At 49.6% G+C, this 72089-nt stretch overlaps 13 non-coding genes across 13 annotated transcripts; all 13 read right to left on the bottom strand.

The window, feature by feature from the left end:
- Positions 1 to 14217: 14217 nt before the first annotated feature.
- Trnaa-ggc (transfer RNA alanine (anticodon GGC)) lies at positions 14218 to 14290 on the bottom strand. Its single transcript has one exon. It is a non-coding gene; the product is annotated as a tRNA-Ala (tRNA).
- Positions 14291 to 22906: 8616 nt separating this feature from the next.
- Trnaa-ggc (transfer RNA alanine (anticodon GGC)) lies at positions 22907 to 22979 on the bottom strand. The gene has a single exon. It is a non-coding gene; the product is annotated as a tRNA-Ala (tRNA).
- A 1393-nt stretch (positions 22980 to 24372) lies between these two features.
- On the bottom strand, positions 24373 to 24445 carry Trnaa-ggc (transfer RNA alanine (anticodon GGC)). Its single transcript has one exon. It is a non-coding gene; the product is annotated as a tRNA-Ala (tRNA).
- Positions 24446 to 25815: 1370 nt separating this feature from the next.
- Positions 25816 to 25888, bottom strand: Trnaa-ggc (transfer RNA alanine (anticodon GGC)). Its single transcript has one exon. It is a non-coding gene; the product is annotated as a tRNA-Ala (tRNA).
- Positions 25889 to 28725: 2837 nt separating this feature from the next.
- On the bottom strand, positions 28726 to 28798 carry Trnaa-ggc (transfer RNA alanine (anticodon GGC)). The gene has a single exon. It is a non-coding gene; the product is annotated as a tRNA-Ala (tRNA).
- A 2834-nt stretch (positions 28799 to 31632) lies between these two features.
- Trnaa-ggc (transfer RNA alanine (anticodon GGC)) lies at positions 31633 to 31705 on the bottom strand. The gene has a single exon. It is a non-coding gene; the product is annotated as a tRNA-Ala (tRNA).
- A 1380-nt stretch (positions 31706 to 33085) lies between these two features.
- On the bottom strand, positions 33086 to 33158 carry Trnaa-ggc (transfer RNA alanine (anticodon GGC)). The gene has a single exon. It is a non-coding gene; the product is annotated as a tRNA-Ala (tRNA).
- Positions 33159 to 34539: 1381 nt separating this feature from the next.
- Positions 34540 to 34612, bottom strand: Trnaa-ggc (transfer RNA alanine (anticodon GGC)). The gene has a single exon. It is a non-coding gene; the product is annotated as a tRNA-Ala (tRNA).
- Positions 34613 to 35992: 1380 nt separating this feature from the next.
- On the bottom strand, positions 35993 to 36064 carry Trnaa-ggc (transfer RNA alanine (anticodon GGC)). The gene has a single exon. It is a non-coding gene; the product is annotated as a tRNA-Ala (tRNA).
- An 8632-nt stretch (positions 36065 to 44696) lies between these two features.
- Positions 44697 to 44769, bottom strand: Trnaa-ggc (transfer RNA alanine (anticodon GGC)). The gene has a single exon. It is a non-coding gene; the product is annotated as a tRNA-Ala (tRNA).
- A 1380-nt stretch (positions 44770 to 46149) lies between these two features.
- Trnaa-ggc (transfer RNA alanine (anticodon GGC)) lies at positions 46150 to 46222 on the bottom strand. The gene has a single exon. It is a non-coding gene; the product is annotated as a tRNA-Ala (tRNA).
- An 11014-nt stretch (positions 46223 to 57236) lies between these two features.
- On the bottom strand, positions 57237 to 57309 carry Trnat-agu (transfer RNA threonine (anticodon AGU)). The gene has a single exon. It is a non-coding gene; the product is annotated as a tRNA-Thr (tRNA).
- A 7158-nt stretch (positions 57310 to 64467) lies between these two features.
- Trnat-agu (transfer RNA threonine (anticodon AGU)) lies at positions 64468 to 64540 on the bottom strand. The gene has a single exon. It is a non-coding gene; the product is annotated as a tRNA-Thr (tRNA).
- Positions 64541 to 72089: the final 7549 nt, after the last annotated feature.

Raw genomic sequence — 72089 nt, 5'->3', positions numbered from 1 at the left:
CTCCTAGTGTGGCAGCTCGGTGTCTGCAGGCAGCGAGGGTCTGCAAGCTTCCTGTGTTCGCACCTATGTCACCTGTGCTTGCTTGTCAGAGACAGACTATCGCAAAACATACAACTCACTCCATGAATTGATTGCTACGGCATCTGTTATCAGCAGTCACAACTAGCAACACCAGTAGCAGCTGACTGCACGCAAAGAATAGGAATGTGCAGTGGGATTTACGTGAACTCGGCGCAAGGCAGATCTTTCCGACATAGGCTTGAGAATCTTACGGGAACACTTGTACTGTTTCTAAATTAAGTGTAGGCGTGGGAGGAGGGTGCTTCCCGCGCACTAATAACAGCACGCTTGTCAATTGTGGATGCTAATCATTTGCTTGTATCTTCCTAGACACATCTGCTGGTTGTGAATTATTCCACTTGCATCTCAAGGTGCGCATGTAGGTGTGTTAAAAATTCTGGAGGCACTGGGTATTGATCCCAGTACCTCTCGCATACTAAGCAAGCGCTCTACCATCTGAGCTACGACAGCCCCCTCGAAGACTATTGGTGCTACATACAGCCATATAGACGACACAGACCCTTGCACTCCCATTATTCAGCAGACAAACACTACTCTCTATGTATCCGTTTGGGTGTCTTTCAGGTTTCGTGCATTCTGTATCAAATCGTAGTTGGCCAAAATGAAAGTGGCACGTATAACGTCGAAAATAGAATTCGGACACCGCTCTTAGTAAGACCAACGTGTTGTCCACCCTCTAGACTTCAATGAGGTTAAGCCGCGATACCTAAGACAGATCTGCACTCGATGACTCCTCGATAACAGCCGGTCCCCACACTTACATCTTGCTCTCCTTACGTCAGTATACATCATATCAGTCTGTGACGCTGGCTTAGCAACATCTTGCGTGCCTTTAGGTTCGCCGCGACCAACACTTACCATGCACTGACCACAAAAAATGGAGGCGCCGCCGCTTGAACCCTGGACCTTTCACATGCCAAGCGAACGCTCTACCAACTGAGCTACGCCCCATGCACGAGCAAACTGCGCTATTCCCCATTCTTTGCGACTCAGATGCGCACGGACACGATGGTTGGTTGGTTTGTAGCGGTGAAGGGAGCAGAGTACAAAGGCGCGGACCCGTTCATATACACAAAAGTTCCAAGTAGTTTCGATGCTCTGGTATTACAAATGAAAATTCCGTCTGTTTTTAGCGTCTTAAATTGAAAGAGCCGTCACAAATTGCTCCGTTTTCACTCCTTGTCGACAATTATACAGCACCTGAGGTAACAAACACATCTCGAGCCCCATTGTGCACTACATTATTTATGCCAACTCAGTGCCTCGCTCTTTACTACTGTGTACCAATCTTGTCGTCCAACTGCAAAACACTGGGCCACAACAAGTTTCCGCGTCTCCATTGCACTGCGCATACTACGAAACGCTCCCCAAACTTGGCACTCAGCCTCGCAGCCGACTTTCCACGACGCTCACGCAACGCTCACGCTAGTGACAGCATTATTTATAGTTCGACGTCGCGCCAAAGCGAATGAGCACAATTCGCCTACGGCTTAGGCCGCCCTCCTAGTGTGGCAGCTCGGTGTCTGCAGGCAGCGAGGGTCTGCAAGCTTCCTGTGTTCGCACCTATGTCACCTGTGCTTGCTTGTCAGAGACAGACTATCGCAAAACATACAACTCACTCCATGAATTGATTGCTACGGCATCTGTTATCAGCAGTCACAACTAGCAACACCAGTAGCAGCTGACTGCACGCAAAGAATAGGAATGTGCAGTGGGATTTACGTGAACTCGGCGCAAGGCAGATCTTTCCGACATAGGCTTGAGAATCTTACGGGAACACTTGTACTGTTTCTAAATTAAGTGTAGGCGTGGGAGGAGGGTGCTTCCCGCGCACTAATAACAGCACGCTTGTCAATTGTGGATGCTAATCATTTGCTTGTATCTTCCTAGACACATCTGCTGGTTGTGAATTATTCCACTTGCATCTCAAGGTGCGCATGTAGGTGTGTTAAAAATTCTGGAGGCACTGGGTATTGATCCCAGTACCTCTCGCATACTAAGCAAGCGCTCTACCATCTGAGCTACGACAGCCCCCTCGAAGACTATTGGTGCTACATACAGCCATATAGACGACACAGACCCTTGCACTCCCATTATTCAGCAGACAAACACTACTCTCTATGTATCCGTTTGGGTGTCTTTCAGGTTTCGTGCATTCTGTATCAAATCGAAGTTGGCCAAAATGAAAGTGGCACGTATAACGTCGAAAATAGAATTCGGACACCGCTCTTAGTAAGACCAACGTGTTGTCCACCCTCTAGACTTCAATGAGGTTAAGCCGCGATACCTAAGACAGATCTGCACTCGATGACTCCTCGATAACAGCCGGTCCCCACACTTACATCTTGCTCTCCTTACGTCAGTATACATCATATCAGTCTGTGACGCTGGCTTTGCAACATCTTGCGTGCCTTTAGGTTCGCCGCGACCAACACTTACCATGCACTGACCACAAAAAATGGAGGCGCCGCCGCTTGAACCCTGGACCTTTCACACGCCAAGCGAACGCTCTACCAACTGAGCTACGCCCCATGCACGAGCAAACTGCGCTATTCCCCATTCTTTGCGACTCAGATGCGCACGGACACGATGGTTGGTTGGTTTGTAGCGGTGAAGGGAGCAGAGTACAAAGGCGCGGACCCGTTCATATACACAAAAGTTCCAAGTAGTTTCGATGCTCTAGTATTACAAATGCAAATTCCGTCTGTTTTTAACGTCTTAAATTGAAAGAGCCGTCACAAATTGCTCCGTTTTCACTCCTTGTAGACAATTATACAGCACCTGAGGTAACAAACACATCTCGAGCCCCATTGTGCACTACATTATTTATGCCAACTCAGTGCCTCGCTCTTTACTACTGTGTACCAATCTTGTCGTCCAACTGCAAAACACTGGGCCACAACAAGTTTCCGCGTCTCCATTGCACTGCGCATACTACGAAACGCTCCCCAAACTTGGCACTCACCCTCGCAGCCGACTTTTCCGACTTTCCACGACGCTCACGCTAGTGACAGCATTATTTATAGTTCGACGTCGCGCCAAAGCGAATGAGTACATTTCGCCTACGGCTTAGGCCGCCCTCCTAGTGTGGCTGCTCGGTGTCTGCAGGCAGCGAGGGTCTGCAAGCTTCCTGTGTTCGCACCTATGTCACCTGTGCTTGCTTGTCAGAGACAGACTATCGCAAAACATACAACTCACTCCATGAATTGATTGCTACGGCATCTGTTATCAGCAGTCACAACTAGCAACACCAGTAGCAGCTGACTGCACGCAAAGAATAGGAATGTGCAGTGGGAATTACGTGAACTCGGCGCAAGGCAGATCTTTCCGACATAGGCTTGAGAATCTTACGGGAACACTTGTACTGTTTCTAAATTAAGTGTAGGCGTGGGAGGAGGGTGCTTCCTGCGCACTAATAACAGCACGCTTGTCAATTGTGGATGCTAATCATTTGCTTGTATCTTCCTACACACATCTGCTGGTTGTGAATTATTCCACTTGCGTATCAAGGTGCGCATGTAGGTGTGTTAAAAATTCTGGAGGCACTGGGTATTGATCCCAGTACCTCTCGCATACTAAGCGAGCGCTCTACCATCTGAGCTACGACCGCTTCCCCGAAGACTATTGGTGCTACATACAGCCATATAGACGACACAGACCCTTGCACTCCCATTATTCAGCAGACAAACACTACTCTCTATGTATCCGTTTGGGTGTCTTTCAGGTTTCGTGCATTCTGTATCGAATCGTATTTGGCCAAAATGAAAGTGGCACGTATAACGTCGAAAATAGAATTCGGACACCGCTCTTAGTAAGACCAACGTGTTGTCCACCCTCTAGACTTCAATGAGGTTAAGCCGCGATACCTAAGACAGATCTGCACTCGATGACTCCTCGATAACAGCCGGTCCCCACACTTACATCTTGCTCTCCTTACGTCAGTATACATCATATCAGTCTGTGACGCTGGCTTAGCAACATCTTGCGTGCCTTTAGGTTCGCCGCGACCAACACTTACCATGCACTGACCACAAAAAATGGAGGCGCCGCCGCTTGAACCCTGGACCTTTCACATGCCAAGCGAACGCTCTACCAACTGAGCTACGCCCCATGCACGAACAAACTGCGCTATTCCCCATTCTTTGCGACTCAGATGCGCACGGACACGATGGTTGGTTGGTTTGTAGCGGTGAAGGGAGCAGAGTACAAAGGCGCGGACCCGTTCATATACACAAAAGTTCCAAGTAGTTTCGATGCTCTGGTATTACAAATGAAAATTCCGTCTGTTTTTAACGTCTTAAATTGAAAGAGCCGTCACAAATTGCTCCGTTTTCACTCCTTGTCGACAATTATACAGCACCTGAGGTAACAAACACATCTCGAGCCCCATTGTGCACTACATTATTTATGCCAACTCAGTGCCTCGCTCTTTACTACTGTGTACCAATCTTGTCGTCCAACTGCAAAACACTGGGCCACAACAAGTTTCCGCGTCTCCATTGCACTGCGCATACTACGAAACGCTCCCCAAACTTGGCACTCACCCTCGCAGCCGACTTTTCCGACTTTCCACGACGCTCACGCTAGTGACAGCATTATTTATAGTACGACGTCGCGCCAAAGCGAATGAGCACATTTCGCCTACGGCTTAGGCCGCCCTCCTAGTGTGGCTGCTCGGTGTCTGCAGGCAGCGAGGGTCTGCAAGCTTCCCGTGTTCGCACCTATGTCACCTGTGCTTGCTTGTCAGAGACAGACTATCGCAAAACATACAACTCACTCCATGAATTGATTGCTAGGGCATCTGTTATCAGCAGTCACAACTAGCAACACCAGCAGCTGACTGCACGCAAAGAATAGGAATGTTCAGTGGGATTTACGTGAACTCGGCGCAAGCTTGTATCTTCCTAGACACATCTGCTGGCTGTGAATTATTCCACTTGCATATCAAGGTGCGCATGTAGGTGTGTTAAAAATTCTGGAGGCACTGGGTATTGATCCCAGTACCTCTCGCATACTAAGCGAGCGCTCTACCATCTGAGCTACGCCCGCCCCCCCGAAGACTAACGGTGCTACATACAGCCATATAGACGACACAGACCCTTGCACTCCCATTATTCAGCAGACAAACACTACTCTCTATGTATCCGTTAGGGTGTCTTTCAGGTTTCGTGCATTCTGTATCGAATCGTAGTTGGCCACAATGAAAGTGGCACGTATAACGTCGAAAATAGAATTCGGACACCGCTCTGAGTAAGTCCAACGTGTTGTCCATCCTCTAGACTTCAATGAGGTTAAGCCGCGATACCTAAGACAGATCTGCACTCGATGACACCTCGATAACAGCCGGTCCCCACACTTACATCTTGCTCTCCTTACGTCAGTATACATCATATCAGTCTGTGACGCTGGCTTTGCAACATCTTGCGTGCCTTTAGGTTCGCCGCGACCAACACTTACCATGCACTGACCACAAAAAATGGAGGCGCCGCGGCTTGAACCCTGGACCTTTCACATGCCAAGCGAACGCTCTACCAACTGAGCTACGCCCCATGCACGAGCAAACTGCGCTATTCCCCATTCTTTGCGACTCAGATGCGCACCGACACGATGGTTGGTTGGTTTGTAGCGGTGAAGGGAGCAGAGTACAAAGGCGCGGACCCGTTCATATACACAAAAGTTCCAAGTAGTTTCGATGCTCTGGTATTACAAATGCAAATTCCGTCTGTTTTTAACGTCTTAAATTGAAAGAGCCGTCACAAATTGCTCCGTTTTCACTCCTTGTCGACAATCATACAGCACCTGAGGTAACAAACACATCTCGAGCCCCATTGTGCACTCCATTATTCATGCCAACTCAGTGCCTCGCTCTTTACTACTGTGTACCAATCTTGTCGTCCAACTGCAAAACACTGGGCCACAACAAGTTTCCGCGTCTCCATTGCACTGCGCATACTACGAAACGCTCCCCAAACTTGGCACTCACCCTCGCAGCCGACTTTTCCGACTTTCCACGACGCTCACGCAACGCTCACGCTAGTGACAGCATTATTTATAGTACGACGTCGCGCCAAAGCGAATGAGCACATTTCGCCTACGGCTTAGGCCGCCCTCCTAGTGTGGCTGCTCGGTGTCTGCAGGCAGCGAGGGTCTGCAAGCTTCCCGTGTTCGCACCTATGTCACCTGTGCTTGCTTGTCAGAGACAGACTATCGCAAAACATACAACTCACTCCATGAATTGATTGCTACGGCATCTGTTATCAGCAGTCACAACTAGCAACACCAGCAGCTGACTGCACGCAAAGAATAGGAATGTTCAGTGGGATTTACGTGAACTCGGCGCAAGCTTGTATCTTCCTAGACACATCTGCTGGCTGTGAATTATTCCACTTGCATATCAAGGTGCGCATGTAGGTGTGTTAAAAATTCTGGAGGCACTGGGTATTGATCCCAGTACCTCTCGCATACTAAGCGAGCGCTCTACCATCTGAGCTACGCCCGCCCCCCCGAAGACTAACGGTGCTACATACAGCCATATAGACGACACAGACCCTTGCACTCCCATTATTCAGCAGACAAACACTACTCTCTATGTATCCGTTAGGGTGTCTTTCAGGTTTCGTGCATTCTGTATCGAATCGTAGTTGGCCACAATGAAAGTGGCACGTATAACGTCGAAAATAGAATTCGGACACCGCTCTGAGTAAGTCCAACGTGTTGTCCATCCTCTAGACTTCAATGAGGTTAAGCCGCGATACCTAAGACAGATCTGCACTCGATGACACCTCGATAACAGCCGGTCCCCACACTTACATCTTGCTCTCCTTACGTCAGTATACATCATATCAGTCTGTGACGCTGGCTTTGCAACATCTTGCGTGCCTTTAGGTTCGCCGCGACCAACACTTACCATGCACTGACCACAAAAAATGGAGGCGCCGCGGCTTGAACCCTGGACCTTTCACATGCCAAGCGAACGCTCTACCAACTGAGCTACGCCCCATGCACGAGCAAACTGCGCTATTCCCCATTCTTTGCGACTCAGATGCGCTCCGACACGATGGTTGGTTGGTTTGTAGCGGTGAAGGGAGCAGAGTACAAAGGCGCGGACCCGTTCATATACACAAAAGTTCCAAGTAGTTTCGATGCTCTGGTATTACAAATGCAAATTCCGTCTGTTTTTAACGTCTTAAATTGAAAGAGCCGTCACAAATTGCTCCGTTTTCACTCCTTGTCGACAATCATACAGCACCTGAGGTAACAAACACATCTCGAGCCCCATTGTGCACTCCATTATTCATGCCAACTCAGTGCCTCGCTCTTTACTACTGTGTACCAATCTTGTCGTCCAACTGCAAAACACTGGTCCACAACAAGTTTCCGCGTCTCCATTGCACTGCGCATACTACGAAACGCTCCCCAAACTTGGCACTCACCCTCGCAGCCGACTTTTCCGACTTTCCACGACGCTCACGCAACGCTCACGCTAGTGGCAGCATTATTTATAGTACGACGTCGCGCCAAAGCGAATGAGCACATTTCGCCTACGGCTTAGGCCGCCCTCCTAGTGTGGCTGCTCGGTGTCTGCAGGCAGCGAGGGTCTGCAAGCTTCCCGTGTTCGCACCTATGTCACCTGTGCTTGCTTGTCAGAGACAGACTATCGCAAAACATACAACTCACTCCATGAATTGATTGCTAGGGCATCTGTTATCAGCAGTCACAACTAGCAACACCAGCAGCTGACTGCACGCAAAGAATAGGAATGTTCAGTGGGATTTACGTGAACTCGGCGCAAGCTTGTATCTTCCTAGACACATCTGCTGGCTGTGAATTATTCCACTTGCATATCAAGGTGCGCATGTAGGTGTGTTAAAAATTCTGGAGGCACTGGGTATTTATCCCAGTACCTCTCGCATACTAAGCGAGCGCTCTACCATCTGAGCTACGCCCGCCCCCCCGAAGACTAAGGGTGCTACATACAGCCATATAGACGACACAGACCCTTGCACTCCCATTATTCAGCAGACAAACACTACTCTCTATGTATCCGTTACGGTGTCTTTCAGGTTTCGTGCATTCTGTATCGAATCGTAGTTGGCCACAATGAAAGTGGCACGTATAACGTCGAAAATAGAATTCGGACACCGCTCTGAGTAAGTCCAACTTCAATGAGGTTAAGCCGCGATACCTAAGACAGATCTGCACTCGATGACACCTCGATAACAGCCGGTCCCCACACTTACATCTTGCTCTCCTTACGTCAGTATACATCATATCAGTCTGTGACGCTGGCTTTGCAACATCTTGCGTGCCTTTAGGTTCGCCGCGACCAACACTTACCATGCACTGACCACAAAAAATGGAGGCGCCGCGGCTTGAACCCTGGACCTTTCACATGCCAAGCGAACGCTCTACCAACTGAGCTACGCCCCATGCACGAGCAAACTGCGCTATTCCCCATTCTTTGCGACTCAGATGCGCTCCGACACGATGGTTGGTTGGTTTGTAGCGGTGAAGGGAGCAGAGTACAAAGGCGCGGACCCGTTCATATACACAAAAGTTCCAAGTAGTTTCGATGCTCTGGTATTACAAATGCAAATTCCGTCTGTTTTTAACGTCTTAAATTGAAAGAGCCGTCACAAATTGCTCCGTTTTCACTCCTTGTCGACAATCATACAGCACCTGAGGTAACAAACACATCTCGAGCCCCATTGTGCACTCCATTATTCATGCCAACTCAGTGCCTCGCTCTTTACTACTGTGTACCAATCTTGTCGTCCAACTGCAAAACACTGGGCCACAACAAGTTTCCGCGTCTCCATTGCACTGCGCATACTACGAAACGCTCCCCAAACTTGGCACTCACCCTCGCAGCCGACTTTTCCGACTTTCCACGACGCTCACGCTAGTGACAGCATTATTTATAGTACGACGTCGCGCCAAAGCGAATGAGCACATTTCGCCTACGGCTTAGGCCGCCCTCCTAGTGTGGCTGCTCGGTGTCTGCAGGCAGCGAGGGTCTGCAAGCTTCCCGTGTTCGCACCTATGTCACCTGTGCTTGCTTGTCAGAGACAGACTATCGCAAAACATACAACTCACTCCATGAATTGATTGCTAGGGCATCTGTTATCAGCAGTCACAACTAGCAACACCAGTAGCAGCTGACTGCACGCAAAGAATAGGAATGTTCAGTGGGATTTACGTGAACTCGGCGCAAGCTTGTATCTTCCTAGACACATCTGCTGGCTGTGAATTATTCCACTTGCATATCAAGGTGCGCATGTAGGTGTGTTAAAAATTCTGGAGGCACTGGGTATTGATCCCAGTACCTCTCGCATACTAAGCGAGCGCTCTACCATCTGAGCTACGCCCGCCCCCCCCGAAGACTAAGGGTGCTACATACAGCCATATAGACGACACAGACCCTTGCACTCCCATTATTCAGCAGACAAACACTACTCTCTATGTATCCGTTACGGTGTCTTTCAGGTTTCGTGCATTCTGTATCGAATCGTAGTTGGCCACAATGAAAGTGGCACGTATAACGTCGAAAATAGAATTCGGACACCGCTCTGAGTAAGTCCAACGTGTTGTCCATCCTCTAGACTTCAATGAGGTTAAGCCGCGATACCTAAGACAGATCTGCACTCGATGACACCTCGATAACAGCCGGTCCCCACACTTACATCTTGCTCTCCTTACGTCAGTATACATCATATCAGTCTGTGACGCTGGCTTTGCAACATCTTGCGTGCCTTTAGGTTCGCCGCGACCAACACTTACCATGCACTGACCACAAAAAATGGAGGCGCCGCGGCTTGAACCCTGGACCTTTCACATGCCAAGCGAACGCTCTACCAACTGAGCTACGCCCCATGCACGAGCAAACTGCGCTATTCCCCATTCTTTGCGACTCAGATGCGCTCCGACACGATGGTTGGTTGGTTTGTAGCGGTGAAGGGAGCAGAGTACAAAGGCGCGGACCCGTTCATATACACAAAAGTTCCAAGTAGTTTCGATGCTCTGGTATTACAAATGCAAATTCCGTCTGTTTTTAACGTCTTAAATTGAAAGAGCCGTCACAAATTGCTCCGTTTTCACTCCTTGTCGACAATCATACAGCACCTGAGGTAACAAACACATCTCGAGCCCCATTGTGCACTCCATTATTCATGCCAACTCAGTGCCTCGCTCTTTACTACTGTGTACCAATCTTGTCGTCCAACTGCAAAACACTGGGCCACAACAAGTTTCCGCGTCTCCATTGCACTGCGCATACTACGAAACGCTCCCCAAACTTGGCACTCACCCTCGCAGCCGACTTTTCCGACTTTCCACGACGCTCACGCTAGTGACAGCATTATTTATAGTACGACGTCGCGCCAAAGCGAATGAGCACATTTCGCCTACGGCTTAGGCCGCCCTCCTAGTGTGGCTGCTCCGTGTCTGCAGGCAGCGAGGGTCTGCAAGCTTCCCGTGTTCGCACCTATGTCACCTGTGCTTGCTTGTCAGAGACAGACTATCGCAAAACATACAACTCACTCCATGAATTGATTGCTACGGCATCTGTTATCAGCAGTCACAACTAGCAACACCAGTAGCAGCTGACTGCACGCAAAGAATAGGAATGTTCAGTGGGATTTACGTGAACTCGGCGCAAGCTTGTATCTTCCTAGACACATCTGCTGGCTGTGAATTATTCCACTTGCATATCAAGGTGCGCATGTAGGTGTGTTAAAAATTCTGGAGGCACTGGGTATTGATCCCAGTACCTCTCGCATACTAAGCGAGCGCTCTACCATCTGAGCTACGCCCGCCCTCCCGAAGACTAAGGGTGCTACATACAGCCATATAGACGACACAGACCCTTGCACTCCCATTATTCAGCAGACAAACACTACTCTCTATGTATCCGTTAGGGTGTCTTTCAGGTTTCGTGCATTCTGTATCGAATCGTAGTTGGCCACAATGAAAGTGGCACGTATAACGTCGAAATTAGAATTCGGACACCGCTCTGAGTAAGTCCAACGTGTTGTCCATCCTCTAGACTTCAATGAGGTTAAGCCGCGATACCTAAGACAGATCTGCACTCGATGACACCTCGATAACAGCCGGTCCCCACACTTACATCTTGCTCTCCTTACGTCAGTATACATCATATCAGTCTGTGACGCTGGCTTTGCAACATCTTGCGTGCCTTTAGGTTCGCCGCGACCAACACTTACCATGCACTGACCACAAAAAATGGAGGCGCCGCGGCTTGAACCCTGGACCCTTCACATGCCAAGCGAACGCTCTACCAACTGAGCTACGCCCCGTGCACGAGCAAACTGCGCTATTCCCCATTCTTTGCGACTCAGATGCGCTCCGACACGATGGTTGGTTGGTTTGTAGCGGTGAAGGGAGCAGAGTACAAAGGCGCGGACCCGTTCATATACACAAAAGTTCCAAGTAGTTTCGATGCTCTGGTATTACAAATGCAAATTCCGTCTGTTTTTAACGTCTTAAATTGAAAGAGCCGTCACAAATTGCTCCGTTTTCACTCCTTGTCGACAATCATACAGCACCTGAGGTAACAAACACATCTCGAGCCCCATTGTGCACTCCATTATTCATGCCAACTCAGTGCCTCGCTCTTTACTACTGTGTACCAATCTTGTCGTCCAACTGCAAAACACTGGGCCACAACAAGTTTCCGCGTCTCCATTGCACTGCGCATACTACGAAACGCTCCCCAAACTTGGCACTCACCCTCGCAGCCGACTTTTCCGACTTTCCACGACGCTCACGCTAGTGACAGCATTATTTATAGTACGACGTCGCGCCAAAGCGAATGAGCACATTTCGCCTACGGCTTAGGCCGCCCTCCTAGTGTGGCTGCTCGGTGTCTGCAGGCAGCGAGGGTCTGCAAGCTTCCCGTGTTCGCACCTATGTCACCTGTGCTTGCTTGTCAGAGACAGACTATCGCAAAACATACAACTCACTCCATGAATTGATTGCTACGGCATCTGTTATCAGCAGTCACAACTAGCAACACCAGTAGCAGCTGACTGCACGCAAAGAATAGGAATGTTCAGTGGGATTTACGTGAACTCGGCGCAAGCTTGTATCTTCTTAGACACATCTGCTGGCTGTGAATTATTCCACTTGCATATCAAGGTGCGCATGTAGGTGTGTTAAAAATTCTGGAGGCACTGGGTATTGATCCCAGTACCTCTCGCATACTAAGCGAGCGCTCTACCATCTGAGCTACGCCCGCCCCCCCGAAGACTAAGGGTGCTACATACAGCCATATAGACGACACAGACCCTTGCACTCCCATTATTCAGCAGACAAACACTACTCTCTATGTATCCGTTACGGTGTCTTTCAGGTTTCGTGCATTCTGTATCGAATCGTAGTTGGCCACAATGAAAGTGGCACGTATAACGTCGAAAATAGAATTCGGACACCGCTCTGAGTAAGTCCAACGTGTTGTCCATCCTCTAGACTTCAATGAGGTTAAGCCGCGATACCTAAGACAGATCTGCACTCGATGACACCTCGATAACAGCCGGTCCCCACACTTACATCTTGCTCTCCTTACGTCAGTATACATCATATCAGTCTGTGACGCTGGCTTTGCAACATCTTGCGTGCCTTTAGGTTCGCCGCGACCAACACTTACCATGCACTGACCACAAAAAATGGAGGCGCCGCGGCTTGAACCCTGGACCTTTCACATGCCAAGCGAACGCTCTACCAACTGAGCTACGCCCCATGCACGAGCAAACTGCGCTATTCCCCATTCTTTGCGACTCAGATGCGCTCCGACACGATGGTTGGTTGGTTTGTAGCGGTGAAGGGAGCAGAGTACAAAGGCGCGGACCCGTTCATATACACAAAAGTTCCAAGTAGTTTCGATGCTCTGGTATTACAAATGCAAATTCCGTCTGTTTTTAACGTCTTAAATTGAAAGAGCCGTCACAAATTGCTCCGTTTTCACTCCTTGTCGACAATCATACAGCACCTGAGGTAACAAACACATCTCGAGCCCCATTGTGCACTCCATTATTCATGCCAACTCAGTGCCTCGCTCTTTACTACTGTGTACCAATCTTGTCGTCCAACTGCAAAACACTGGGCCACAACAAGTTTCCGCGTCTCCATTGCACTGCGCATACTACGAAACGCTCCCCAAACTTGGCACTCACCCTCGCAGCCGACTTTTCCGACTTTCCACGACGCTCACGCAACGCTCACGCTAGTGACAGCATTATTTATAGTACGACGTCGCGCCAAAGCGAATGAGCACATTTCGCCTACGGCTTAGGCCGCCCTCCTAGTGTGGCTGCTCGGTGTCTGCAGGCAGCGAGGGTCTGCAAGCTTCCCGTGTTCGCACCTATGTCACCTGTGCTTGCTTGTCAGAGACAGACTATCGCAAAACATACAACTCACTCCATGAATTGATTGCTACGGCATCTGTTATCAGCAGTCACAACTAGCAACACCAGTAGCAGCTGACTGCACGCAAAGAATAGGAATATTCAGTGGGATTTACGTGAACTCGGCGCAAGCTTGTATCTTCCTAGACACATCTGCTGGCTGTGAATTATTCCACTTGCATATCAAGGTGCGCATGTAGGTGTGTTAAAAATTCTGGAGGCACTGCGTATTGATCCCAGTACCTCTCGCATACTAAGCGAGCGCTCTACCATCTGAGCTACGCCCGCCCCCCCGAAGACTAAGGGTGCTACATACAGCCATATAGACGACACAGACCCTTGCACTCCCATTATTCAGCAGACAAACACTACTCTCTATGTATCCGTTAGGGTGTCTTTCAGGTTTCGTGCATTCTGTATCGAATCGTAGTTGGCCACAATGAAAGTGGCACGTATAACGTCGAAAATAGAATTCGGACACCGCTCTGAGTAAGTCCAACGTGTTGTCCATCCTCTAGACTTCAATGAGGTTAAGCCGCGATACCTAAGACAGATCTGCACTCGATGACACCTCGATAACAGCCGGTCCCCACACTTACATCTTGCTCTCCTTACGTCAGTATACATCATATCAGTCTGTGACGCTGGCTTTGCAACATCTTGCGTGCCTTTAGGTTCGCCGCGACCAACACTTACCATGCACTGACACAAAAAATTGAGGCGCCGCGGCTTGAACCCTGGACCTTTTACATGCCAAGCGAACGCTCTACCAACTGAGCTACGCCCCATGCACGAGCAAACTGCGCTATTCCCCATTCTTTGCGACTCAGATGCGCACCGACACGATGGTTGGTTGGTTTGTAGCGGTGAAGGGAGCAGAGTACAAAGGCGCGGACCCGTTCATATACACAAAAGTTCCGAGTAGTTTCGATGCTCTGGTATTACAAATGCAAATTCCGTCTGTTTTTAACGTCTTAAATTGAAAGAGCCGTCACAAATTGCTCCGTTTTCACTCCTTGTCGACAATCATACAGCACCTGAGGTAACAAACACATCTCGAGCCCCATTGTGCACTCCATTATTCATGCCAACTCAGTGCCTCGCTCTTTACTACTGTGTACCAATCTTGTCGTCCAACTGCAAAACACTGGTCCACAACAAGTTTCCGCGTCTCCATTGCACTGCGCATACTACGAAACGCTCCCCAAACTTGGCACTCACCCTCGCAGCCGACTTTTCCGACTTTCCACGACGCTCACGCAACGCTCACGCTAGTGGCAGCATTATTTATAGTACGACGTCGCGCCAAAGCGAATGAGCACATTTCGCCTACGGCTTAGGCCGCCCTCCTAGTGTGGCTGCTCGGTGTCTGCAGGCAGCGAGGGTCTGCAAGCTTCCCGTGTTCGCACCTATGTCACCTGTGCTTGCTTGTCAGAGACAGACTATCGCAAAACATACAACTCACTCCATGAATTGATTGCTAGGGCATCTGTTATCAGCAGTCACAACTAGCAACACCAGCAGCTGACTGCACGCAAAGAATAGGAATGTTCAGTGGGATTTACGTGAACTCGGCGCAAGCTTGTATCTTCCTAGACACATCTGCTGGCTGTGAATTATTCCACTTGCATATCAAGGTGCGCATGTAGGTGTGTTAAAAATTCTGGAGGCACTGGGTATTTATCCCAGTACCTCTCGCATACTAAGCGAGCGCTCTACCATCTGAGCTACGCCCGCCCCCCCGAAGACTAAGGGTGCTACATACAGCCATATAGACGACACAGACCCTTGCACTCCCATTATTCAGCAGACAAACACTACTCTCTATGTATCCGTTACGGTGTCTTTCAGGTTTCGTGCATTCTGTATCGAATCGTAGTTGGCCACAATGAAAGTGGCACGTATAACGTCGAAAATAGAATTCGGACACCGCTCTGAGTAAGTCCAACTTCAATGAGGTTAAGCCGCGATACCTAAGACAGATCTGCACTCGATGACACCTCGATAACAGCCGGTCCCCACACTTACATCTTGCTCTCCTTACGTCAGTATACATCATATCAGTCTGTGACGCTGGCTTTGCAACATCTTGCGTGCCTTTAGGTTCGCCGCGACCAACACTTACCATGCACTGACCACAAAAAATGGAGGCGCCGCGGCTTGAACCCTGGACCTTTCACATGCCAAGCGAACGCTCTACCAACTGAGCTACGCCCCATGCACGAGCAAACTGCGCTATTCCCCATTCTTTGCGACTCAGATGCGCTCCGACACGATGGTTGGTTGGTTTGTAGCGGTGAAGGGAGCAGAGTACAAAGGCGCGGACCCGTTCATATACACAAAAGTTCCAAGTAGTTTCGATGCTCTGGTATTACAAATGCAAATTCCGTCTGTTTTTAACGTCTTAAATTGAAAGAGCCGTCACAAATTGCTCCGTTTTCACTCCTTGTCGACAATCATACAGCACCTGAGGTAACAAACACATCTCGAGCCCCATTGTGCACTCCATTATTCATGCCAACTCAGTGCCTCGCTCTTTACTACTGTGTACCAATCTTGTCGTCCAACTGCAAAACACTGGGCCACAACAAGTTTCCGCGTCTCCATTGCACTGCGCATACTACGAAACGCTCCCCAAACTTGGCACTCACCCTCGCAGCCGACTTTTCCGACTTTCCACGACGCTCACGCAACGCTCACGCTAGTGACAGCATTATTTATAGTACGACGTCGCGCCAAAGCGAATGAGCACATTTCGCCTACGGCTTAGGCCGCCCTCCTAGTGTGGCTGCTCGGTGTCTGCAGGCAGCGAGGGTCTGCAAGCTTCCCGTGTTCGCACCTATGTCACCTGTGCTTGCTTGTCAGAGACAGACTATCGCAAAACATACAACTCACTCCATGAATTGATTGCTAGGGCATCTGTTATCAGCAGTCACAACTAGCAACACCAGTAGCAGCTGACTGCACGCAAAGAATAGGAATGTTCAGTGGGATTTACGTGAACTCGGCGCAAGCTTGTATCTTCCTAGACACATCTGCTGGCTGTGAATTATTCCACTTGCATATCAAGGTGCGCATGTAGGTGTGTTAAAAATTCTGGAGGCACTGGGTATTGATCCCAGTACCTCTCGCATACTAAGCGAGCGCTCTACCATCTGAGCTACGCCCGCCCCCCCCGAAGACTAAGGGTGCTACATACAGCCATATAGACGACACAGACCCTTGCACTCCCATTATTCAGCAGACAAACACTACTCTCTATGTATCCGTTACGGTGTCTTTCAGGTTTCGTGCATTCTGTATCGAATCGTAGTTGGCCACAATGAAAGTGGCACGTATAACGTCGAAAATAGAATTCGGACACCGCTCTGAGTAAGTCCAACGTGTTGTCCATCCTCTAGACTTCAATGAGGTTAAGCCGCGATACCTAAGACAGATCTGCACTCGATGACACCTCGATAACAGCCGGTCCCCACACTTACATCTTGCTCTCCTTACGTCAGTATACATCATATCAGTCTGTGACGCTGGCTTTGCAACATCTTGCGTGCCTTTAGGTTCGCCGCGACCAACACTTACCATGCACTGACCACAAAAAATGGAGGCGCCGCGGCTTGAACCCTGGACCTTTCACATGCCAAGCGAACGCTCTACCAACTGAGCTACGCCCCATGCACGAGCAAACTGCGCTATTCCCCATTCTTTGCGACTCAGATGCGCTCCGACACGATGGTTGGTTGGTTTGTAGCGGTGAAGGGAGCAGAGTACAAAGGCGCGGACCCGTTCATATACACAAAAGTTCCAAGTAGTTTCGATGCTCTGGTATTACAAATGCAAATTCCGTCTGTTTTTAACGTCTTAAATTGAAAGAGCCGTCACAAATTGCTCCGTTTTCACTCCTTGTCGACAATCATACAGCACCTGAGGTAACAAACACATCTCGAGCCCCATTGTGCACTCCATTATTCATGCCAACTCAGTGCCTCGCTCTTTACTACTGTGTACCAATCTTGTCGTCCAACTGCAAAACACCGGGCCACAACAAGTTTCCGCGTCTCCATTGCACTGCGCATACTACGAAACGCTCCCCAAACTTGGCACTCACCCTCGCAGCCGACTTTTCCGACTTTCCACGACGCTCACGCTAGTGACAGCATTATTTATAGTACGACGTCGCGCCAAAGCGAATGAGCACATTTCGCCTACGGCTTAGGCCGCCCTCCTAGTGTGGCTGCTCCGTGTCTGCAGGCAGCGAGGGTCTGCAAGCTTCCCGTGTTCGCACCTATGTCACCTGTGCTTGCTTGTCAGAGACAGACTATCGCAAAACATACAACTCACTCCATGAATTGATTGCTACGGCATCTGTTATCAGCAGTCACAACTAGCAACACCAGTAGCAGCTGACTGCACGCAAAGAATAGGAATGTTCAGTGGGATTTACGTGAACTCGGCGCAAGCTTGTATCTTCCTAGACACATCTGCTGGCTGTGAATTATTCCACTTGCATATCAAGGTGCGCATGTAGGTGTGTTAAAAATTCTGGAGGCACTGGGTATTGATCCCAGTACCTCTCGCATACTAAGCGAGCGCTCTACCATCTGAGCTACGCCCGCCCTCCCGAAGACTAAGGGTGCTACATACAGCCATATAGACGACACAGACCCTTGCACTCCCATTATTCAGCAGACAAACACTACTCTCTATGTATCCGTTAGGGTGTCTTTCAGGTTTCGTGCATTCTGTATCGAATCGTAGTTGGCCACAATGAAAGTGGCACGTATAACGTCGAAATTAGAATTCGGACACCGCTCTGAGTAAGTCCAACGTGTTGTCCATCCTCTAGACTTCAATGAGGTTAAGCCGCGATACCTAAGACAGATCTGCACTCGATGACACCTCGATAACAGCCGGTCCCCACACTTACATCTTGCTCTCCTTACGTCAGTATACATCATATCAGTCTGTGACGCTGGCTTTGCAACATCTTGCGTGCCTTTAGGTTCGCCGCGACCAACACTTACCATGCACTGACCACAAAAAACGGAGGCGCCGCGGCTTGAACCCTGGACCCTTCACATGCCAAGCGAACGCTCTACCAACTGAGCTACGCCCCGTGCACGAGCAAACTGCGCTATTCCCCATTCTTTGCGACTCAGATGCGCTCCGACACGATGGTTGGTTGGTTTGTAGCGGTGAAGGGAGCAGAGTACAAAGGCGCGGACCCGTTCATATACACAAAAGTTCCAAGTAGTTTCGATGCTCTGGTATTACAAATGCAAATTCCGTCTGTTTTTAACGTCTTAAATTGAAAGAGCCGTCACAAATTGCTCCGTTTTCACTCCTTGTCGACAATCATACAGCACCTGAGGTAACAAACACATCTCGAGCCCCATTGTGCACTCCATTATTCATGCCAACTCAGTGCCTCGCTCTTTACTACTGTGTACCAATCTTGTCGTCCAACTGCAAAACACTGGGCCACAACAAGTTTCCGCGTCTCCATTGCACTGCGCATACTACGAAACGCTCCCCAAACTTGGCACTCACCCTCGCAGCCGACTTTTCCGACTTTCCACGACGCTCACGCTAGTGACAGCATTATTTATAGTACGACGTCGCGCCAAAGCGAATGAGCACATTTCGCCTACGGCTTAGGCCGCCCTCCTAGTGTGGCTGCTCGGTGTCTGCAGGCAGCGAGGGTCTGCAAGCTTCCCGTGTTCGCACCTATGTCACCTGTGCTTGCTTGTCAGAGACAGACTATCGCAAAACATACAACTCACTCCATGAATTGATTGCTACGGCATCTGTTATCAGCAGTCACAACTAGCAACACCAGTAGCAGCTGACTGCACGCAAAGAATAGGAATGTTCAGTGGGATTTACGTGAACTCGGCGCAAGCTTGTCTCTTCTTAGACACATCTGCTGGCTGTGAATTATTCCACTTGCATATCAAGGTGCGCATGTAGGTGTGTTAAAAATTCTGGAGGCACTGGGTATTGATCCCAGTACCTCTCGCATACTAAGCGAGCGCTCTACCATCTGAGCTACGCCCGCCCCCCCGAAGACTAAGGGTGCTACATACAGCCATATAGACGACACAGACCCTTGCACTCCCATTATTCAGCAGACAAACACTACTCTCTATGTATCCGTTACGGTGTCTTTCAGGTTTCGTGCATTCTGTATCGAATCGTAGTTGGCCACAATGAAAGTGGCACGTATAACGTCGAAAATAGAATTCGGACACCGCTCTGAGTAAGTCCAACGTGTTGTCCATCCTCTAGACTTCAATGAGGTTAAGCCGCGATACCTAAGACAGATCTGCACTCGATGACACCTCGATAACAGCCGGTCCCCACACTTACATCTTGCTCTCCTTACGTCAGTATACATCATATCAGTCTGTGACGCTGGCTTTGCAACATCTTGCGTGCCTTTAGGTTCGCCGCGACCAACACTTACCATGCACTGACCACAAAAAATGGAGGCGCCGCGGCTTGAACCCTGGACCTTTCACATGCCAAGCGAACGCTCTACCAACTGAGCTACGCCCCATGCACGAGCAAACTGCGCTATTCCCCATTCTTTGCGACTCAGATGCGCTCCGACACGATGGTTGGTTGGTTTGTAGCGGTGAAGGGAGCAGAGTACAAAGGCGCGGACCCGTTCATATACACAAAAGTTCCAAGTAGTTTCGATGCTCTGGTATTACAAATGCAAATTCCGTCTGTTTTTAACGTCTTAAATTGAAAGAGCCGTCACAAATTGCTCCGTTTTCACTCCTTGTCGACAATCATACAGCACCTGAGGTAACAAACACATCTCGAGCCCCATTGTGCACTCCATTATTCATGCCAACTCAGTGCCTCGCTCTTTACTACTGTGTACCAATCTTGTCGTCCAACTGCAAAACACTGGGCCACAACAAGTTTCCGCGTCTCCATTGCACTGCGCATACTACGAAACGCTCCCCAAACTTGGCACTCACCCTCGCAGCCGACTTTTCCGACTTTCCACGACGCTCACGCAACGCTCACGCTAGTGACAGCATTATTTATAGTACGACGTCGCGCCAAAGCGAATGAGCACATTTCGCCTACGGCTTAGGCCGCCCTCCTAGTGTGGCTGCTCGGTGTCTGCAGGCAGCGAGGGTCTGCAAGCTTCCCGTGTTCGCACCTATGTCACCTGTGCTTGCTTGTCAGAGACAGACTATCGCAAAACATACAACTCACTCCATGAATTGATTGCTACGGCATCTGTTATCAGCAGTCACAACTAGCAACACCAGTAGCAGCTGACTGCACGCAAAGAATAGGAATATTCAGTGGGATTTACGTGAACTCGGCGCAAGCTTGTATCTTCCTAGACACATCTGCTGGCTGTGAATTATTCCACTTGCATATCAAGGTGCGCATGTAGGTGTGTTAAAAATTCTGGAGGCACTGCGTATTGATCCCAGTACCTCTCGCATACTAAGCGAGCGCTCTACCATCTGAGCTACGCCCGCCCCCCCGAAGACTAAGGGTGCTACATACAGCCATATAGACGACACAGACCCTTGCACTCCCATTATTCAGCAGACAAACACTACTCTCTATGTATCCGTTACGGTGTCTTTCAGGTTTCGTGCATTCTGTATCGAATCGTAGTTGGCCACAATGAAAGTGGCACGTATAACGTCGAAAATAGAATTCGGACACCGCTCTGAGTAAGTCCAACGTGTTGTCCATCCTCTAGACTTCAATGAGGTTAAGCCGCGATACCTAAGACAGATCTGCACTCGATGACACCTCGATAACAGCCGGTCCCCACACTTACATCTTGCTCTCCTTACGTCAGTATACATCATATCAGTCTGTGACGCTGGCTTTGCAACATCTTGCGTGCCTTTAGGTTCGCCGCGACCAACACTTACCATGCACTGACCACAAAAAATGGAGGCGCCGCGGCTTGAACCCTGGACCTTTCACATGCCAAGCGAACGCTCTACCAACTGAGCTACGCCCCATGCACGAGCAAACTGCGCTATTCCCCATTCTTTGCGACTCAGATGCGCTCCGACACGATGGTTGGTTGGTTTGTAGCGGTGAAGGGAGCAGAGTACAAAGGCGCGGACCCGTTCATATACACAAAAGTTCCGAGTAGTTTCGATGCTCTGGTATTACAAATGCAAATTCCGTCTGTTTTTAACGTCTTAAATTGAAAGAGCCGTCACAAATTGCTCCGTTTTCACTCCTTGTCGACAATCATACAGCACCTGAGGTAACAAACACATCTCGAGCCCCATTGTGCACTCCATTATTCATGCCAACTCAGTGCCTCGCTCTTTACTACTGTGTACCAATCTTGTCGTCCAACTGCAAAACACTGGGCCACAACAAGTTTCCGCGTCTCCATTGCACTGCGCATACTACGAAACGCTCCCCAAACTTGGCACTCACCCTCGCAGCCGACTTTTCCGACTTTCCACGACGCTCACGCAACGCTCACGCTAGTGACAGCATTATTTATAGTACGACGTCGCGCCAAAGCGAATGAGCACATTTCGCCTACGGCTTAGGCCGCCCTCCTAGTGTGGCTGCTCGGTGTCTGCAGGCAGCAAGGGTCTGCAAGCTTCCCGTGTTCGCACCTATGTCACCTGTGCTTGCTTGTCAGAGACAGACTATCGCAAAACATACAACTCACTCCATGAATTGATTGCTACGGCATCTGTTATCAGCAGTCACAACTAGCAACACCAGTAGCAGCTGACTGCACGCAAAGAATAGGAATATTCAGTGGGATTTACGTGAACTCGGCGCAAGCTTGTATCTTCCTAGACACATCTGCTGGCTGTGAATTATTCCACTTGCATATCAAGGTGCGCATGTAGGTGTGTTAAAAATTCTGGAGGCACTGCGTATTGATCCCAGTACCTCTCGCATACTAAGCGAGCGCTCTACCATCTGAGCTACGCCCGCCCCCCCCCCCCCCCCCCCCCCGAAGACTAACGGTGCTACATACAGCCATATAGACGACACAGACCCTTGCACTCCCATTATTCAGCAGACAAACACTACTCTCTATGTATCCGTTAGGGTGTCTTTCAGGTTTCGTGCATTCTGTATCGAATCGTAGTTGGCCACAATGAAAGTGGCACGTATAACGTCGAAAATAGAATTCGGACACCGCTCTGAGTAAGTCCAACGTGTTGTCCATCCTCTAGACTTCAATGAGGTTAAGCCGCGATACCTAAGACAGATCTGCACTCGATGACACCTCGATAACAGCCGGTCCCCACACTTACATCTTGCTCTCCTTACGTCAGTATACATCATATCAGTCTGTGACGCTGGCTTTGCAACATTTTGCGTGCCTTTAGGTTCGCCGCGACCAACACTTACCATGCACTGACCACAAAAAATTGAGGCGCCGCGGCTTGAACCCTGGACCTTTCACATGCCAAGCGAACGCTCTACCAACTGAGCTACGCCCCATGCACGAGCAAACTGCGCTATTCCCCATTCTTTGCGACTCAGATGCGCACCGACACGATGGTTGGTTGGTTTGTAGCGGTGAAGGGAGCAGAGTACAAAGGCGCGGACCCGTTCATATACACAAAAGTTCCAAGTAGTTTCGATGCTCTGGTATTACAAATGCAAATTCCGTCTGTTTTTAACGTCTTAAATTGAAAGAGCCGTCACAAATTGCTCCGTTTTCACTCCTTGTCGACAATCATACAGCACCTGAGGTAACAAACACATCTCGAGCCCCATTGTGCACTCCATTATTCATGCCAACTCAGTGCCTCGCTCTTTACTACTGTGTACCAATCTTGTCGTCCAACTGCAAAACACTGGGCCACAACAAGTTTCCGCGTCTCCATTGCACTGCGCATACTACGAAACGCTCCCCAAACTTGGCACTCACCCTCGCAGCCGACTTTTCCGACTTTCCACGACGCTCACGCAACGCTCACGCTAGTGACAGCATTATTTATAGTACGACGTCGCGCCAAAGCGAATGAGCACATTTCGCCTACGGCTTAGGCCGCCCTCCTAGTGTGGCTGCTCGGTGTCTGCAGGCAGCGAGGGTCTGCAAGCTTCCCGTGTTCGCACCTATGTCACCTGTGCTTGCTTGTCAGAGACAGACTATCGCAAAACATACAACTCACTCCATGAATTGATTGCTACGGCATCTGTTATCAGCAGTCACAACTAGCAACACCAGTAGCAGCTGACTGCACGCAAAGAATAGGAATGTTCAGTGGGATTTACGTGAACTCGGCGCAAGCTTGTATCTTCCTAGACACATCTGCTGGCTGTGAATTATTCCACTTGCATATCAAGGTGCGCATGTAGGTGTGTTAAAAATTCTGGAGGCACTGGGTATTGATCCCAGTACCTCTCGCATACTAAGCGAGCGCTCTACCATCTGAGCTACGCCCGCCCCCCCCCCCCCCCCCCCCGAAGACTAAGGGTGCTACATACAGCCATATAGACGACACAGACCCTTGCACTCCCATTATTCAGCAGACAAACACTACTCTCTATGTATCCGTTAGGGTGTCTTTCAGGTTTCGTGCATTCTGTATCGAATCGTAGTTGGCCACAATGAAAGTGGCACGTATAACGTCGAAAATAGAATTCGGACACCGCTCTGAGTAAGTCCAACGTGTTGTCCATCCTCTAGACTTCAATGAGGTTAAGCCGCGATACCTAAGACAGATCTGCACTCGATGACACCTCGATAACAGCCGGTCCCCACACTTACATCTTGCTCTCCTTACGTCAGTATACATCATATCAGTCTGTGACGCTGGCTTTGCAACATCTTGCGTGCCTTTAGGTTCGCCGCGACCAACACTTACCATGCACTGACCACAAAAAATTGAGGCGCCGCGGCTTGAACCCTGGACCTTTTACATGCCAAGCGAACGCTCTACCAACTGAGCTACGCCCCATGCACGAGCAAACTGCGCTATTCCCCATTCTTTGCGACTCAGATGCGCACCGACACGATGGTTGGTTGGTTTGTAGCGGTGAAGGGAGCAGAGTACAAAGGCGCGGACCCGTTCATATACACAAAAGTTCCGAGTAGTTTCGATGCTCTGGTATTACAAATGCAAATTCCGTCTGTTTTTAACGTCTTAAATTGAAAGAGCCGTCACAAATTGCTCCGTTTTCACTCCTTGTCGACAATCATACAGCACCTGAGGTAACAAACACATCTCGAGCCCCATTGTGCACTCCATTATTCATGCCAACTCAGTGCCTCGCTCTTTACTACTGTGTACCAATCTTGTCGTCCAACTGCAAAACACTGGGCCACAACAAGTTTCCGCGTCTCCATTGCACTGCGCATACTACGAAACGCTCCCCAAACTTGGCACTCACCCTCGCAGCCGACTTTTCCGACTTTCCACGACGCTCACGCTAGTGACAGCATTATTTATAGTACGACGTCGCGCCAAAGCGAATGAGCACATTTCGCCTACGGCTTAGGCCGCCCTCCTAGTGTGGCTGCTCGGTGTCTGCAGGCAGCAAGGGTCTGCAAGCTTCCCGTGTTCGCACCTATGTCACCTGTGCTTGCTTGTCAGAGACAGACTATCGCAAAACATACAACTCACTCCATGAATTGATTGCTACGGCATCTGTTATCAGCAGTCACAACTAGCAACACCAGTAGCAGCTGACTGCACGCAAAGAATAGGAATATTCAGTGGGATTTACGTGAACTCGGCGCAAGCTTGTATCTTCCTAGACACATCTGCTGGCTGTGAATTATTCCACTTGCATATCAAGGTGCGCATGTAGGTGTGTTAAAAATTCTGGAGGCACTGCGTATTGATCCCAGTACCTCTCGCATACTAAGCGAGCGCTCTACCATCTGAGCTACGCCCGCCCTCCCCGAAGACTAACGGTGTTACATACAGCCATATAGACGACACAGACCCTTGCACTCCCATTATTCAGCAGACAAACACTACTCTCTATGTATCCGTTAGGGTGTCTTTCAGGTTTCGTGCATTCTGTATCGAATCGTAGTTGGCCACAATGAAAGTGGCACGTATAACGTCGAAAATAGAATTCGGACACCGCTCTGAGTAAGTCCAACGTGTTGTCCATCCTCTAGACTTCAATGAGGTTAAGCCGCGATACCTAAGACAGATCTGCACTCGATGACACCTCGATAACAGCCGGTCCCCACACTTACATCTTGCTCTCCTTACGTCAGTATACATCATATCAGTCTGTGACGCTGGCTTTGCAACATTTTGCGTGCCTTTAGGTTCGCCGCGACCAACACTTACCATGCACTGACCACAAAAAATTGAGGCGCCGCGGCTTGAACCCTGGACCTTTCACATGCCAAGCGAACGCTCTACCAACTGAGCTACGCCCCATGCACGAGCAAACTGCGCTATTCCCCATTCTTTGCGACTCAGATGCGCACCGACACGATGGTTGGTTGGTTTGTAGCGGTGAAGGGAGCAGAGTACAAAGGCGCGGACTCGTTCATATACACAAAAGTTCCAAGTAGTTTCGATGCTCTGGTATTACAAATGCAAATTCCGTCTGTTTTTAACGTCTTAAATTGAAAGAGCCGTCACAAATTGCTCCGTTTTCACTCCTTGTCGACAATCATACAGCACCTGAGGTAACAAACACATCTCGAGCCCCATTGTGCACTCCATTATTCATGCCAACTCAGTGCCTCGCTCTTTACTACTGTGTACCAATCTTGTCGTCCAACTGCAAAACACTGGGCCACAACAAGTTTCCGCGTCTCCATTGCACTGCGCATACTACGAAACGCTCCCCAAACTTGGCACTCACCCTCGCAGCCGACTTTTCCGACTTTCCACGACGCTCACGCAACGCTCACGCTAGTGACAGCATTATTTATAGTACGACGTCGCGCCAAAGCGAATGAGCACATTTCGCCTACGGCTTAGGCCGCCCTCCTAGTGTGGCTGCTCGGTGTCTGCAGGCAGCGAGGGTCTGCAAGCTTCCCGTGTTCGCACCTATGTCACCTGTGCTTGCTTGTCAGAGACAGACTATCGCAAAACATACAACTCACTCCATGAATTGATTGCTACGGCATCTGTTATCAGCAGTCACAACTAGCAACACCAGTAGCAGCTGACTGCACGCAAAGAATAGGAATGTTCAGTGGGATTTACGTGAACTCGGCGCAAGCTTGTATCTTCCTAGACACATCTGCTGGCTGTGAATTATTCCACTTGCATATCAAGGTGCGCATGTAGGTGTGTTAAAAATTCTGGAGGCACTGGGTATTGATCCCAGTACCTCTCGCATACTAAGCGAGCGCTCTACCATCTGAGCTACGCCCGCCCCCCCCCCCGAAGACTAAGGGTGCTACATACAGCCATATAGACGACACAGACCCTTGCACTCCCATTATTCAGCAGACAAACACTACTCTCTATGTATCCGTTAGGGTGTCTTTCAGGTTTCGTGCATTCTGTATCGAATCGTAGTTGGCCACAATGAAAGTGGCACGTATAACGTCGAAAATAGAATTCGGACACCGCTCTGAGTAAGTCCAACGTGTTGTCCATCCTCTAGACTTCAATGAGGTTAAGCCGCGATACCTAAGACAGATCTGCACTCGATGACACCTCGATAACAGCCGGTCCCCACACTTACATCTTGCTCTCCTTACGTCAGTATACATCATATCAGTCTGTGACGCTGGCTTTGCAACATCTTGCGTGCCTTTAGGTTCGCCGCGACCAACACTTACCATGCACTGACCACAAAAAATGGAGGCGCCGCGGCTTGAACCCTGGACCTTTCACATGCCAAGCGAACGCTCTACCAACTGAGCTACGCCCCGTGCACGAGCAAACTGCGCTATTCCCCATTCTTTGCGACTCAGATGCGCTCCGACACGATGGTTGGTTGGTTTGTAGCGGTGAAGGGAGCAGAGTACAAAGGCGCGGACCCGTTCATATACACAAAAGTTCCAAGTAGTTTCGATGCTCTGGTATTACAAATGCAAATTCCGTCTGTTTTTAACGTCTTAAATTGAAAGAGCCGTCACAAATTGCTCCGTTTTCACTCCTTGTCGACAATCATACAGCACCTGAGGTAACAAACACATCTCGAGCCCCATTGTGCACTCCATTATTCATGCCAACTCAGTGCCTCGCTCTTTACTACTGTGTACCAATCTTGTCGTCCAACTGCAAAACACTGGGCCACAACAAGTTTCCGCGTCTCCATTGCACTGCGCATACTACGAAACGCTCCCCAAACTTGGCACTCACCCTCGCAGCCGACTTTTCCGACTTTCCACGACGCTCACGCAACGCTCACGCTAGTGACAGCATTATTTATAGTACGACGTCGCGCCAAAGCGAATGAGCACATTTCGCCTACGGCTTAGGCCGCCCTCCTAGTGTGGCTGCTCGGTGTCTGCAGGCAGCGAGGGTCTGCAAGCTTCCCGTGTTCGCACCTATGTCACCTGTGCTTGCTTGTCAGAGACAGACTATCGCAAAACATACAACTCACTCCATGAATTGATTGCTACGGCATCTGTTATCAGCAGTCACAACTAGCAACACCAGTAGCAGCTGACTGCACGCAAAGAATAGGAATATTCAGTGGGATTTACGTGAACTCGGCGCAAGCTTGTATCTTCCTAGACACATCTGCTGGCTGTGAATTATTCCACTTGCATATCAAGGTGCGCATGTAGGTGTGTTAAAAATTCTGGAGGCACTGCGTATTGATCCCAGTACCTCTCGCATACCAAGCGAGCGCTCTACCATCTGAGCTACGCCCGCCCCCCCGAAGACTAACGGTGCTACATACAGCCATATAGACGACACAGACCCTTGCACTCCCATTATTCAGCAGACAAACACTACTCTCTATGTATCCGTTAGGGTGTCTTTCAGGTTTCGTGCATTCTGTATCGAATCGTAGTTGGCCACAATGAAAGTGGCACGTATAACGTCGAAAATAGAATTCGGACACCGCTCTGAGTAAGTCCAACGTGTTGTCCATCCTCTAGACTTCAATGAGGTTAAGCCGCGATACCTAAGACAGATCTGCACTCGATGACACCTCGATAACAGCCGGTCCCCACACTTACATCTTGCTCTCCTTACGTCAGTATACATCATATCAGTCTGTGACGCTGGCTTTGCAACATCTTGCGTGCCTTTAGGTTCGCCGCGACCAACACTTACCATGCACTGACCACAAAAAATTGAGGCGCCGCGGCTTGAACCCTGGACCTTTCACATGCCAAGCGAACGCTCTACCAACTGAGCTACGCCCCATGCACGAGCAAACTGCGCTATTCCCCATTCTTTGCGACTCAGATGCGCACCGACACGATGGTTGGTTGGTTTGTAGCGGTGAAGGGAGCAGAGTACAAAGGCGCGGACCCGTTCATATACACAAAAGTTCCAAGTAGTTTCGATGCTCTGGTATTACAAATGCAAATTCCGTCTGTTTTTAACGTCTTAAATTGAAAGAGCCGTCACAAATTGCTCCGTTTTCACTCCTTGTCGACAATCATACAGCACCTGAGGTAACAAACACATCTCGAGCCCCATTGTGCACTCCATTATTCATGCCAACTCAGTGCCTCGCTCTTTACTACTGTGTACCAATCTTGTCGTCCAACTGCAAAACACTGGGCCACAACAAGTTTCCGTGTCTCCATTGCACTGCGCATACTACGAAACGCTCCCCAAACTTGGCACTCACCCTCGCAGCCGACTTTTCCGACTTTCCACGACGCTCACGCAACGCTCACGCTAGTGACAGCATTATTTATAGTACGACGTCGCGCCAAAGCGAATGAGCACATTTCGCCTACGGCTTAGGCCGCCCTCCTAGTGTGGCTGCTCGGTGTCTGCAGGCAGCGAGGGTCTGCAAGCTTCCCGTGTTCGCACCTATGTCACCTGTGCTTGCTTGTCAGAGACAGACTATCGCAAAACATACAACTCACTCCATGAATTGATTGCTACGGCATCTGTTATCAGCAGTCACAACTAGCAACACCAGTAGCAGCTGACTGCACGCAAAGAATAGGAATATTCAGTGGGATTTACGTGAACTCGGCGCAAGCTTGTATCTTCCTAGACACATCTGCTGGCTGTGAATTATTCCACTTGCATATCAAGGTGCGCATGTAGGTGTGTTAAAAATTCTGGAGGCACTGCGTATTGATCCCAGTACCTCTCGCATACCAAGCGAGCGCTCTACCATCTGAGCTACGCCCGCCCCCCCGAAGACTAACGGTGCTACATACAGCCATATAGACGACACAGACCCTTGCACTCCCATTATTCAGCAGACAAACACTACTCTCTATGTATCCGTTAGGGTGTCTTTCAGGTTTCGTGCATTCTGTATCGAATCGTAGTTGGCCACAATGAAAGTGGCACGTATAACGTCGAAAATAGAATTCGGACACCGCTCTGAGTAAGTCCAACGTGTTGTCCATCCTCTAGACTTCAATGAGGTTAAGCCGCGATACCTAAGACAGATCTGCACTCGATGACACCTCGATAACAGCCGGTCCCCACACTTACATCTTGCTCTCCTTACGTCAGTATACATCATATCAGTCTGTGACGCTGGCTTTGCAACATCTTGCGTGCCTTTAGGTTCGCCGCGACCAACACTTACCATGCACTGACCACAAAAAATGGAGGCGCCGCGGCTTGAACCCTGGACCTTTCACATGCCAAGCGAACGCTCTACCAACTGAGCTACGCCCCATGCACGAGCAAACTGCGCTATTCCCCATTCTTTGCGACTCAGATGCGCACCGACACGATGGTTGGTTGGTTTGTAGCGGTGAAGGGAGCAGAGTACAAAGGCGCGGACCCGTTCATATACACAAAAGTTCCAAGTAGTTTCGATGCTCTGGTATTACAAATGCAAATTCCGTCTGTTTTTAACGTCTTAAATTGAAAGAGCCGTCACAAATTGCTCCGTTTTCACTCCTTGTCGACAATCATACAGCACCTGAGGTAACAAACACATCTCGAGCCCCATTGTGCACTCCATTATTCATGCCAACTCAGTGCCTCGCTCTTTACTACTGTGTACCAATCTTGTCGTCCAACTGCAAAACACTGGGCCACAACAAGTTTCCGTGTCTCCATTGCACTGCGCATACTACGAAACGCTCCCCAAACTTGGCACTCACCCTCGCAGCCGACTTTTCCGACTTTCCACGACGCTCACGCAACGCTCACGCTAGTGACAGCATTATTTATAGTACGACGTCGCGCCAAAGCGAATGAGCACATTTCGCCTACGGCTTAGGCCGCCCTCCTAGTGTGGCTGCTCGGTGTCTGCAGGCAGCAAGGGTCTGCAAGCTTCCCGTGTTCGCACCTATGTCACCTGTGCTTGCTTGTCAGAGACAGACTATCGCAAAACATACAACTCACTCCATGAATTGATTGCTACGGCATCTGTTATCAGCAGTCACAACTAGCAACACCAGTAGCAGCTGACTGCACGCAAAGAATAGGAATATTCAGTGGGATTTACGTGAACTCGGCGCAAGCTTGTATCTTCCTAGACACATCTGCTGGCTGTGAATTATTCCACTTGCATATCAAGGTGCGCATGTAGGTGTGTTAAAAATTCTGGAGGCACTGCGTATTGATCCCAGTACCTCTCGCATACTAAGCGAGCGCTCTACCATCTGAGCTACGCCCGCCCTCCCCGAAGACTAACGGTGTTACATACAGCCATATAGACGACACAGACCCTTGCACTCCCATTATTCAGCAGACAAACACTACTCTCTATGTATCCGTTAGGGTGTCTTTCAGGTTTCGTGCATTCTGTATCGAATCGTAGTTGGCCACAATGAAAGTGGCACGTATAACGTCGAAAATAGAATTCGGACACCGCTCTGAGTAAGTCCAACGTGTTGTCCATCCTCTAGACTTCAATGAGGTTAAGCCGCGATACCTAAGACAGATCTGCACTCGATGACACCTCGATAACAGCCGGTCCCCACACTTACATCTTGCTCTCCTTACGTCAGTATACATCATATCAGTCTGTGACGCTGGCTTTGCAACATCTTGCGTGCCTTTAGGTTCGCCGCGACCAACACTTACCATGCACTGACCACAAAAAATTGAGGCGCCGCGGCTTGAACCCTGGACCTTTCACATGCCAAGCGAACGCTCTACCAACTGAGCTACGCCCCATGCACGAGCAAACTGCGCTATTCCCCATTCTTTGCGACTCAGATGCGCTCCGACACGATGGTTGGTTGGTTTGTAGCGGTGAAGGGAGCAGAGTACAAAGGCGCGGACCCGTTCATATACACAAAAGTTCCAAGTAGTTTCGATGCTCTGGTATTACAAATGCAAATTCCGTCTGTTTTTAACGTCTTAAATTGAAAGAGCCGTCACAAATTGCTCCGTTTTCACTCCTTGTCGACAATCATACAGCACCTGAGGTAACAAACACATCTCGAGCCCCATTGTGCACTCCATTATTCATGCCAACTCAGTGCCTCGCTCTTTACTACTGTGTACCAATCTTGTCGTCCAACTGCAAAACACTGGGCCACAACAAGTTTCCGCGTCTCCATTGCATTGCGCATACTACGAAACGCTCCCCAAACTTGGCACTCACCCTCGCAGCCGACTTTTCCGACTTTCCACGACGCTCACGCAACGCTCACGCTAGTGACAGCATTATTTATAGTACGACGTCGCGCCAAAGCGAATGAGCACATTTCGCCTACGGCTTAGGCCGCCCTCCTAGTGTGGCTGCTCGGTGTCTGCAGGCAGCGAGGGTCTGCAAGCTTCCCGTGTTCGCACCTATGTCACCTGTGCTTGCTTGTCAGAGACAGACTATCGCAAAACATACAACTCACTCCATGAATTGATTGCTACGGCATCTGTTATCAGCAGTCACAACTAGCAACACCAGTAGCAGCTGACTGCACGCAAAGAATAGAAATGTTCAGTGGGATTTACGTGAACTCGGCGCAAGCTTGTATCTTCCTAGACACATCTGCTGGCTGTGAATTATTCCACTTGCATATCAAGGTGCGCATGTAGGTGTGTTAAAAATTCTGGAGGCACTGGGTATTGATCCCCGTACCTCTCGCATACTAAGCGAGCGCTCTACCATCTGAGCTACGCCCGCCCCCCCGAAGACTAAGGGTGCTACATACAGCCATATAGACGACACAGACCCTTGCACTCCCATTATTCAGCAGACAAACACTACTCTCTATGTATCCGTTAGGGTGTCTTTCAGGTTTCGTGCATTCTGTATCGAATCGTAGATGGCCACAATGAAAGTGGTACGTATAACGTCGAAAATAGAATTCGGACACCGCTCTGAGTAAGTCCAACGTGTTGTCCATCCTCTAGACTTCAATGAGGTTAAGCCGCGATACCTAAGACAGATCTGCACTCGATGACACCTCGATAACAGCCGGTCCCCACACTTACATCTTGCTCTCCTTACGTCAGTATACAACATATCAGTCTGTGACGCTGGCTTTGCAACATCTTGCGTGCCTTTAGGTTCGCCGCGACCAACACTTACCATGCACTGACCACAAAAAATTGAGGCGCCGCGGCTTGAACCCTGGACCTTTCACATGCCAAGCGAACGCTCTACCAACTGAGCTACGCCCCATGAACGAGCAAACTGCGCTATTCCCCATTCTTTGCGACTCAGATGCGCACCGACACGATGGTTGGTTGGTTTGTAGCGGTGAAGGGAGCAGAGTACAAAGGCGCGGACCCGTTCATATACACAAAAGTTCCAAGTAGTTTCGATGCTCTGGTATTACAAATGCAAATTCCGTCTGTTTTTAACGTCTTAAATTGAAAGAGCCGTCACAAATTGCTCCGTTTTCACTCCTTGTCGACAATCATACAGCACCTGAGGTAACAAACACATCTCGAGCCCCATTGTGCACTCCATTATTCATGCCAACTCAGTGCCTCGCTCTTTACTACTGTGTACCAATCTTGTCGTCCAACTGCAAAACACTGGGCCACAACAAGTTTCCGCGTCTCCATTGCACTGCGCATACTACGAAACGCTCCCCAAACTTGGCACTCACCCTCGCAGCCGACTTTTCCGACTTTCCACGACGCTCACGCAACGCTCACGCTAGTGACAGCATTATTTATAGTACGACGTCGCGCCAAAGCGAATGAGCACATTTCGCCTACGGCTTAGGCCGCCCTCCTAGTGTGGCTGCTCGGTGTCTGCAGGCAGCAAGGGTCTGCAAGCTTCCCGTGTTCGCACCTATGTCACCTGTGCTTGCTTGTCAGAGACAGACTATCGCAAAACATACAACTCACTCCATGAATTGATTGCTACGGCATCTGTTATCAGCAGTCACAACTAGCAACACCAGTAGCAGCTGACTGCACGCAAAGAATAGGAATATTCAGTGGGATTTACGTGAACTCGGCGCAAGCTTGTATCTTCCTAGACACATCTGCTGGCTGTGAATTATTCCACTTGCATATCAAGGTGCGCATGTAGGTGTGTTAAAAATTCTGGAGGCACTGCGTATTGATCCCAGTACCTCTCGCATACTAAGCGAGCGCTCTACCATCTGAGCTACGCCCGCCCTCCCCGAAGACTAACGGTGTTACATACAGCCATATAGACGACACAGACCCTTGCACTCCCATTATTCAGCAGACAAACACTACTCTCTATGTATCCGTTAGGGTGTCTTTCAGGTTTCGTGCATTCTGTATCGAATCGTAGTTGGCCACAATGAAAGTGGCACGTATAACGTCGAAAATAGAATTCGGACACCGCTCTGAGTAAGTCCAACGTGTTGTCCATCCTCTAGACTTCAATGAGGTTAAGCCGCGATACCTAAGACAGATCTGCACTCGATGACACCTCGATAACAGCCGGTCCCCACACTTACATCTTGCTCTCCTTACGTCAGTATACATCATATCAGTCTGTGACGCTGGCTTTGCAACATCTTGCGTGCCTTTAGGTTCGCCGCGACCAACACTTACCATGCACTGACCACAAAAAATTGAGGCGCCGCGGCTTGAACCCTGGACCTTTCACATGCCAAGCGAACGCTCTACCAACTGAGCTACGCCCCATGCACGAGCAAACTGCGCTATTCCCCATTCTTTGCGACTCAGATGCGCTCCGACACGATGGTTGGTTGGTTTGTAGCGGTGAAGGGAGCAGAGTACAAAGGCGCGGACCCGTTCATATACACAAAAGTTCCAAGTAGTTTCGATGCTCTGGTATTACAAATGCAAATTCCGTCTGTTTTTAACGTCTTAAATTGAAAGAGCCGTCACAAATTGCTCCGTTTTCACTCCTTGTCGACAATCATACAGCACCTGAGGTAACAAACACATCTCGAGCCCCATTGTGCACTCCATTATTCATGCCAACTCAGTGCCTCGCTCTTTACTACTGTGTACCAATCTTGTCGTCCAACTGCAAAACACTGGGCCACAACAAGTTTCCGCGTCTCCATTGCATTGCGCATACTACGAAACGCTCCCCAAACTTGGCACTCACCCTCGCAGCCGACTTTTCCGACTTTCCACGACGCTCACGCAACGCTCACGCTAGTGACAGCATTATTTATAGTACGACGTCGCGCCAAAGCGAATGAGCACATTTCGCCTACGGCTTAGGCCGCCCTCCTAGTGTGGCTGCTCGGTGTCTGCAGGCAGCGAGGGTCTGCAAGCTTCCCGTGTTCGCACCTATGTCACCTGTGCTTGCTTGTCAGAGACAGACTATCGCAAAACATACAACTCACTCCATGAATTGATTGCTACGGCATCTGTTATCAGCAGTCACAACTAGCAACACCAGTAGCAGCTGACTGCACGCAAAGAATAGAAATGTTCAGTGGGATTTACGTGAACTCGGCGCAAGCTTGTATCTTCCTAGACACATCTGCTGGCTGTGAATTATTCCACTTGCATATCAAGGTGCGCATGTAGGTGTGTTAAAAATTCTGGAGGCACTGGGTATTGATCCCCGTACCTCTCGCATACTAAGCGAGCGCTCTACCATCTGAGCTACGCCCGCCCCCCCGAAGACTAAGGGTGCTACATACAGCCATATAGACGACACAGACCCTTGCACTCCCATTATTCAGCAGACAAACACTACTCTCTATGTATCCGTTAGGGTGTCTTTCAGGTTTCGTGCATTCTGTATCGAATCGTAGATGGCCACAATGAAAGTGGTACGTATAACGTCGAAAATAGAATTCGGACACCGCTCTGAGTAAGTCCAACGTGTTGTCCATCCTCTAGACTTCAATGAGGTTAAGCCGCGATACCTAAGACAGATCTGCACTCGATGACACCTCGATAACAGCCGGTCCCCACACTTACATCTTGCTCTCCTTACGTCAGTATACATCATATCAGTCTGTGACGCTGGCTTTGCAACATCTTGCGTGCCTTTAGGTTCGCCGCGACCAACACTTACCATGCACTGACCACAAAAAATTGAGGCGCCGCGGCTTGAACCCTGGCCTTTCACATGCCAAGCGAACGCTCTACCAACTGAGCTACGCCCCATGAACGAGCAAACTGCGCTATTCCCCATTCTTTGCGACTCAGATGCGCACCGACACGATGGTTGGTTGGTTTGTAGCGGTGAAGGGAGCAGAGTACAAAGGCGCGGACCCGTTCATATACACAAAAGTTCCAAGTAGTTTCGATGCTCTGGTATTACAAATGCAAATTCCGTCTGTTTTTAACGTCTTAAATTGAAAGAGCCGTCACAAATTGCTCCGTTTTCACTCCTTGTCGACAATCATACAGCACCTGAGGTAACAAACACATCTCGAGCCCCATTGTGCACTCCATTATTCATGCCAACTCAGTGCCTCGCTCTTTACTACTGTGTACCAATCTTGTCGTCCAACTGCAAAACACTGGGCCACAACAAGTTTCCGCGTCTCCATTGCACTGCGCATACTACGAAACGCTCCCCAAACTTGGCACTCACCCTCGCAGCCGACTTTTCCGACTTTCCACGACGCTCACGCAACGCTCACGCTAGTGACAGCATTATTTATAGTACGACGTCGCGCCAAAGCGAATGAGCACATTTCGCCTACGGCTTAGGCCGCCCTCCTAGTGTGGCTGCTCGGTGTCTGCAGGCAGCGAGGGTCTGCAAGCTTCCCGTGTTCGCACCTATGTCACCTGTGCTTGCTTGTCAGAGACAGACTATCGCAAAACATACAACTCACTCCATGAATTGATTGCTACGGCATCTGTTATCAGCAGTCACAACTAGCAACACCAGCAGCTGACTGCACGCAAAGAATAGGAATGTTCAGTGGGATTTACGTGAACTCGGCGCAAGCTTGTATCTTCCTAGACACATCTGCTGGCTGTGAATTATTCCACTTGCATATCAAGGTGCGCATGTAGGTGTGTTAAAAATTCTGGAGGCACTGGGTATTGATCTCAGTACCTCTCGCATACTAAGCGAGCGCTCTACCATCTGAGCTACGCCCGCCCCCCCGAAGACTAAGGGTGCTACATACAGCCATATAGACGACACAGACCCTTGCACTCCCATTATTCAGCAGACAAACACTACTCTCTATGTATCCGTTAGGGTGTCTTTCAGGTTTCGTGCATTCTGTATCGAATCGTAGTTGGCCACAATGAAAGTGGCACGTATAACGTCGAAAATAGAATTCGGACACCGCTCTGAGTAAGTCCAACGTGTTGTCCATCCTCTAGACTTCAATGAGGTTAAGCCGCGATACCTAAGACAGATCTGCACTCGATGACACCTCGATAACAGCCGGTCCCCACACTTACATCTTGCTCTCCTTACGTCAGTATACATCATATCAGTCTGTGACGCTGGCTTTGCAACATCTTGCGTGCCTTTAGGTTCGCCGCGACCAACACTTACCATGCACTGACCACAAAAAATGGAGGCGCCGCGGCTTGAACCCTGGACCTTTCACATGCCAAGCGAACGCTCTACCAACTGAGCTACGCCCCATGCACGAGCAAACTGCGCTATTCCCCATTCTTTGCGACTCAGATGCGCACCGACACGATGGTTGGTTGGTTTGTAGCGGTGAAGGGAGCAGAGTACAAAGGCGCGGACCCGTTCATATACACAAAAGTTCCAAGTAGTTTCGATGCTCTGGTATTACAAATGCAAATTCCGTCTGTTTTTAACGTCTTAAATTGAAAGAGCCGTCACAAATTGCTCCGTTTTCACTCCTTGTCGACAATCATACAGCACCTGAGGTAACAAACACATCTCGAGCCCCATTGTGCACTCCATTATTCATGCCAACTCAGTGCCTCGCTCTTTACTACTGTGTACCAATCTTGTCGTCCAACTGCAAAACACTGGGCCACAACAAGTTTCCGCGTCTCCATTGCACTGCGCATACTACGAAACGCTCCCCAAACTTGGCACTCACCCTCGCAGCCGACTTTTCCGACTTTCCACGACGCTCACGCAACGCTCACGCTAGTGACAGCATTATTTATAGTACGACGTCGCGCCAAAGCGAATGAGCACATTTCGCCCACGGCTTAGGCCGCCCTCCTAGTGTGGCTGCTCGGTGTCTGCAGGCAGCGAGGGTCTGCAAGCTTCCCGTGTTCGCACCTATGTCACCTGTGCTTGCTTGTCAGAGACAGACTATCGCAAAACATACAACTCACTCCATGAATTGATTGCTACGGCATCTGTTATCAGCAGTCACAACTAGCAACACCAGTAGCAGCTGACTGCACGCAAAGAATAGGAATGTTCAGTGGGATTTACGTGAACTCGGCGCAAGCTTGTATCTTCCTAGACACATCTGCTGGCTGTGAATTATTCCACTTGCATATCAAGGTGCGCATGTAGGTGTGTTAAAAATTCTGGAGGCACTGCGTATTGATCCCAGTACCTCTCGCATACTAAGCGAGCGCTCTACCATCTGAGCTACGCCCGCCCCCCCGAAGACTAAGGGTGCTACATACAGCCATATAGACGACACAGACCCTTGCACTCCCATTATTCAGCAGACAAACACTACTCTCTATGTATCCGTTAGGGTGTCTTTCAGGTTTCGTGCATTCTGTATCGAATCGTAGTTGGCCACAATGAAAGTGGCACGTATAACGTCGAAAATAGAATTCGGACACCGCTCTGAGTAAGTCCAACGTGTTGTCCATCCTCTAGACTTCAATGAGGTTAAGCCGCGATACCTAAGACAGATCTGCACTCGATGACACCTCGATAACAGCCGGTCCCCACACTTACATCTTGCTCTCCTTACGTCAGTATACATCATATCAGTCTGTGACGCTGGCTTTGCAACATCTTGCGTGCCTTTAGGTTCGCCGCGACCAACACTTACCATGCACTGACCACAAAAAATGGAGGCGCCGCGGCTTGAACCCTGGACCTTTCACATGCCAAGCGAACGCTCTACCAACTGAGCTACGCCCCATGCACGAGCAAACTGCGCTATTCCCCATTCTTTGCGACTCAGATGCGCACCGACACGATGGTTGGTTGGTTTGTAGCGGTGAAGGGAGCAGAGTACAAAGGCGCGGACCCGTTCATATACACAAAAGTTCCAAGTAGTTTCGATGCTCTGGTATTACAAATGCAAATTCCGTCTGTTTTTAACGTCTTAAATTGAAAGAGCCGTCACAAATTGCTCCGTTTTCACTCCTTGTCGACAATCATACAGCACCTGAGGTAACAAACACATCTCGAGCCCCATTGTGCACTCCATTATTCATGCCAACTCAGTGCCTCGCTCTTTACTACTGTGTACCAATCTTGTCGTCCAACTGCAAAACACTGGGCCACAACAAGTTTCCGCGTCTCCATTGCACTGCGCATACTACGAAACGCTCCCCAAACTTGGCACTCACCCTCGCAGCCGACTTTTCCGACTTTCCACGACGCTCACGCAACGCTCACGCTAGTGACAGCATTATTTATAGTACGACGTCGCGCCAAAGCGAATGAGCACATTTCGCCTACGGCTTAGGCCGCCCTCCTAGTGTGGCTGCTCGGTGTCTGCAGGCAGCGAGGGTCTGCAAGCTTCCCGTGTTCGCACCTATGTCACCTGTGCTTGCTTGTCAGAGACAGACTATCGCAAAACATACAACTCACTCCATGAATTGATTGCTACGGCATCTGTTATCAGCAGTCACAACTAGCAACACCAGTAGCAGCTGACTGCACGCAAAGAATAGGAATGTTCAGTGGGATTTACGTGAACTCGGCGCAAGCTTGTATCTTCCTAGACACATCTGCTGGCTGTGAATTATTCCACTTGCATATCAAGGTGCGCATGTAGGTGTGTTAAAAATTCTGGAGGCACTGGGTATTGATCCCAGTACCTCTCGCATACTAAGCGAGCGCTCTACCATCTGAGCTACATCCGCCCCCCCGAAGACTAAGGGTGCTACATACAGCCATATAGACGACACAGACCCTTGCACTCCCATTATTCAGCAGACAAACACTACTCTCTATGTATCCGTTAGGGTGTCTTTCAGGTTTCGTGCATTCTGTATCGAATCGTAGTTGGCCACAATGAAAGTGGCACGTATAACGTCGAAAATAGAATTCGGACACCGCTCTGAGTAAGTCCAACGTGTTGTCCATCCTCTAGACTTCAATGAGGTTAAGCCGCGATACCTAAGACAGATCTGCACTCGATGACACCTCGATAACAGCCGGTCCCCACACTTACATCTTGCTCTCCTTACGTCAGTATACATCATATCAGTCTGTGACGCTGGCTTTGCAACATCTTGCGTGCCTTTAGGTTCGCCGCAACCAACACTTACCATGCACTGACCACAAAAAATGGAGGCGCTGCGGCTTGAACCCTGGACCTTTCACATGCCACGCGAACGCTCTACCAACTGAGCTACGCCCCATGCACGAGCAAACTGCGCTATTCCCCATTCTTTGCGACTCAGATGCGCACCGACACGATGGTTGGTTGGTTTGTAGCGGTGAAGGGAGCAGAGTACAAAGGCGCGGACCCGTTCATATACACAAAAGTTCCAAGTAGTTTCGATGCTCTGGTATTACAAATGCAAATTCCGTCTGTTTTTAACGTCTTAAATTGAAAGAGCCGTCACAAATTGCTCCGTTTTCACTCCTTGTCGACAATCATACAGCACCTGAGGTAACAAACACATCTCGAGCCCCATTGTGCACTCCATTATTCATGCCAACTCAGTGCCTCGCTCTTTACTACTGTGTACCAATCTTGTCGTCCAACTGCAAAACACTGGGCCACAACAAGTTTCCGCGTCTCCATTGCACTGCGCATACTACGAAACGCTCCCCAAACTTGGCACTCACCCTCGCAGCCGACTTTTCCGACTTTCCACGACGCTCACGCAACGCTCACGCTAGTGACAGCATTATTTATAGTACGACGTCGCGCCAAAGCGAATGAGCACATTTCGCCTACGGCTTAGGCCGCCCTCCTAGTGTGGCTGCTCGGTGTCTGCAGGCAGCGAGGGTCTGCAAGCTTCCCCTGTTCGCACCTATGTCACCTGTGCTTGCTTGTCAGAGACAGACTATCGCAAAACATACAACTCACTCCATGAATTGATTGCTACGGCATCTGTTATCAGCAGTCACAACTAGCAACACCAGTAGCAGCTGACTGCACGCAAAGAATAGGAATATTCAGTGGGATTTACGTGAACTCGGCGCAAGCTTGTATCTTCCTAGACACATCTGCTGGCTGTGAATTATTCCACTTGCATATCAAGGTGCGCATGTAGGTGTGTTAAAAATTCTGGAGGCACTGCGTATTGATCCCAGTACCTCTCGCATACCAAGCGAGCGCTCTACCATCTGAGCTACGCCCGCCCCCCCGAAGACTAACGGTGCTACATACAGCCATATAGACGACACAGACCCTTGCACTTCCATTATTCAGCAGACAAACACTACTCTCTATGTATCCGTTAGGGTGTCTTTCAGGTTTCGTGCATTCTGTATCGAATCGTAGTTGGCCACAATGAAAGTGGCACGTATAACGTCGAAAATAGAATTCGGACACCGCTCTGAGTAAGTCCAACGTGTTGTCCATCCTCTAGACTTCAATGAGGTTAAGCCGCGATACCTAAGACAGATCTGCACTCGATGACACCTCGATAACAGCCGGTCCCCACACTTACATCTTGCTCTCCTTACGTCAGTATACATCATATCAGTCTGTGACGCTGGCTTTGCAACATCTTGCGTGCCTTTAGGTTCGCCGCGACCAACACTTACCATGCACTGACCACAAAAAATGGAGGCGCTGCGGCTTGAACCCTGGGCCATTCACATGCCAAGCGAACGCTCTACCAACTGAGCTACGCCCCATGCACGAGCAAACTGCGCTATTCCCCATTCTTTGCGACTCAGATGCGCACCGACACGATGGTTGGTTGGTTTGTAGCGGTGAAGGGAGCAGAGTACAAAGGCGCGGACCCGTTCATATACACAAAAGTTCCAAGTAGTTTCGATGCTCTGGTATTACAAATGCAAATTCCGTCTGTTTTTAACGTCTTAAATTGAAAGAGCCGTCACAAATTGCTCCGTTTTCACTCCTTGTCGACAATCATACAGCACCTGAGGTAACAAACACATCTCGAGCCCCATTGTGCACTCCATTATTCATGCCAACTCAGTGCCTCGCTCTTTACTACTGTGTACCAATCTTGTCGTCCAACTGCAAAACACTGGGCCACAACAAGTTTCCGCGTCTCCATTGCACTGCGCATACTACGAAACGCTCCCCAAACTTGGCACTCACCCTCGCAGCCGACTTTTCCGACTTTCCACGACGCTCACGCTAGTGACAGCATTATTTATAGTTCGACGTCGCGCCAAAGCGAATGAGCACATTTCGCCTACGGCTTAGGCCGCCCTCCTAGTGTGGCTGCTCGGTGTCTGCAGGCAGCGAGGGTCTGCAAGCTTCCCGTGTTCGCACCTATGTCACCTGTGCTTGCTTGTCAGAGACAGACTATCGCAAAACATACAACTCACTCCATGAATTGATTGCTACGGCATCTGTTATCAGCAGTCACAACTAGCAACACCAGTAGCAGCTGACTGCACGCAAAGAATAGGAATGTGCAGTGGGATTTACGTGAACTCGGCGCAAGCTTGTATCTTCCTAGACACATCTGCTGGCTGTGAATTATTCCACTTGCATATCAAGGTGCGCATGTAGGTGTGTTAAAAATTCTGGAGGCACTGGGTATTGATCCCAGTACCTCTCGCACACAAAGCGAGCGCTCTACCATCTGAGCTACGCCCGCCCCCCCGAAGACTAACGGTGCTACATACAGCCATATAGACGACACAGACCCTTGCACTCCCATTATTCAGCAGACAATCACTACTCTCTATGTATCCGTTAGGGTGTCTTTCAGGTTTCGTGCATTCTGTATCGAATCGTAGTTGGCCACAATGAAAGTGGCACGTATAACGTCGAAAATAGAATTCGGACACCGCTCTGAGTAAGTCCAACGTGTTGTCCATCCTCTAGACTTCAATGAGGTTAAGCCGCGATATCTAAGACAGATCTGCACTCGATGACACCTCGATAACAGCCGGTCCCCACACTTACATCTTGCTCTCCTTACGTCAGTATACATCATATCAGTCTGTGACGCTGGCTTTGCAACATCTTGCGTGCCTTTAGGTTCGCCGCGACCAACACTTACCATGCACTGACCACAAAAAATGGAGGCGCCGCGGCTTGAACCCTGGACCTTTCACATGCCAAGCGAACGCTCTACCAACTGAGCTACGCCCCATGCACGAGCAAACTGCGCTATTCCCCATTCTTTGCGACTCAGATGCGCACCGACACGATGGTTGGTTGGTTTGTAGCGGTGAAGGGAGCAGAGTACAAAGGCGCGGACCCGTTCATATACACAAAAGTTCCAAGTAGTTTCGATGCTCTGGTATTACAAATGCAAATTCCGTCTGTTTTTAACGTCTTAAATTGAAAGAGCCGTCACAAATTGCTCCGTTTTCACTCCTTGTCGACAATCATACAGCACCTGAGGTAACAAACACATCTCGAGCCCCATTGTGCACTCCATTATTCATGCCAACTCAGTGCCTCGCTCTTTACTACTGTGTACCAATCTTGTCGTCCAACTGCAAAACACTGGGCCACAACAAGTTTCCGTGTCTCCATTGCACTGCGCATACTACGAAACGCTCCCCAAACTTGGCACTCACCCTCGCAGCCGACTTTTCCGACTTTCCACGACGCTCACGCAACGCTCACGCTAGTGACAGCATTATTTATAGTACGACGTCGCGCCAAAGCGAATGAGCACATTTCGCCTACGGCTTAGGCCGCCCTCCTAGTGTGGCTGCTCGGTGTCTGCAGGCAGCAAGGGTCTGCAAGCTTCCCGTGTTCGCACCTATGTCACCTGTGCTTGCTTGTCAGAGACAGACTATCGCAAAACATACAACTCACTCCATGAATTGATTGCTACGGCATCTGTTATCAGCAGTCACAACTAGCAACACCAGTAGCAGCTGACTGCACGCAAAGAATAGGAATATTCAGTGGGATTTACGTGAACTCGGCGCAAGCTTGTATCTTCCTAGACACATCTGCTGGCTGTGAATTATTCCACTTGCATATCAAGGTGCGCATGTAGGTGTGTTAAAAATTCTGGAGGCACTGCGTATTGATCCCAGTACCTCTCGCATACTAAGCGAGCGCTCTACCATCTGAGCTACGCCCGCCCTCCCCGAAGACTAACGGTGTTACATACAGCCATATAGACGACACAGACCCTTGCACTCCCATTATTCAGCAGACAAACACTACTCTCTATGTATCCGTTAGGGTGTCTTTCAGGTTTCGTGCATTCTGTATCGAATCGTAGTTGGCCACAATGAAAGTGGCACGTATAACGTCGAAAATAGAATTCGGACACCGCTCTGAGTAAGTCCAACGTGTTGTCCATCCTCTAGACTTCAATGAGGTTAAGCCGCGATACCTAAGACAGATCTGCACTCGATGACACCTCGATAACAGCCGGTCCCCACACTTACATCTTGCTCTCCTTACGTCAGTATACATCATATCAGTCTGTGACGCTGGCTTTGCAACATCTTGCGTGCCTTTAGGTTCGCCGCGACCAACACTTACCATGCACTGACCACAAAAAATTGAGGCGCCGCGGCTTGAACCCTGGACCTTTCACATGCCAAGCGAACGCTCTACCAACTGAGCTACGCCCCATGCACGAGCAAACTGCGCTATTCCCCATTCTTTGCGACTCAGATGCGCTCCGACACGATGGTTGGTTGGTTTGTAGCGGTGAAGGGAGCAGAGTACAAAGGCGCGGACCCGTTCATATACACAAAAGTTCCAAGTAGTTTCGATGCTCTGGTATTACAAATGCAAATTCCGTCTGTTTTTAACGTCTTAAATTGAAAGAGCCGTCACAAATTGCTCCGTTTTCACTCCTTGTCGACAATCATACAGCACCTGAGGTAACAAACACATCTCGAGCCCCATTGTGCACTCCATTATTCATGCCAACTCAGTGCCTCGCTCTTTACTACTGTGTACCAATCTTGTCGTCCAACTGCAAAACACTGGGCCACAACAAGTTTCCGCGTCTCCATTGCATTGCGCATACTACGAAACGCTCCCCAAACTTGGCACTCACCCTCGCAGCCGACTTTTCCGACTTTCCACGACGCTCACGCAACGCTCACGCTAGTGACAGCATTATTTATAGTACGACGTCGCGCCAAAGCGAATGAGCACATTTCGCCTACGGCTTAGGCCGCCCTCCTAGTGTGGCTGCTCGGTGTCTGCAGGCAGCGAGGGTCTGCAAGCTTCCCGTGTTCGCACCTATGTCACCTGTGCTTGCTTGTCAGAGACAGACTATCGCAAAACATACAACTCACTCCATGAATTGATTGCTACGGCATCTGTTATCAGCAGTCACAACTAGCAACACCAGTAGCAGCTGACTGCACGCAAAGAATAGAAATGTTCAGTGGGATTTACGTGAACTCGGCGCAAGCTTGTATCTTCCTAGACACATCTGCTGGCTGTGAATTATTCCACTTGCATATCAAGGTGCGCATGTAGGTGTGTTAAAAATTCTGGAGGCACTGGGTATTGATCCCCGTACCTCTCGCATACTAAGCGAGCGCTCTACCATCTGAGCTACGCCCGCCCCCCCGAAGACTAAGGGTGCTACATACAGCCATATAGACGACACAGACCCTTGCACTCCCATTATTCAGCAGACAAACACTACTCTCTATGTATCCGTTAGGGTGTCTTTCAGGTTTCGTGCATTCTGTATCGAATCGTAGATGGCCACAATGAAAGTGGTACGTATAACGTCGAAAATAGAATTCGGACACCGCTCTGAGTAAGTCCAACGTGTTGTCCATCCTCTAGACTTCAATGAGGTTAAGCCGCGATACCTAAGACAGATCTGCACTCGATGACACCTCGATAACAGCCGGTCCCCACACTTACATCTTGCTCTCCTTACGTCAGTATACATCATATCAGTCTGTGACGCTGGCTTTGCAACATCTTGCGTGCCTTTAGGTTCGCCGCGACCAACACTTACCATGCACTGACCACAAAAAATTGAGGCGCCGCGGCTTGAACCCTGGACCTTTCACATGCCAAGCGAACGCTCTACCAACTGAGCTACGCCCCATGAACGAGCAAACTGCGCTATTCCCCATTCTTTGCGACTCAGATGCGCACCGACACGATGGTTGGTTGGTTTGTAGCGGTGAAGGGAGCAGAGTACAAAGGCGCGGACCCGTTCATATACACAAAAGTTCCAAGTAGTTTCGATGCTCTGGTATTACAAATGCAAATTCCGTCTGTTTTTAACGTCTTAAATTGAAAGAGCCGTCACAAATTGCTCCGTTTTCACTCCTTGTCGACAATCATACAGCACCTGAGGTAACAAACACATCTCGAGCCCCATTGTGCACTCCATTATTCATGCCAACTCAGTGCCTCGCTCTTTACTACTGTGTACCAATCTTGTCGTCCAACTGCAAAACACTGGGCCACAACAAGTTTCCGCGTCTCCATTGCACTGCGCATACTACGAAACGCTCCCCAAACTTGGCACTCACCCTCGCAGCCGACTTTTCCGACTTTCCACGACGCTCACGCAACGCTCACGCTAGTGACAGCATTATTTATAGTACGACGTCGCGCCAAAGCGAATGAGCACATTTCGCCTACGGCTTAGGCCGCCCTCCTAGTGTGGCTGCTCGGTGTCTGCAGGCAGCGAGGGTCTGCAAGCTTCCCGTGTTCGCACCTATGTCACCTGTGCTTGCTTGTCAGAGACAGACTATCGCAAAACATACAACTCACTCCATGAATTGATTGCTACGGCATCTGTTATCAGCAGTCACAACTAGCAACACCAGCAGCTGACTGCACGCAAAGAATAGGAATGTTCAGTGGGATTTACGTGAACTCGGCGCAAGCTTGTATCTTCCTAGACACATCTGCTGGCTGTGAATTATTCCACTTGCATATCAAGGTGCGCATGTAGGTGTGTTAAAAATTCTGGAGGCACTGGGTATTGATCTCAGTACCTCTCGCATACTAAGCGAGCGCTCTACCATCTGAGCTACGCCCGCCCCCCCGAAGACTAAGGGTGCTACATACAGCCATATAGACGACACAGACCCTTGCACTCCCATTATTCAGCAGACAAACACTACTCTCTATGTATCCGTTAGGGTGTCTTTCAGGTTTCGTGCATTCTGTATCGAATCGTAGTTGGCCACAATGAAAGTGGCACGTATAACGTCGAAAATAGAATTCGGACACCGCTCTGAGTAAGTCCAACGTGTTGTCCATCCTCTAGACTTCAATGAGGTTAAGCCGCGATACCTAAGACAGATCTGCACTCGATGACACCTCGATAACAGCCGGTCCCCACACTTACATCTTGCTCTCCTTACGTCAGTATACATCATATCAGTCTGTGACGCTGGCTTTGCAACATCTTGCGTGCCTTTAGGTTCGCCGCGACCAACACTTACCATGCACTGACCACAAAAAATGGAGGCGCCGCGGCTTGAACCCTGGACCTTTCACATGCCAAGCAAACGCTCTACCAACTGAGCTACGCCCCATGCACGAGCAAACTGCGCTATTCCCCATTCTTTGCGACTCAGATGCGCACCGACACGATGGTTGGTTGGTTTGTAGCGGTGAAGGGAGCAGAGTACAAAGGCGCGGACCCGTTCATATACACAAAAGTTCCAAGTAGTTTCGATGCTCTGGTATTACAAATGCAAATTCCGTCTGTTTTTAACGTCTTAAATTGAAAGAGCCGTCACAAATTGCTCCGTTTTCACTCCTTGTCGACAATCATACAGCACCTGAGGTAACAAACACATCTCGAGCCCCATTGTGCACTCCATTATTCATGCCAACTCAGTGCCTCGCTCTTTACTACTGTGTACCAATCTTGTCGTCCAACTGCAAAACACTGGGCCACAACAAGTTTCCGCGTCTCCATTGCACTGCGCATACTACGAAACGCTCCCCAAACTTGGCACTCACACTCGCAGCCGACTTTTCCGACTTTCCACGACGCTCACGCAACGCTCACGCTAGTGACAGCATTATTTATAGTACGACGTCGCGCCAAAGCGAATGAGCACATTTCGCCTACGGCTTAGGCCGCCCTCCTAGTGTGGCTGCTCGGTGTCTGCAGGCAGCGAGGGTCTGCAAGCTTCCCCTGTTCGCACCTATGTCACCTGTGCTTGCTTGTCAGAGACAGACTATCGCAAAACATACAACTCACTCCATGAATTGATTGCTACGGCATCTGTTATCAGCAGTCACAACTAGCAACACCAGTAGCAGCTGACTGCACGCAAAGAATAGGAATATTCAGTGGGATTTACGTGAACTCGGCGCAAGCTTGTATCTTCCTAGACACATCTGCTGGCTGTGAATTATTCCACTTGCATATCAAGGTGCGCATGTAGGTGTGTTAAAAATTCTGGAGGCACTGCGTATTGATCCCAGTACCTCTCGCATACCAAGCGAGCGCTCTACCATCTGAGCTACGCCCGCCCCCCCGAAGACTAACGGTGCTACATACAGCCATATAGACGACACAGACCCTTGCACTTCCATTATTCAGCAGACAAACACTACTCTCTATGTATCCGTTAGGGTGTCTTTCAGGTTTCGTGCATTCTGTATCGAATCGTAGTTGGCCACAATGAAAGTGGCACGTATAACGTCGAAAATAGAATTCGGACACCGCTCTGAGTAAGTCCAACGTGTTGTCCATCCTCTAGACTTCAATGAGGTTAAGCCGCGATACCTAAGACAGATCTGCACTCGATGACACCTCGATAACAGCCGGTCCCCACACTTACATCTTGCTCTCCTTACGTCAGTATACATCATATCAGTCTGTGACGCTGGCTTTGCAACATCTTGCGTGCCTTTAGGTTCGCCGCGACCAACACTTACCATGCACTGACCACAAAAAATGGAGGCGCCGCGGCTTGAACCCTGGACCTTTCACATGCCAAGCGAACGCTCTACCAACTGAGCTACGCCCCATGCACGAGCAAACTGCGCTATTCCCCATTCTTTGCGACTCAGATGCGCACCGACACGATGGTTGGTTGGTTTGTAGCGGTGAAGGGAGCAGAGTACAAAGGCGCGGACCCGTTCATATACACAAAAGTTCCAAGTAGTTTCGATGCTCTGGTATTACAAATGCAAATTCCGTCTGTTTTTAACGTCTTAAATTGAAAGAGCCGTCACAAATTGCTCCGTTTTCACTCCTTGTCGACAATCATACAGCACCTGAGGTAACAAACACATCTCGAGCCCCATTGTGCACTCCATTATTCATGCCAACTCAGTGCCTCGCTCTTTACTACTGTGTACCAATCTTGTCGTCCAACTGCAAAACACTGGGCCACAACAAGTTTCCGCGTCTCCATTGCACTGCGCATACTACGAAACGCTCCCCAAACTTGGCACTCACCCTCGCAGCCGACTTTTCCGACTTTCCACGACGCTCACGCAACGCTCACGCTAGTGACAGCATTATTTATAGTACGACGTCGCGCCAAAGCGAATGAGCACATTTCGCCTACGGCTTAGGCCGCCCTCCTAGTGTGGCTGCTCGGTGTCTGCAGGCAGCGAGGGTCTGCAAGCTTCCCGTGTTCGCACCTATGTCACCTGTGCTTGCTTGTCAGAGACAGACTATCGCAAAACATACAACTCACTCCATGAATTGATTGCTACGGCATCTGTTATCAGCAGTCACAACTAGCAACACCAGTAGCAGCTGACTGCACGCAAAGAATAGGAATGTTCAGTGGGATTTACGTGAACTCGGCGCAAGCTTGTATTTTCCTAGACACATCTGCTGGCTGTGAATTATTCCACTTGCATATCAAGGTGCGCATGTAGGTGTGTTAAAAATTCTGGAGGCACTGGGTATTGATCCCAGTACCTCTCGCATACTAAGCGAGCGCTCTACCATCTGAGCTACATCCGCCCCCCCGAAGACTAAGGGTGCTACATACAGCCATATAGACGACACAGACCCTTGCACTCCCATTATTCAGCAGACAAACACTACTCTCTATGTATCCGTTAGGGTGTCTTTCAGGTTTCGTGCATTCTGTATCGAATCGTAGTTGGCCACAATGAAAGTGGCACGTATAACGTCGAAAATAGAATTCGGACACCGCTCTGAGTAAGTCCAACGTGTTGTCCATCCTCTAGACTTCAATGAGGTTAAGCCGCGATACCTAAGACAGATCTGCACTCGATGACACCTCGATAACAGCCGGTCCCCACACTTACATCTTGCTCTCCTTACGTCAGTATACATCATATCAGTCTGTGACGCTGGCTTTGCAACATCTTGCGTGCCTTTAGGTTCGCCGCAACCAACACTTACCATGCACTGACCACAAAAAATGGAGGCGCCGCGGCTTGAACCCTGGACCTTTCACATGCCACGCGAACGCTCTACCAACTGAGCTACGCCCCATGCACGAGCAAACTGCGCTATTCCCCATTCTTTGCGACTCAGATGCGCACCGACACGATGGTTGGTTGGTTTGTAGCGGTGAAGGGAGCAGAGTACAAAGGCGCGGACCCGTTCATATACACAAAAGTTCCAAGTAGTTTCGATGCTCTGGTATTACAAATGCAAATTCCGTCTGTTTTTAACGTCTTAAATTGAAAGAGCCGTCACAAATTGCTCCGTTTTCACTCCTTGTCGACAATCATACAGCACCTGAGGTAACAAACACATCTCGAGCCCCATTGTGCACTCCATTATTCATGCCAACTCAGTGCCTCGCTCTTTACTACTGTATACCAATCTTGTCGTCCAACTGCAAAACACTGGGCCACAACAAGTTTCCGCGTCTCCATTGCACTGCGCATACTACGAAACGCTCCCCAAACTTGGCACTCACCCTCGCAGCCGACTTTTCCGACTTTCCACGACGCTCACGCAACGCTCACGCTAGTGACAGCATTATTTATAGTACGACGTCGCGCCAAAGCGAATGAGCACATTTCGCCTACGGCTTAGGCCGCCCTCCTAGTGTGGCTGCTCGGTGTCTGCAGGCAGCGAGGGTCTGCAAGCTTCCCCTGTTCGCACCTATGTCACCTGTGCTTGCTTGTCAGAGACAGACTATCGCAAAACATACAACTCACTCCATGAATTGATTGCTACGGCATCTGTTATCAGCAGTCACAACTAGCAACACCAGTAGCAGCTGACTGCACGCAAAGAATAGGAATATTCAGTGGGATTTACGTGAACTCGGCGCAAGCTTGTATCTTCCTAGACACATCTGCTGGCTGTGAATTATTCCACTTGCATATCAAGGTGCGCATGTAGGTGTGTTAAAAATTCTGGAGGCACTGCGTATTGATCCCAGTACCTCTCGCATACCAAGCGAGCGCTCTACCATCTGAGCTACGCCCGCCCCCCCGAAGACTAACGGTGCTACATACAGCCATATAGACGACACAGACCCTTGCACTTCCATTATTCAGCAGACAAACACTACTCTCTATGTATCCGTTAGGGTGTCTTTCAGGTTTCGTGCATTCTGTATCGAATCGTAGTTGGCCACAATGAAAGTGGCACGTATAACGTCGAAAATAGAATTCGGACACCGCTCTGAGTAAGTCCAACGTGTTGTCCATCCTCTAGACTTCAATGAGGTTAAGCCGCGATACCTAAGACAGATCTGCACTCGATGACACCTCGATAACAGCCGGTCCCCACACTTACATCTTGCTCTCCTTACGTCAGTATACATCATATCAGTCTGTGACGCTGGCTTTGCAACATCTTGCGTGCCTTTAGGTTCGCCGCGACCAACACTTACCATGCACTGACCACAAAAAATGGAGGCGCTGCGGCTTGAACCCTGGGCCATTCACATGCCAAGCGAACGCTCTACCAACTGAGCTACGCCCCATGCACGAGCAAACTGCGCTATTCCCCATTCTTTGCGACTCAGATGCGCACCGACACGATGGTTGGTTGGTTTGTAGCGGTGAAGGGAGCAGAGTACAAAGGCGCGGACCCGTTCATATACACAAAAGTTCCAAGTAGTTTCGATGCTCTGGTATTACAAATGCAAATTCCGTCTGTTTTTAACGTCTTAAATTGAAAGAGCCGTCACAAATTGCTCCGTTTTCACTCCTTGTCGACAATCATACAGCACCTGAGGTAACAAACACATCTCGAGCCCCATTGTGCACTCCATTATTCATGCCAACTCAGTGCCTCGCTCTTTACTACTGTGTACCAATCTTGTCGTCCAACTGCAAAACACTGGGCCACAACAAGTTTCCGCGTCTCCATTGCACTGCGCATACTACGAAACGCTCCCCAAACTTGGCACTCACCCTCGCAGCCGACTTTTCCGACTTTCCACGACGCTCACGCTAGTGACAGCATTATTTATAGTACGACGTCGCGCCAAAGCGAATGAGCACATTTCGCCTACGGCTTAGGCCGCCCTCCTAGTGTGGCTGCTCGGTGTCTGCAGGCAGCGAGGGTCTGCAAGCTTCCCGTGTTCGCACCTATGTCACCTGTGCTTGCTTGTCAGAGACAGACTATCGCAAAACATACAACTCACTCCATGAATTGATTGCTACGGCATCTGTTATCAGCAGTCACAACTAGCAACACCAGTAGCAGCTGACTGCACGCAAAGAATAGGAATGTGCAGTGGGATTTACGTGAAATCGGCGCAAGCTTGTATCTTCCTAGACACATCTGCTGGCTGTGAATTATTCCACTTGCATATCAAGGTGCGCATGTAGGTGTGTTAAAAATTCTGGAGGCACTGGGTATTGATCCCAGTACCTCTCGCATACTAAGCGAGCGCTCTACCATCTGAGCTACGCCCGCCCCCCCGAAGACTAACGGTGCTACATACAGCCATATAGACGACACAGACCCTTGCACTCCCATTATTCAGCAGACAATCACTACTCTCTATGTATCCGTTAGGGTGTCTTTCAGGTTTCGTGCATTCTGTATCGAATCGTAGTTGGCCACAATGAAAGTGGCACGTATAACGTCGAAAATAGAATTCGGACACCGCTCTGAGTAAGTCCAACGTGTTGTCCATCCTCTAGACTTCAATGAGGTTAAGCCGCGATACCTAAGACAGATCTGCACTCGATGACACCTCGATAACAGCCGGTCCCCACACTTACATCTTGCTCTCCTTACGTCAGTATACATCATATCAGTCTGTGACGCTGGCTTTGCAACATCTTGCGTGCCTTTAGGTTCGCCGCGACCAACACTTACCATGCACTGACCACAAAAAATGGAGGCGCCGCGGCTTGAACCCTGGACCTTTCACATGCCAAGCGAACGCTCTACCAACTGAGCTACGCCCCATGCACGAGAAAACTGCGCTATTCCCCAATCATTGCGACTCAGATGCGCACCGACACGATGGTTGGTTGGTTTGTAGCGGTGAAGGGAGCAGAGTACAAAGGCGCGGACCCGTTCATATACACAAAAGTTCCAAGTAGTTTCGATGCTCTGGTATTACAAATGCAAATTCCGTCTGTTTTTAACGTCTTAAATTGAAAGAGCCGTCACAAATTGCTCCGTTTTCACTCCTTGTCGACAATCATACAGCACCTGAGGTAACAAACACATCTCGAGCCCCATTGTGCACTCCATTATTCATGCCAACTCAGTGCCTCGCTCTTTACTACTGTGTACCAATCTTGTCGTCCAACTGCAAAACACTGGGCCACAACAAGTTTCCGCGTCTCCATTGCACTGCGCATACTACGAAACGCTCCCCAAACTTGGCACTCACACTCGCAGCCGACTTTTCCGACTTTCCACGACGCTCACGCTAGTGACAGCATTATTTATAGTACGACGTCGCGCCAAAGCGAATGAGCACATTTCGCCTACGGCTTAGGCCGCCCTCCTAGTGTGGCTGCTCGGTGTCTGCAGGCAGCGAGGGTCTGCAAGCTTCCCGTGTTCGCACCTATGTCACCTGTGCTTGCTTGTCAGAGACAGACTATCGCAAAACATACAACTCACTCCATGAATTGATTGCTACGGCATCTGTTATCAGCAGTCACAACTAGCAACACCAGTAGCAGCTGACTGCACGCAAAGAATAGGAATGTTCAGTGGGATTTACGTGAACTCGGCGCAAGCTTGTATCTTCCTAGACACATCTGCTGGCTGTGAATTATTCCACTTGCATATCAAGGTGCGCATGTAGGTGTGTTAAAAATTCTGGAGGCACTGGGTATTGATCCCAGTACCTCTCGCATACTAAGCGAGCGCTCTACCATCTGAGCTACGCCCGCCCCCCCGAAGACTAACGGTGCTACATACAGCCATATAGACGACACAGACCCTTGCACTCCCATTATTCAGCAGACAATCACTACTCTCTATGTATCCGTTAGGGTGTCTTTCAGGTTTCGTGCATTCTGTATCGAATCGTAGTTGGCCACAATGAAAGTGGCACGTATAACGTCGAAAATAGAATTCGGACACCGCTCTGAGTAAGTCCAACGTGTTGTCCATCCTCTAGACTTCAATGAGGTTAAGCCGCGATACCTAAGACAGATCTGCACTCGATGACACCTCGATAACAGCCGGTCCCCACACTTACATCTTGCTCTCCTTACGTCAGTATACATCATATCAGTCTGTGACGCTGGCTTTGCAACATCTTGCGTGCCTTTAGGTTCGCCGCGACCAACACTTACCATGCACTGACCACAAAAAATGGAGGCGCCGCGGCTTGAACCCTGGACCTTTCACATGCCAAGCGAACGCTCTACCAACTGAGCTACGCCCCATGCACGAGCAAACTGCGCTATTCCCCATTCTTTGCGACTCAGATGCGCTCCGACACGATGGTTGGTTGGTTTGTAGCGGTGAAGGGAGCAGAGTACAAAGGCGCGGACCCGTTCATATACACAAAAGTTCCAAGTAGTTTCGATGCTCTGGTATTACAAATGCAAATTCCGTCTGTTTTTAACGTCTTAAATTGAAAGAGCCGTCACAAATTGCTCCGTTTTCACTCCTTGTCGACAATCATACAGCACCTGAGGTAACAAACACATCTCGAGCCCCATTGTGCACTCCATTATTCATGCCAACTCAGTGCCTCGCTCTTTACTACTGTGTACCAATCTTGTCGTCCAACTGCAAAACACTGGGCCACAACAAGTTTCCGCGTCTCCATTGCACTGCGCATACTACGAAACGCTCCCCAAACTTGGCACTCACCCTCGCAGCCGACTTTTCCGACTTTCCACGACGCTCACGCAACGCTCACGCTAGTGACAGCATTATTTATAGTACGACGTCGCGCCAAAGCGAATGAGCACATTTCGCCTACGGCTTAGGCCGCCCTCCTAGTGTGGCTGCTCGGTGTCTGCAGGCAGCAAGGGTCTGCAAGCTTCCCGTGTTCGCACCTATGTCACCTGTGCTTGCTTGTCAGAGACAGACTATCGCAAAACATACAACTCACTCCATGAATTGATTGCTACGGCATCTGTTATCAGCAGTCACAACTAGCAACACCAGTAGCAGCTGACTGCACGCAAAGAATAGGAATGTTCAGTGGGATTTACGTGAACTCGGCGCAAGCTTGTATCTTCCTAGACACATCTGCTGGCTGTGAATTATTCCACTTGCATATCAAGGTGCGCATGTAGGTGTGTTAAAAATTCTGGAGGCACTGGGTATTGATCCCAGTACCTCTCGCATACTAAGCGAGCGGTGTACCATCTGAGCTACGCCCGCCCCCCCGAAGACTAAGGGTGCTACATACAGCCATATAGACGACACAGACCCTTGCACTCCCATTATTCAGCAGACAAACACTACTCTCTATGTATCCGTTAGGGTGTCTTTCAGGTTTCGTGCATTCTGTATCGAATCGTAGTTGGCCACAATGAAAGTGGCACGTATAACGTCGAAAATAGAATTCGGACACCGCTCTGAGTAAGTCCAACGTGTTGTCCATCCTCTAGACTTCAATGAGGTTAAGCCGCGATACCTAAGACAGATCTGCACTCGATGACACCTCGATAACAGCCGGTCCCCACACTTACATCTTGCTCTCCTTACGTCAGTATACATCATATCAGTCTGTGACGCTGGCTTTGCAACATCTTGCGTGCCTTTAGGTTCGCCGCGACCAACACTTACCATGCACTGACCACAAAAAATGGAGGCGCCGCGGGTTGAACCCTGGACCTTTCACATGCCAAGCGAACGCTCTACCAACTGAGCTACGCCCCATGCACGAGCAAACTGCGCTATTCCCCATTCTTTGCGACTCAGATGCGCACCGACACGATGGTTGGTTGGTTTGTAGCGGTGAAGGGAGCAGAGTACAAAGGCGCGGACCCGTTCATATACACAAAAGTTCCAAGTAGTTTCGATGCTCTGGTATTACAAATGCAAATTCCGTCTGTTTTTAACGTCTTAAATTGAAAGAGCCGTCACAAATTGCTCCGTTTTCACTCCTTGTCGACAATCATACAGCACCTGAGGTAACAAACACATCTCGAGCCCCATTGTGCACTCCATTATTCATGCCAACTCAGTGCCTCGCTCTTTACTACTGTGTACCAATCTTGTCGTCCAACTGCAAAACACTGGGCCACTACAAGTTTCCGCGTCTCCATTGCACTGCGCATACTACGAAACGCTCCCCAAACTTGGCACTCACCCTCGCAGCCGACTTTTCCGACTTTCCACGACGCTCACGCTAGTGACAGCATTATTTATATTTCGACGTCGCGCCAAAGCGAATGAACACATTTCGCCAACGGCTTAGGCCGCCCTCCTAGTGTGGCTGCTCCGTGTCTGCAGGCAGCGAGGGTCTGCAAGCTTCCTGTGTTCGCACCTATGTCACCTGTGCTTGCTTGTCAGAGACAGACTATCGAAAAACATACAACTCACTCCATGAATTGATTGCTACGGCATCTGTTATCAGCAGTCACAACTAGCAACACCAGTAGCAGCTGACTGCACGCAAAGAATAGGAATGTGCAGAGGGATTTACGTGAACTCGGCGCAAGCTTGTATCTTCCTAGACACATCTGCTGGCTGTGAATTATTCCACTTGCATATCAAAGTGCGCATGTAGGTGTGTTAAAAATTCTGCAGGCACTGGGTATTGATCCCAGTACCTCTCGCATACTAAGCGAGCGCTCTACCATCTGAGCTACGCCCGCCCCCCCCGAAGACTAAGGGTGCTACATACAGCCATATAGACGACACAGACCCTTGCACTCCCATTATTCAGCAGACAAACACTACTCTCTATGTATCCGTTAGGTGTGTCTTTCAGGTTTCGTGCATTCTGTATCGAATCGTAGTTGGCCACAATGAAAGTGGCACGTATAACGTCGAAAATAGAATTCGGACACCGCTCTGAGTAAGTCCAACGTGTTGTCCATCCTCTAGACTTCAATGAGGTTAAGCCGCGATACCTAAGACAGATCTGCACTCGATGACACCTCGATAACAGCCGGTCCCCACACTTACATCTTGCTCTCCTTACGTCAGTATACATCATATCAGTCTGTGACGCTGGCTTTGCAACATCTTGCGTGCCTTTAGGTTCGCCGCGACCAACACTTACCATGCACTGACCACAAAAAATGGAGGCGCCGCGGCTTGAACCCTGGACCTTTCACATGCCAAGCGAACGCTCTACCAACTGAGCTACGCCCCATGCACGAGCAAACTGCGCTATTCCCCATTCTTTGCGACTCAGATGCGCACCGACACGATGGTTGGTTGGTTTGTAGCGGTGAAGGGAGCAGAGTACAAAGGCGCGGACCCGTTCATATACACAAAAGTTCCAAGTAGTTTCGATGCTCTGGTATTACAAATGCAAATTCCGTCTGTTTTTAACGTCTTAAATTGAAAGAGCCGTCACAAATTGCTCCGTTTTCACTCCTTGTCGACAATCATACAGCACCTGAGGTAACAAACACATCTCGAGCCCCATTGTGCACTCCATTATTCATGCCAACTCAGTGCCTCGCTCTTTACTACTGTGTACCAATCTTGTCGTCCAACTGCAAAACACTGGGCCACTACAAGTTTCCGCGTCTCCATTGCACTGCGCATACTACGAAACGCTCCCCAAACTTGGCACTCACCCTCGCAGCCGACTTTTCCGACTTTCCACGACGCTCACGCTAGTGACAGCATTATTTATATTTCGACGTCGCGCCAAAGCGAATGAACACATTTCGCCAACGGCTTAGGCCGCCCTCCTAGTGTGGCTGCTCCGTGTCTGCAGGCAGCGAGGGTCTGCAAGCTTCCTGTGTTCGCACCTATGTCACCTGTGCTTGCTTGTCAGAGACAGACTATCGAAAAACATACAACTCACTCCATGAATTGATTGCTACGGCATCTGTTATCAGCAGTCACAACTAGCAACACCAGTAGCAGCTGACTGCACGCAAAGAATAGGAATGTGCAGTGGGATTTACGTGAACTCGGCGCAAGCTTGTATCTTCCTAGACACATCTGCTGGCTGTGAATTATTCCACTTGCATATCAAAGTGCGCATGTAGGTGTGTTAAAAATTCTGCAGGCACTGGGTATTGATCCCAGTACCTCTCGCATACTAAGCGAGCGGTGTACCATCTGAGCTACGCCCGCCCCCCCCCCGAAGACTTATGGTGCTACATACAGCCATATAGATGACACAGACCCTTGCACTCCCATTATTCAGCAGACAAACACTACTCTCTATGCATCCGTTAGGGTGTCTTTCAGGTTTCGTGTATTCTGTATCGAATCGTAGTTGGCCACAATGAAAGTGGCACGTATAACGTCGAAAATAGAATTCGGACACCGCTCTGAGTAAGACCAACGTGTTGTCCACACTCTAGGATTCAATGAGGTTAAGCCGCGATACCTAAGACAGATCTGCACTCGATGACACCTCGATAACAGCCGGTCCCCACACTTACATCTTGCTCTCCTTACGTCAGTATACATCATATCAGTCTGTGACGCTGGCTTTGCAACATCTTGCGTGCCTTTAGGTTCGCCGCGACCAACACTTACCATGCACTGACCACAAAAAATGGAGTCGCCGCGGCTCGAACCCTGGACCATTCACATGCCAAACGAACGCTCTACCAACTGAGCTACGCCCCATGCACGAGCAAACTGCGCTATTCCCCATTCTTTGCGACTCAGATGCGCACCGACACGATGGTTGGTTGGTTTGTAGCGGTGAAGGGAGCAGAGTACAAAGGCGCGGACCCGTTCATATACACAAAAGTTCCAAGTAGTTTCGATGCTCTGGTATTACAAATGCAAATTCCGTCTGTTTTTAACGTCTTAAATTGAAAGAGCCGTCACAAATTGCTCCGTTTTCACTCCTTGTCGACAATCATACAGCACCTGAGGTAACAAACACATCTCGAGCCCCATTGTGCACTCCATTATTCATGCCAACTCAGTGCCTCGCTCTTTACTACTGTGTACCAATCTTGTCGTCCAACTGCAAAACACTGGGCCACAACAAGTTTCCGCGTCTCCATTGCACTGCGCATACTACGAAACGCTCCCCAAACTTGGCACTCACCCTCGCAGCCGACTTTTCCGACTTTCCACGACGCTCACGCTAGTGACAGCATTATTTATATTTCGACGTCGCGCCAAAGCGAATGAGCACATTTCGCCAACGGCTTAGGCCGCCCTCCTAGTGTGGCTGCTCCGTGTCTGCAGGCAGCGAGGGTCTGCAAGCTTCCCGTGTTCGCACCTATGTCACCTGTGCTTGCTTGTCAGAGACAGACTATCGCAAAACATACAACTCACTCCATGAATTAATTGCTACGGCATCTGTTATCAGCAGTCACAACTAGCAACACCAGTAGCAGCTGACTGCACGCAAAGAATAGGAATGTTCAGTGGGATTTACGTGAACTCGGCGCAAGCTTGTATCTTCCTAGACACATCTGCTGGCTGTGAATTATTCCACTTGCATATCAAGGTGCGCATGTAGGTGTGTTAAAAATTCTGGAGGCACTGGGTATTGATCCCAGTACCTCTCGCATACTAAGCGAGCGCTCTACCATCTGAGCTACGCCCGCCCCCCCCCCCCCCCCCCCCCGAAGACTAAGGGTGCTACATACAGCCATATAGACGACACAGACCCTTGCACTCCCATTATTCAGCAGACAAACACTACTCTCTATGCATCCGTTAGGGTGTCTTTCAGGTTTCGTGTATTCTGTATCGAATCGTAGTTGGCCACAATGAAAGTGGCACGTATAACGTCGAAAATAGAATTCGGACACCGCTCTGAGTAAGACCAACGTGTTGTCCACACTCTAGGATTCAATGAGGTTAAGCCGCGATACCTAAGACAGATCTGCACTCGATGACACCTCGATAACAGCCGGTCCCCACACTTACATCTTGCTCTCCTTACGTCAGTATACATCATATCAGTCTGTGACGCTGGCTTTGCAACATCTTGCGTGCCTTTAGGTTCGCCGCGACCAACACTTACCATGCACTGACCACAAAAAATGGAGTCGCCGCGGCTCGAACCCTGGACCATTCACATGCTAAACGAACGCTCTACCAACTGAGCTACGCCCCATGCACGAGCAAACTGCGCTATTCCCCATTCTTTGCGACTCAGATGCGCACCGACACGATGGTTGGTTGGTTTGTAGCGGTGAAGGGAGCAGAGTACAAAGGCGCGGACCCGTTCATATACACAAAAGTTCCAAGTAGTTTCGATGCTCTGGTATTACAAATGCAAATTCCGTCTGTTTTTAACGTCTTAAATTGAAAGAGCCGTCACAAATTGCTCCGTTTTCACTCCTTGTCGACAATCATACAGCACCTGAGGTAACAAACACATCTCGAGCCCCATTGTGCACTCCATTATTCATGCCAACTCAGTGCCTCGCTCTTTACTACTGTGTACCAATCTTGCCGTCCAACTGCAAAACACTGGGCCACAACAAGTTTCCGCGTCTCCATTGCACTGCGCATACTACGAAACGCTCCCCAAACTTGGCACTCACCCTCGCAGCCGACTTTTCCGACTTTCCACGACGCTCACGCTAGTGACAGCATTATTTATATTTCGACGTCGCGCCAAAGCGAATGAGCACATTTCGCCAACGGCTTAGGCCGCCCTCCTAGTGTGGCTGCTCCGTGTCTGCAGGCAGCGAGGGTCTGCAAGCTTCCCGTGTTCGCACCTATGTCACCTGTGCTTGCTTGTCAGAGACAGACTATCGCAAAACATACAACTCACTCCATGAATTAATTGCTACGGCATCTGTTATCAGCAGTCACAACTAGCAACACCAGTAGCAGCTGACTGCACGCAAAGAATAGGAATGTTCAGTGGGATTTACGTGAACTCGGCGCAAGCTTGTATCTTCCTAGACACATCTGCTGGCTGTGAATTATTCCACTTGCATATCAAGGTGCGCATGTAGGTGTGTTAAAAATTCTGGAGGCACTGGGTATTGATCCCAGTACCTCTCGCATACTAAGCGAGCGCTCTACCATCTGAGCTACGCCCGCCCCCCCGAAGACTAAGGGTGCTACATACAGCCATATAGACGACACAGACCCTTGCACTCCCATTATTCAGCAGACAAACACTACTCTCTATGTATCCGTTAGGTGTGTCTTTCAGGTTTCGTGCATTCTGTATCGAATCGTAGTTGGCCACAATGAAAGTGGCACGTATAACGTCGAAAATAGAATTCGGACACCGCTCTGAGTAAGTCCAACGTGTTGTCCATCCTCTAGACTTCAATGAGGTTAAGCCGCGATACCTAAGACAGATCTGCACTCGATGACACCTCGATAACAGCCGGTCCCCACACTTACATCTTGCTCTCCTTACGTCAGTATACATCATATCAGTCTGTGACGCTGGCTTTGCAACATCTTGCGTGCCTTTAGGTTCGCCGCGACCAACACTTACCATGCACTGACCACAAAAAATGGAGGCGCCGCGGCTTGAACCCTGGACCTTTCACATGCCAAGCGAACGCTCTACCAACTGAGCTACGCCCCATGCACGAGCAAACTGCGCTATTCCCCATTCTTTGCGACTCAGATGCGCACCGACACGATGGTTGGTTGGTTTGTAGCGGTGAAGGGAGCAGAGTACAAAGGCGCGGACCCGTTCATATACACAAAAGTTCCAAGTAGTTTCGATGCTCTGGTATTACAAATGCAAATTCCGTCTGTTTTTAACGTCTTAAATTGAAAGAGCCGTCACAAATTGCTCCGTTTTCACTCCTTGTCGACAATCATACAGCACCTGAGGTAACAAACACATCTCGAGCCCCATTGTGCACTCCATTATTCATGCCAACTCAGTGCCTCGCTCTTTACTACTGTGTACCAATCTTGTCGTCCAACTGCAAAACACTGGGCCACTACAAGTTTCCGCGTCTCCATTGCACTGCGCATACTACGAAACGCTCCCCAAACTTGGCACTCACCCTCGCAGCCGACTTTTCCGACTTTCCACGACGCTCACGCTAGTGACAGCATTATTTATATTTCGACGTCGCGCCAAAGCGAATGAACACATTTCGCCAACGGCTTAGGCCGCCCTCCTAGTGTGGCTGCTCCGTGTCTGCAGGCAGCGAGGGTCTGCAAGCTTCCTGTGTTCGCACCTATGTCACCTGTGCTTGCTTGTCAGAGACAGACTATCGAAAAACATACAACTCACTCCATGAATTGATTGCTACGGCATCTGTTATCAGCAGTCACAACTAGCAACACCAGTAGCAGCTGACTGCACGCAAAGAATAGAAATGTGCAGTGGGATTTACGTGAACTCGGCGCAAGCTTGTATCTTCCTAGAAACATCTGCTGGCTGTGAATTATTCCACTTGCATATCAAAGTGCGCATGTAGGTGTGTTAAAAATTCTGCAGGCACTGGGTATTGATCACAGTACCTCTCGCATACTAAGCGAGCGGTGTACCATCTGAGCTACGCCCGCCCCCCCCGAAGACTTATGGTGCTACATACAGCCATATAGATGACACAGACCCTTGCACTCCCATTATTCAGCAGACAAACACTACTCTCTATGCATCCGTTAGGGTGTCTTTCAGGTTTCGTGTATTCTGTATCGAATCGTAGTTGGCCACAATGAAAGTGGCACGTATAACGTCGAAAATAGAATTCGGACACCGCTCTGAGTAAGACCAACGTGTTGTCCACACTCTAGGATTCAATGAGGTTAAGCCGCGATACCTAAGACAGATCTGCACTCGATGACACCTCGATAACAGCCGGTCCCCACACTTACATCTTGCTCTCCTTACGTCAGTATACATCATATCAGTCTGTGACGCTGGCTTTGCAACATCTTGCGTGCCTTTAGGTTCGCCGCGACCAACACTTACCATGCACTGACCACAAAAAATGGAGTCGCCGCGGCTCGAACCCTGGACCATTCACATGCCAAACGAACGCTCTACCAACTGAGCTACGCCCCATGCACGAGCAAACTGCGCTATTCCCCATTCTTTGCGACTCAGATGCGCACGGACACGATGGTTGGTTGGTTTGTAGCGGTGAAGGGAGCAGAGTACAAAGGCGCGGACCCGTTCATATACACAAAAGTTCCAAGTAGTTTCGATGCTCTGGTATTACCAATGCAAATTCCGTCTGTTTTTAACGTCTTAAATTGAAAGAGCCGTCACAAATTGCTCCGTTTTCACTCCTTGTCGACAATCATACAGCACCTGAGGTAACAAACACATCTCGAGCCCCATTGTGCACTCCATTATTCATGCCAACTCAGTGCCTCGCTCTTTACTACTGTGTACCAATCTTGCCGTCCAACTGCAAAACACTGGGCCACAACAAGTTTCCGCGTCTCCATTGCACTGCGCATACTACGAAACGCTCCCCAAACTTGGCACTCACCCTCGCAGCCGACTTTTCCGACTTTCCACGACGCTCACGCTAGTGACAGCATTATTTATATTTCGACGTCGCGCCAAAGCGAATGAGCACATTTCGCCAACGGCTTAGGCCGCCCTCCTAGTGTGGCTGCTCCGTGTCTGCAGGCAGCGAGGGTCTGCAAGCTTCCTGTGTTCGCACCTATGTCACCTGTGCTTGCTTGTCAGAGACAGACTATCGCAAAACATACAACTCACTCCATGAATTGATTGCTACGGCATCTGTTATCAGCAGTCACAACTAGCAACACCAGTAGCAGCTGACTGCACGCAAAGAATAGGAATGTGCAGTGGGATTTACGTGAACTCGGCGCAAGCTTGTATCTTCCTAGACACATCTGCTGGCTGTGAATTATTCCACTTGCATATCAAGGTGCGCATGTAGGTGTGTTAAAAATTCTGCAGGCACTGGGTATTGATCCCAGTACCTCTCGCATACTAAGCGAGCGCTCTACCATCTGAGCTACGCCCGCCCCCCCCGAAGACTAAGGGTGCTACATACAGCCATATAGACGACACAGACCCTTGCACTCCCATTATTCAGCAGACAAACACTACTCTCTATGTATCCGTTAGGTGTGTCTTTCAGGTTTCGTGCATTCTGTATCGAATCGTAGTTGGCCACAATGAAAGTGGCACGTATAACGTCGAAAATAGAATTCGGACACCGCTCTGAGTAAGTCCAACGTGTTGTCCATCCTCTAGACTTCAATGAGGTTAAGCCGCGATACCTAAGACAGATCTGCACTCGATGACACCTCGATAACAGCCGGTCCCCACACTTACATCTTGCTCTCCTTACGTCAGTATACATCATATCAGTCTGTGACGCTGGCTTTGCAACATCTTGCGTGCCTTTAGGTTCGCCGCGACCAACACTTACCATGCACTGACCACAAAAAATGGAGGCGCCGCGGCTTGAACCCTGGACCTTTCACATGCCAAGCGAACGCTCTACCAACTGAGCTACGCCCCATGCACGAGCAAACTGCGCTATTCCCCATTCTTTGCGACTCAGATGCGCACGGACACGATGGTTGGTTGGTTTGTAGCGGTGAAGGGAGCAGAGTACAAAGGCGCGGACCCGTTCATATACACAAAAGTTCCAAGTAGTTTCGATGCTCTGGTATTACAAATGCAAATTCCGTCTGTTTTTAACGTCTTAAATTGAAAGAGCCGTCACAAATTGCTCCGTTTTCACTCCTTGTCGACAATCATACAGCACCTGAGGTAACAAACACATCTCGAGCCCCATTGTGCACTCCATTATTCATGCCAACTCAGTGCCTCGCTCTTTACTACTGTGTACCAATCTTGTCGTCCAACTGCAAAACACTGGGCCACAACAAGTTTCCGCGTCTCCATTGCACTGCGCATACTACGAAACGCTCCCCAAACTTGGCACTCACCCTCGCAGCCGACTTTTCCGACTTTCCACGACGCTCACGCAACGCTCACGCTAGTGACAGCATTATTTATAGTACGACGTCGCGCCAAAGCGAATGAGCACATTTCGCCTACGGCTTAGGCCGCCCTCCTAGTGTGGCTGCTCGGTGTCTGCAGGCAGCGAGGGTCTGCAAGCTTCCCGTGTTCGCACCTATGTCACCTGTGCTTGCTTGTCAGAGACAGACTATCGCAAAACATACAACTCACTCCATGAATTGATTGCTACGGCATCTGTTATCAGCAGTCACAACTAGCAACACCAGTAGCAGCTGACTGCACGCAAAGAATAGGAATGTGCAGTGGGATTTACGTGAACTCGGCGCAAGCTTGTATCTTCCTAGAAACATCTGCTGGCTGTGAATTATTCCACTTGCATATCAAAGTGCGCATGTAGGTGTGTTAAAAATTCTGCAGGCACTGGGTATTGATCCCAGTACCTCTCGCATACTAAGCGAGCGGTGTACCATCTGAGCTACGCCCGCCCCCCCCCCCCCCCCCCCCCGAAGACTTATGGTGCTACATACAGCCATATAGATGACACAGACCCTTGCACTCCCATTATTCAGCAGACAAACACTACTCTCTATGCATCCGTTAGGGTGTCTTTCAGGTTTCGTGTATTCTGTATCGAATCGTAGTTGGCCACAATGAAAGTGGCACGTATAACGTCGAAAATAGAATTCGGACACCGCTCTGAGTAAGACCAACGTGTTGTCCACACTCTATGATTCAATGAGGTTAAGCCGCGATACCTAAGACAGATCTGCACTCGATGACACCTCGATAACAGCCGGTCCCCACACTTACATCTTGCTCTCCTTACGTCAGTATACATCATATCAGTCTGTGACGCTGGCTTTGCAACATCTTGCGTGCCTTTAGGTTCGCCGCGACCAACACTTACCATGCACTGACCACAAAAATGGAGTCGCCGCGGCTCGAAGCCTGGACCATTCACATGCCAAACGAACGCTCTACCAACTGAGCTACGCCCCATGCACGAGCAAACTGCGCTATTCCCCATTCTTTGCGACTCAGATGCGCACGGACACGATGGTTGGTTGGTTTGTAGCGGTGAAGGGAGCAGAGTACAAAGGCGCGGACCCGTTCATATACACAAAAGTTCCAAGTAGTTTCGATGCTCTGGTATTACAAATGCAAATTCCGTCTGTTTTTAACGTCTTAAATTGAAAGAGCCGTCACAAATTGCTCCGTTTTCACTCCTTGTCGACAATCATACAGCACCTGAGGTAACAAACACATCTCGAGCCCCATTGTGCACTCCATTATTCATGCCAACTCAGTGCCTCGCTCTTTACTACTGTGTACCAATCTTGTCGTCCAACTGCAAAACACTGGGCCACAACAAGTTTCCGCGTCTCCATTGCACTGCGCATACTACGAAACGCTCCCCAAACTTGGCACTCACCCTCGCAGCCGACTTTTCCGACTTTCCACGACGCTCACGCAACGCTCACGCTAGTGACAGCATTATTTATAGTACGACGTCGCGCCAAAGCGAATGAGCACATTTCGCCTACGGCTTAGGCCGCCCTCCTAGTGTGGCTGCTCGGTGTCTGCAGGCAGCGAGGGTCTGCAAGCTTCCCGTGTTCGCACCTATGTCACCTGTGCTTGCTTGTCAGAGACAGACTATCGCAAAACATACAACTCACTCCATGAATTGATTGCTACGGCATCTGTTATCAGCAGTCACAACTAGCAACACCAGTAGCAGCTGACTGCACGCAAAGAATAGGAATGTTCAGTGGGATTTACGTGAACTCGGCGCAAGCTTGTATCTTCCTAGACACATCTGCTGGCTGTGAATTATTCCACTTGCATATCAAGGTGCGCATGTAGGTGTGTTAAAAATTCTGGAGGCACTGGGTATTGATCCCAGTACCTCTCGCATACTAAGCGAGCGCTCTACCATCTGAGCTACGCCCGCCCCCCCGAAGACTAAGGGTGCTACATACAGCCATATAGACGACACAGACCCTTACACTCCCATTATTCAGCAGACAAACACTACTCTCTATGTATCCGTTAGGGTGTCTTTCAGGTTTCGTGCATTCTGTATCGAATCGTAGTTGGCCACAATGAAAGTGGCACGTATAACGTCGAAAATAGAATTCGGACACGGCTCTGAGTAAGTCCAACGTGTTGTCCATCCTCTAGACTTCAATGAGGTTAAGCCGCGATACCTAAGACAGATCTGCGCTCGATGACACCTCGATAACAGCCGGTCCCCACACTTACATCTTGCTCTCCTTACGTCAGTATACATCATATCAGTCTGTGACGCTGGCTTTGCAACATCTTGCGTGCCTTTAGGTTCGCCGCGACCAACACTTACCATGCACTGACCACAAAAAATGGAGGCGCCGCGGCTTGAAAGCTGGACCTTTCACATGCCAAGCGAACGCTCTACCAACTGAGCTACGCCCCATGCACGAGCAAACTGCGCTATTCCCCAATCATTGCGACTCAGATGCGCACCGACACGATGGTTGGTTGGTTTGTAGCGGTGAAGGGAGCAGAGTACAAAGGCGCGGACCCGTTCATATACACAAAAGTTCCAAGTAGTTTCGATGCTCTGGTATTACAAATGCAAATTCCGTCTGTTTTTAACGTCTTAAATTGAAAGAGCCGTCACAAATTGCTCCGTTTTCACTCCTTGTCGACAATCATACAGCACCTGAGGTAACAAACACATCTCGAGCCCCATTGTGCACTCCATTATTCATGCCAACTCAGTGCCTCGCTCTTTACTACTGTGTACCAATCTTGTCGTCCAACTGCAAAACACTGGGCCACAACAAGTTTCCGCGTCTCCATTGCACTGCGCATACTACGAAACGCTCCCCAAACTTGGCACTCACCCTCGCAGCCAACTTTTCCGACTTTCCACGACGCTCACGCTAGTGACAGCATTATTTATATTTCGACGTCGCGCCAAAGCGAATGAGCACATTTCGCCAACGGCTTAGGCCGCCCTCCTAGTGTGGCTGCTCCGTGTCTGCAGGCAGCGAGGGTCTGCAAGCTTCCTGTGTTCGCACCTATGTCACCTGTGCTTGCTTGTCAGAGACAGACTATCGCAAAACATACAACTCACTCCATGAATTGATTGCTACGGCATCTGTTATCAGCAGTCACAACTAGCAACACCAGTAGCAGCTGACTGCACGCAAAGAATAGGAATGTGCAGTGGGATTTACGTGAACTCGGCGCAAGCTTGTATCTTCCTAGACACATCTGCTGGCTGTGAATTATTCCACTTGCATATCAAGGTGCGCATGTAGGTGTGTTAAAAATTCTGCAGGCACTGGGTATTGATCCCAGTACCTCTCGCATACTAAGCGAGCGGTGTACCATCTGAGCTACGCCCGCCGCCCCGAAGACTTATGGTGCTACATACAGCCATATAGATGACACAGACCCTTGCACTCCCATTATTCAGCAGACAAACACTACTCTCTATGTATCCGTTAGGGTGTCTTTCAGGTTTCGTGTATTCTGTATCGAATCGTAGTTGGCCACAATGAAAGTGGCACGTATAACGTCGAAAATAGAATTCGGACACCGCTCTGAGTAAGACCAACGTGTTGTCCACACTCTAGGATTCAATGAGGTTAAGCCGCGATACCTAAGACAGATCTGCACTCGATGACACCTCGATAACAGCCGGTCCCCACACTTACATCTTGCTCTCCTTACGTCAGTATACATCATATCAGTCTGTGACGCTGGCTTTGCAACATCTTGCGTGCCTTTAGGTTCGCCGCGACCAACACTTACCATGCACTGACCACAAAAAATGGAGGCGCCGCGGCTTGAACCCTGGACCTTTCACATGCCAAGCGAACGCTCTACCAACTGAGCTACGCCCCATGCACGAGCAAACTGCGCTATTCCCCATTCTTTGCGACTCAGATGCGCACCGACACGATGGTTGGTTGGTTTGTAGCGGTGAAGGGAGCAGAGTACAAAGGCGCGGACCCGTTCATATACACAAAAGTTCCAAGTAGTTTCGATGCTCTGGTATTACAAATGCAAATTCCGTCTGTTTTTAACGTCTTAAATTGAAAGAGCCGTCACAAATTGCTCCGTTTTCACTCCTAGTCGACAATCATACAGCACCTGAGGTAACAAACACATCTCGAGCCCCATTGTGCACTCCATTATTCATGCCAACTCAGTGCCTCGCTCTTTACTACTGTGTACCAATCTTGTCGTCCAACTGCAAAACACTGGGCCACAACAAGTTTCCGCGTCTCCATTGCACTGCGCATACTACGAAACGCTCCCCAAACTTGGCACTCACCCTCGCAGCCGACTTTTCCGACTTTCCACGACGCTCACGCAACGCTCACGCTAGTGACAGCATTATTTATAGTACGACGTCGCGCCAAAGCGAATGAGCACATTTCGCCTACGGCTTAGGCCGCCCTCCTAGTGTGGCTGCTCGGTGTCTGCAATCAGCGAGGGTCTGCAAGCTTCCCGTGTTCGCACCTATGTCACCTGTGCTTGCTTGTCAGAGACAGACTATCGCAAAACATACAACTCACTCCATGAATTGATTGCTACGGCATCTGTTATCAGCAGTCACAACTAGCAACACCAGTAGCAGCTGACTGCACGCAAAGAATAGGAATGTTCAGTGGGATTTACGTGAACTCGGCGCAAGCTTGTATCTTCCTAGACACATCTGCTGGCTGTGAATTATTCCACTTGCATATCAAGGTGCGCATGTAGGTGTGTTAAAAATTCTGGAGGCACTGGGTATTGATCCCAGTACCTCTCGCATACTAAGCGAGCGCTCTACCATCTGAGCTACGCCCGCCCCCCCGAAGACTAAGGGTGCTACATACAGCCATATAGACGACACAGACCCTTGCACTCCCATTATTCAGCAGACAAACACTACTCTCTATGTATCCGTTAGGGTGTCTTTCAGGTTTCGTGCATTCTGTATCGAATCGTAGTTGGCCACAATGAAAGTGGCACGTATAACGTCGAAAATAGAATTCGGACACCGCTCTGAGTAAGTCCAACGTGTTGTCCATCCTCTAGACTTCAATGAGGTTAAGCCGCGATACCTAAGACAGATCTGCACTCGATGACACCTCGATAACAGCCGGTCCCCACACTTACATCTTGCTCTCCTTACGTCAGTATACATCATATCAGTCTGTGACGCTGGTTTTGCAACATCTTGCGTGCCTTTAGGTTCGCCGCGACCAACACTTACCATGCACTGACCACAAAAAATGGAGGCGCCGCGGCTTGGTCCCTGGACCTTTCACATGCCAAGCGAACGCTCTACCAACTGAGCTACGCCCCATGCAAGAGCAAACAGCGCTATTCCCCATTCTTTGCGACTCAGATGCGCACCGACACGATGGTTGGTTGGTTTGTAGCGGTGAAGGCAGCAGAGTACAAAGGCGCGGACCCGTTCATATACACAAAAGTTCCAAGTAGTTTCGATGCTCTGGTATTACAAATGCAAATTCCGTCTGTTTTTAACGTCTTAAATTGAAAGAGCCGTCACAAATTGCTCCGTTTTCACTCCTTGTCGACAATCATACAGCACCTGAGGTAACAAACACATCTCGAGCCCCATTGTGCACTCCATTATTCATGCCAACTCAGTGCCTCGCTCTTTACTACTGTGTACCAATCTTGTCGTCCAACTGCAAAACACTGGGCCACTACAAGTTTCCGCGTCTCCATTGCACTGCGCATACTACGAAACGCTCCCCAAACTTAGCACTCACCCTCGCAGCCGACTTTTCCGACTTTCCACGACGCTCACGCTAGTGACAGCATTATTTATATTTCGACGATGCGCCAAAGCGAATGAGCACATTTCGCCAACGGCTTAGGCCGCCCTCCTAGTGTGGCTGCTCGGTGTCTGCAGGCAGCGAGGGTCTGCAAGCTTCCCGTGTTCGCACCTATGTCACCTGTGCTTGCTTGTCAGAGACAGACTATCGCAAAACATACAACTCACTCCATGAATTGATTTCTACGGCATCTGTTATCAGCAGTCACAACTAGCAACACCAGTAGCAGCTGACTGCACGCAAAGAATAGGAATGTTCAGTGGGATTTACGTGAACTCGGCGCAAGCTTGTATCTTCCTAGACACATCTGCTGGCTGTGAATTATTCCACTTGCATATCAAGGTGCGCATGTAGGTGTGTTAAAAATTCTGGAGGCACTGGGTATTGATCCCAGTACCTCTCGCATACTAAGCGAGCGCTCTACCATCTGAGCTACGCCCGCCCCCCCGAAGACTAACGGTGCTACATACAGCCATATAGACGACACAGACCCTTGCACTCCCATTATTCAGCAGACAAACACTACTCTCTATGTATCCGTTAGGGTGTCTTTCAGGTTTCGTGCATTCTGTATCGAATCGTAGTTGGCCACAATGAAAGTGGCACGTATAACGTCGAAAATAGAATTCGGACACCGCTCTGAGTAAGTCCAACGTGTTGTCCATCCTCTAGACTTCAATGAGGTTAAGCCGCGATAGCTAAGACAGATCTGCACTCGATGACACCTCGATAA

Source organism: Schistocerca gregaria, chromosome 10, assembly GCF_023897955.1.
Source record: "Schistocerca gregaria isolate iqSchGreg1 chromosome 10, iqSchGreg1.2, whole genome shotgun sequence".
Lineage (NCBI taxonomy): Eukaryota > Metazoa > Arthropoda > Insecta > Orthoptera > Acrididae > Schistocerca > Schistocerca gregaria.
Note: the sequence above shows the minus strand (reverse complement) of the source record. Positions and strands in the feature narration are given on the sequence as shown.